Source organism: Mixophyes fleayi, chromosome 9 (assembly GCF_038048845.1).
Source record: "Mixophyes fleayi isolate aMixFle1 chromosome 9, aMixFle1.hap1, whole genome shotgun sequence".
In the NCBI taxonomy this organism is placed as follows: domain Eukaryota; kingdom Metazoa; phylum Chordata; class Amphibia; order Anura; family Limnodynastidae; genus Mixophyes; species Mixophyes fleayi.
Window position 1 is genome coordinate 19,366,956 of NC_134410.1, and position 70,667 is coordinate 19,437,622.

General features: G+C 40.0%; 7 protein-coding genes and 1 pseudogene across 7 annotated transcripts in view; all 8 read right to left on the reverse strand.

Annotated features, from left to right (window-relative positions):
- Positions 1–5,671: 5,671 nt before the first annotated feature.
- On the reverse strand, positions 5,672–20,517 carry LOC142101525 (interferon lambda-2-like). Its single transcript, XM_075185980.1, has 5 exons — positions 20,377–20,517; positions 6,828–6,905; positions 6,523–6,666; positions 6,325–6,405; positions 5,672–5,773 (listed from the first exon to the last, which is right to left on the reverse strand). The coding sequence occupies exons 1-5, from the start codon at positions 20,515–20,517 to the stop codon at positions 5,672–5,674; spliced, it is 546 nt and encodes a 181-aa protein (XP_075042081.1).
- LOC142101401 (interferon lambda-2-like) lies at positions 12,029–14,221 on the reverse strand. Its single transcript, XM_075185864.1, has 5 exons — positions 14,081–14,221; positions 13,464–13,541; positions 13,159–13,302; positions 12,961–13,041; positions 12,029–12,130 (listed from the first exon to the last, which is right to left on the reverse strand). Exons 1-5 carry the CDS (start codon positions 14,219–14,221, stop codon positions 12,029–12,031), a joined length of 546 nt encoding a protein of 181 aa, XP_075041965.1.
- Positions 18,113–19,653, reverse strand: LOC142101402 (interferon lambda-3-like; annotated as a pseudogene).
- A 4,982-nt stretch (positions 20,518–25,499) lies between the features above and the next one.
- On the reverse strand, positions 25,500–30,832 carry LOC142101471 (interferon lambda-2-like). The gene is made up of 6 exons (XM_075185924.1): positions 30,712–30,832; positions 30,084–30,273; positions 29,265–29,342; positions 28,960–29,103; positions 28,762–28,842; positions 25,500–25,660 (listed from the first exon to the last, which is right to left on the reverse strand). The coding sequence occupies exons 2-6, from the start codon at positions 30,222–30,224 to the stop codon at positions 25,556–25,558; spliced, it is 549 nt and encodes a 182-aa protein (XP_075042025.1). The 5' UTR covers positions 30,225–30,273; positions 30,712–30,832; the 3' UTR covers positions 25,500–25,555.
- A 4,525-nt stretch (positions 30,833–35,357) lies between these two features.
- Positions 35,358–40,082, reverse strand: LOC142101472 (interferon lambda-2-like). The gene is made up of 5 exons (XM_075185925.1): positions 39,942–40,082; positions 39,121–39,198; positions 38,816–38,959; positions 38,618–38,698; positions 35,358–35,518 (listed from the first exon to the last, which is right to left on the reverse strand). Exons 1-5 carry the CDS (start codon positions 40,080–40,082, stop codon positions 35,414–35,416), a joined length of 549 nt encoding a protein of 182 aa, XP_075042026.1. The 3' UTR covers positions 35,358–35,413.
- Positions 40,083–43,712: 3,630 nt separating this feature from the next.
- LOC142101473 (interferon lambda-2-like) lies at positions 43,713–52,713 on the reverse strand. Its single transcript, XM_075185927.1, has 5 exons — positions 52,549–52,713; positions 51,728–51,805; positions 45,055–45,198; positions 44,857–44,937; positions 43,713–44,091 (listed from the first exon to the last, which is right to left on the reverse strand). The coding sequence occupies exons 1-5, from the start codon at positions 52,687–52,689 to the stop codon at positions 43,987–43,989; spliced, it is 549 nt and encodes a 182-aa protein (XP_075042028.1). The 5' UTR covers positions 52,690–52,713; the 3' UTR covers positions 43,713–43,986.
- A 3,882-nt stretch (positions 52,714–56,595) lies between these two features.
- Positions 56,596–58,930, reverse strand: LOC142101526 (interferon lambda-2-like). Its single transcript, XM_075185981.1, has 5 exons — positions 58,790–58,930; positions 57,968–58,045; positions 57,663–57,806; positions 57,465–57,545; positions 56,596–56,700 (listed from the first exon to the last, which is right to left on the reverse strand). Exons 1-5 carry the CDS (start codon positions 58,928–58,930, stop codon positions 56,596–56,598), a joined length of 549 nt encoding a protein of 182 aa, XP_075042082.1.
- Positions 58,931–67,117: 8,187 nt separating this feature from the next.
- The window catches only part of LOC142101474 (interferon lambda-2-like), a 3,688-nt gene continuing 138 nt past the window's right edge, over positions 67,118–70,667 (reverse strand). The window contains exons 1-5 of the mRNA XM_075185928.1: positions 69,863–70,667; positions 68,726–68,803; positions 68,423–68,566; positions 68,235–68,315; positions 67,118–67,533 (exon numbers count right to left, since the gene is read on the reverse strand). The exon at positions 69,863–70,667 is cut by the window's right edge and continues 138 nt beyond it. Of these exons, the coding sequence (XP_075042029.1) occupies positions 67,429–67,533; positions 68,235–68,315; positions 68,423–68,566; positions 68,726–68,803; positions 69,863–70,003 (549 nt within the window). The 5' untranslated portion in view covers positions 70,004–70,667 and the 3' untranslated portion in view covers positions 67,118–67,428. The remainder of the gene's footprint in view (positions 67,534–68,234; positions 68,316–68,422; positions 68,567–68,725; positions 68,804–69,862) is intronic.

Genomic DNA, 70,667 nt, shown 5'->3' on the forward strand with positions numbered 1-70,667 from the left:
ATTTTCTAAGTTTTAAAAGTAACTTTTGATGTTTGGTCCACGTGGACTTGAATCGCCCTGTCAGGCGCAGCAGGTTGGCAGCAGAACCATTAAACCAGTGCATGTGGACTGCTTGTGTGTCGAGTCCGATGCATGCGTCCTTCGTCCGCGCTGGTTGTGATGGCACTGCTCAGCTTGTGATTGGTCGTGTGGTCGTGCACTGAGAGCTTACTGCGTTTAAATGTCAAAGTGTAACTTTTGGATTTTCATTCAGGAAAAGGTTAGTAATGCTAAGTTTAGTTCTTGCTAAGAGCTCAGCAAAACACATTCAGTCCTTATCAGGTCGAGTAATACCCATTTCTCACTAAAATCCCAGGTCAGACGGGGGATAATGAACACAGCTTCAACCCGTGTTGCATCCCTTCACTCTGCACTTTGGTCCAGGGTTGCCACCATTCACATTGGACCCGTTGATTCTAAATTTTTAAGTTGAGTCATTGAAAGGGAACAGCGGAGGCTGATATATAGATGACATAGTAGAGGCTCTTAGATGAGTCATATAAAGTGGACAGTGCATTAATCATGGCCGACGAGACATATAAGCAGCTACTGTGCATTATGGCGTTCCTGTACTATTGTGGATTGCTTATGTTTCTGGATGCAAATGACAGTTTAATGCAGCTGGCTACAGTCTGGCCCAGTGTTATTTCCGCCAGAGAAGGGTAGAATTTTTGGCAGTGAGGACTAAAACTCAACCCAATACTTTTATTTAATTTTACTTGAAAAACGGTAATGTGTTTAATTGTAAATATGGTTGCGTACACCATACCCTATGTACCTTGTGTTACAAATAAAGAAACGTTTTTAAACAATAAAACGTTTGGTATGATTTTTGCAATTACAAATCAATAATATATTTTTATAAAAATACAAATCACAAAAAAAAAAAAATAACCATTGCAACTGCCTGAAAGTGGTTTGTTCCATCTTTGTGTTTTTCTTTTTCCTTGGTGGAACAATATAGATTATAAATAAATGAAAACAAAAGTACTATTAATATTAATAGCACATAAAAATCTCCAGTAAGGCTAGAGAGGCAGGTTCCAGCCCTCCAAAATGCTGGGGAGGTAACTTGCTGGGACAGCTGCTAACGCTGATAAGTAACACTTACTACATAACGTGGATATTTTCATTATGATTGCAAATAAATATCCAGTGCAAAACGTATCGGAAATAAGCGCAGTAGTGAAGCAGTTATTAATACGTATGCCTCAAAGGCAGTTAACTTACTGTTTGAACGCAAAGGCTTCTTCAATACTAATGCCAAGGGGTATATTTACTAAACTGCGGGTTTGAAAAAGTGGAGATGTTGCCTATAGCAACCAATCAGATTATAGCTGTATCTTTGCATTGTTCCCATAAATAGTGGCATCTTTCACTGTACCAGTAATTTGCTTTTTTTTCTCCTCCTTCCCTCTGACAACAAGTAGCTCTCTGACTTCTGCGTCCTGCTAATTCGCCATCCCTGATGTTCTGCAGCTTGTAGAAGACATCATCATAGAGCGTTTCCGTCCCGCCAATGAGCTGCTTTGAACAGACCCCGGGTAGTATAACCCTGGAACACCTTTCAGACTGCAGCGTATCCAGCTTCAACACAGGAATAACTCTGGTAGTGACCATTCACACTGACACACGACCTGGGTTATTCCCAGGACCATGACTCTGTGTGAAAGGGATATAATACAGCATATTGAATGCATTCCGCAGATGTCTACAGAATAATGTGAGTTATTATTAAACTGTTTATACATAACATTGTGGCTTTACTACGCCATGACCATGGTTTCTTGTAATACACAAAAATTGTCCACCATTTTAATCTTTATTTCCGCTCGTATATTGTCCCATATTTATTAATTGCTCCAATATTTCGTACCCTTCTCTAATCTTTATTTCACACTTGTTCTTTAGCTGGCCTTCATCCATGTGTCTGCTCTTCTATCCCAACATTCATATCCATAGTCTTGCTGTGCTTACACTCTATTAATCATTTAATTTCTTCACCTCTAATGTAGATGTTCCATTTCCCTCTCTCCTTTCAGCTTTCCACTGCTTTCCTAATCTCCTCTATTTTTCATGCCTCTCTTCACCTCTCTGTATCCCATGTCCACTTTTGATCACTCAGCCAATTTCCCCAATATTTCATTTACTTAGTGACGAGCAAAATGTTTGAAACGGTTCCGCAAAATATTTGCCTTGCTCCGCATTTGACTGCGAAATTTTGCAAATATAGTTGGTGGATTTTTGCTTTAAGTGTACCACATGGAATTTTCATTATAATTTTTGATCTGCTGGGACAAAATACTTCCCAGCTCATTATAATACAAAATCAATAAATAAATAGGCAGTATCCCCTCCCTCTCCTAGAATAAACCACAATGGATCAAGTAAGGTGAAAAGATTTTATTTCACATTTAAGTGGTGGACAAAGGTTTTTGGGAGTTGTTTATTCAATTAAAGTTTATGTGAAAATTGTGGGAGGGGGAACGGTGTTTTTATACCCACCTATAGAGACCTCAGCCATGCACTGACCAGCCTGGGGCTGGTTTTCACTAGAGCAGGGGGACCCCAAATATATACTGATGACTATGGTCCCCAGCACTGGCGGCTTCTGATTACAAATCCACCTATAGTGATTTCTTCATTGATGGGTTTATTTTTTTAAAAATATTTTGCTGCTTTAATATGTATACGAGTAGTAAAATTATATCTGCTCTGTTATAGAGGATTCTTTTTATTTAAAGCAAATCAAAAAGCAAATTAGGTTTTCACTATCTAAAGTACAAATGTTTTCTTGTGCTTTTGAGCTGGCTGTGTGTGTAAATGTATGCAGATATATTTATGCAGGTGTATGTATGCCTATCAGAAATTTAGCGCATATGGTACTGAAGTAGAGCTGGATGCATCTTGTGTTGCTTTGCATATGGGTATAAATGCGCTATTTTTATATGCAACTTTTTAGGGAATTTTACAAAGGCAGTATGTCAAGGCTGCTATCTGATTGGGGGATACATGTCAAGTGATGATTTGTGTTATTTCGGAGACAAACACTCAAGACCTTGGTATCTGAGAATCTGTGTGTATCACTTTTACTATGTACCTAGGTGTAATACTGCTTCTGTGATCACTTATTGCATGTTTAGATAGAGTAATATTACCACCTACTGTCTCTTGGGAATACTATGAGATCTCTCCCGTAAGCTTAGACAAGTGCACAGAAAGCAAATCAAAATGCTTCCAGGTTTATATCAGATGTACAATAGATGCACATATCCAACCAGGTCATATGTGCAAGTTTTTAAACATTAGTTTTGATAGCAAATAATGCCTTTGCGATTAGTTTTGATTAGTTTTGCTTCCTTCATTAATAGTGCCTATATTATATGATTTTGTGGGCATATTTTAGAATTATTATTTTTTGCTACTCTGTATCCGAGAAGGAAGAAGATACCTGTAGATTGCTATAGATTAGATAGCTTCTATCCCAGCTCCACCTTTATCCCCCTGCACAGGGATATTGTCTCCCTGAGCACACAGCGCCCCCTAGCTGCAACGTCAGGAACTAACATTGGATTATTTTATCTCCATGATCAATGGGAGAATTCAGTTAATGATTATGATAATATAAATTTTGTATGAAGTTTAAGCATCTTAAAAACCTTATGTTGACACTAAATGGATATTAATATCATAACTATTATGGTCATCTAGTTTATTCCCTATCTGTGCTCCAGTTACTTGGAGTGTTTAGAGAAAGGGATTCTACAAGACTCACAACATTAGAATGCTTAGCCGAGCAATGACAATGACATTCTACTGTACTTTCTACTTTAGAGAGGGTTGTGATCAGACGCAATAGGGCAGTCTCTTGTGCCTAACCAACAATTTTGCCTTTTCCAGGAACAATCACGAAATTGGCAATGCTAATAGCCATGGTTTACTTTCAAAGCAGTGTACACAGTAGGGGGTTATATAGAGTTAGACATATGCCTTTTTTGTGTGGAAGATACACATTTCCGTTCTGCACATAAACACCATATGCGCACATACATCTGTATCTAGATTTTTGTGTCTCCTGAATTACAATGCACCGAGTGCTCTTCTACTTTCCGGTGTTGGGGACATCTCCACAAACTACAAGTGCGCATAATTTTCAGGTGAGAGGTGTCATAAACCAGGCTCTGAGGTCACTTACCTGTTCGCTGCCTTTCCAAGTTGTCCCTGTGGTCCTCAGACTCTGCTGGTTTCAGATCTCTCTGTAAGATGCTGTCCAGTTTGTCTCCACCCCAGAGATCCCTCCAGAATCAGAGTATGGGTGCAGCTATCCTGGATTCGGTCACATGATTCCGCACAGCCAATCAGGTGATAACAGCCTCCATTTCAGATTTCCTCCAAAACCAGTCCATGGGAGCTGCCATTTTGGATAAAGTCACCTGATCCATCTCAGCAGCTCAGAGCACTGCTTCAGCTGATATGCAGTCTCCAATCAGGAATCAACAACAACTATAAAAGGGCTTCCTGGACCCGTTACCCGTTACCCGTTGCCAGTTTTCAGTTTGCAGTCTTGCTATTTATCCAGCTCTGAGAGTGCAGTCTGCATTCTTTCTCCAGTCTGATTCCAGCAATCTGGTTCCATTCATTCCGGTTACAGCAATCCTCTTCCAGCATTCTGGTTCCAGTCCGGTTACAGCAATCCTCTTTCAGCATTCCGGTTCCAGTCTGGTTACAGCAATCCTCTTTCAGCATTCTGGTTCCAGTCTGGTTACAGCAATCCTCTTCCAGCATTCCGGTTCCAGTCCGGTTACAGCAATCCTCTTTCAGCATTCTGGTTCCAGTCCGGTTACAGCAATCCTCTTTCAGCATTCTGGTTCCAGTCCGGTTACAGCAATCCTCTTCCAGCATTCCAGTTCCAGTCTGGTTACAGCAATCCTCTTTCAGCATTCCGGTTACATCATTCCGGTCCAGCAGTCCAGTTCCTGTTCGCTCTCCACTGCTAGTGTAATCACTATCTGCACCTGTCCATTTACTACATGCAGAGGAACATTATCCGGCCACCCAGCTTTGTCCACGTAGTCACCAGTCCAGCACCAGAGACACAACCCAGTCTGGGTACAGACAGATCCACAGGCGTGACAAGAAGGAATTAGATGTAAATGTGCGCTGCGCAAAGTTTATTCGTCACTTCAAAGTCCAAACTCCTTAGTCTTGGGGATAAATGTATCAAGCTGCAGGTCTGAAAAAGTGGAGATGTTGCCTATAGCAACCAATCGGATTCTAGCTGTCATTTTGTAGAATGTACTAAATAATTGACAGCTAGAATCTGATTGGTTGCTATAGGCAAAAAAAATGATTGATCAAAAGAAATCCAGTACTGCAATAGAATTCACATTGTAAAACTTTATTTTATCAAAATAGTTACATTTATAAATATAAAAAGATTATTAACAATCACAGTACGTCCCCCAGGGGAGCCAGGGTGTAATTAAATAAGAGCTAATCTATAGCATAATTTACCAAGTGCATTATAAGTTAAATTATAAATAAAATAAATAGCAGTGAATAGTGAAACAGAGTGTTGAACGTTCTTTGTTAGGATCATCAGTGGTGGGAGAACTTCTTTGTTCCTCTTCTTCTAAGTTTCATGGTAGTTACCGAAAGCCCAACAACTAACATCTTCCACCCGTAGCGAGATGAGGCTGAGCAACACAGCATCCTGGATACATTCGGCAGATGCCTATGTCAAAGAATAAAGTTAATTATAAACAACTTGTTTGCATATAACTTTAAATAGCATTACTTCTCTATTACTTCTCTATTACTTCTCTATGAATATGGTGTCTACAGTAAAAATTACTCTATTCTTAATTTTCTGCATCCCTTTTTCTTCTTGTTTCCGACATTTCTTATACTTCTATTTCTCAACTCATATGTTCATATTTATTCATCCCCAAAACATATCTTCCTAGTTACTGTCATTATCACTCTCTTATTATTAATATTATTATTAGATTATTATTTAATCTCTTTTTTTTTATGTTGGTGTCACCCAAGAAGTTTCCTGCTACATTTTTTCTCAAGTACTTTTTAAAGATGATGTCCTAGTAAATTGAGTTGTTTTTGCCTAGAGGAGTGTCCTGCAAACCAGTTACAAGCTATTTTCCATCACTGCCTTCCCTCTTTAGTATTTATTTTTTCCTTTTCTTTTCTCAGTTAGTTTTTCTAATATTACATTTTTCATTTAGTCACCTAAAAATACAAATTCTATTGTTTATGTCGGACACTTACCGCTTCCTTAAAATGTTGGAGATGATGCAGCCATGGCTTCAGCTGCTGGGAGGCCGGGTCACTGTATTCTGGTGTCTCCTTCTGTAAATGAGAATTAGGAGATAATGAGGCTATGTCGTGTGTCTCCCTGTCCCTCACATTCAATTGTTCATTCCATGATAGATATAAATGTTAACCACAGGGAACATGAGAACTTACACAGATCTTCAGATCATATCTCAGTTTAAGGAAAACCATAAGTGACTGTGATACAGGGTCAGGCAGAGCAGACGTGGACATATCTTCCAGTACGTCAACGGTTAGTGACACTCGCTCCAAGGTCAGGATCAGGCGGTCACTCGGCTGTAGAAAAGAATGAACAAGGTGAGAGGTTCTCATGGATATGTCCTTATATACGTGGAGGAGCGGAGATGAGAGCTCTTGTGTGTTACTGTGTGGATAGAAAGAGAATCTATACAGTGTGTATGGAGGAGATATGTGATGTATACACATATTATCCTTACCGTTAGGTCACATACAGACGGCTTGTGTTTCAGCATTCTCCTGTAACATCTCATTGCATTGCTGGTCATGTTCTTCTCCTGTGGAGGTTCAGACATTTGATTAATGTAAAGTGTATCTATATTGTATGTACTGTATTTCTGCACCAATTCATGTTTCTATGTATTAGAGGTCTCTTAATCTGGTATATAATTCCAATAATTTTATTTAAGTACAGTAAATACTACATTCTACTTACATACTACTGTATATGTATTAAAATATAGTCTAATGTTAGATTGAGTATTTCCACATTATATATAGAGGTTACAGTAGTGGTTGGCACCTATAACAGATATACCAACGGAAGGATGGGATAGCGCGACATAATCTGTATAACCAGGCCTGGCTGTGCCAAGACTTGTACATGCCGTAGTCGTCACCAAATGGTAAGTAAGTGAGTTGTTGGTTGAGCAATGAATATTTTGGAAGACAGACAAATAACATACTTTAGAAGATATTTCTGTATCAGTCATTCCAATATATATATATTTTTTCTAACACTGGGGTACATTTACGCCAAGGTTTAAATCCTTTTTAATATGTATCATTGCCCGTGGTGAGTATAAATCAGACATCACACTTACAAATTGACTTTGCAGTTGTTTCAGCAGGTTGATATCAGTGGGAGACACGGTTATATATCGCGACACCGGGCAGTGTCTTCCATGTGGGTATCCACTCACTGCCACAAATAGAACGGTCAAGACCACCAGTCTGATGTCCATGGTTTATTTGCTGGTCTGGATACAGTAATTTTCTTTTGCTCCTGAGAACCTGTGCATATGATGTGAGTTAGTGTCCATATATGGTGCACATGTAGTTTGAACTTGAAATGTGTGAGCTGCATTAGCTGTAAGCCGGTATAGGGGGACAAAGACTGATGACTTCCATGGATATAACCCATATCCAGAGAGGATTCTGGGAAAATTGTCAGTATATATTTGCATCTCAGTATCCCCATTAGAACCACCCCAAGTCTATTCACAGAGTATGTGCACAATGAGTTACCAAGTATGTACACACAAGATGCATTCCCACTATGTAATATGCATTATACGCTTAGAAGTTATTCCCTGTAAATCTATCCATACACACATTACAGTCCCAGTATTCTATGTATACACACAGTATAATATCCTCACCTGTAGGTCTATACTGTGTCTGTCCGCTGCTGGTCTCAGGTATATCTCAAGTCTCTCCATGTTTCCTTCTTTATATTTCAATCTCCAGTAGAAAAATAACTTCATTTTCATAATGTTAAGATGATTTCTTTCATCCAGAATACGAGTGACGGGAGAGAGGTGACAGCAGCTGCTGGGATCTCCTGCACAGCATTCTCTTTCCTTATACAGGTGAGATAGTGACGTTAGATAACTGGGAAGAATGAATCCTGTCACACAACAAGCTCCTCCCTCCTGTTACAGGTCTCATCTTCAAAGATAACAAGGATCCTTCCTGTCATTTGCATATTATTACATTATAATGCATTTTGTGGCTGGCAAATGAGGGGTTCACAACAAAATGTTGCAGACAATGGTGGGTGTGCAGCGTATGACTGACAATGAGGCACCACGGCATTGTATCACTGGTAATAAGCGCTCTCCATGTAATGTGTGGCTGTTAAACGTTAGGGGTGCTATTTATGTGACATGTACAGCTGGCTATAGGGATGGGAATGTCTTCTCCACACATTAATTTGAGGATTATTCAACTTTTTCTTAGGCTTGGAATATTGCAATATGTCAAGACTAAGGGGTAGATTTACTAAAACTTCTGAAAAGGAGGAGTGTAGGTGTTTCCCATAGCAACCAATGAGATTCTAGCTACCATTTTTTAGAATGTACAAGATAAATGATAGCTAGAATCTGATTGGTTGCTATCGGCAACACCTCCACTTTACCTTTTAGAAGCTATAGTAAATCTACCCCTAGCTTTATTAACATATTTTCAGCCTAGATACATAGCTATATACCTAAACTAGAAATATGAGGACAGAAGACTGGCTGCACAGAGGGTAATCTGCTGAGTGTGAGGGTGGTGATTGATACTATTTTGAAGAATGATTGTCATTTACTGGGTAGAAGAATTTTTTCCTAACAGGAGAATGTCTGTCACTTATAAGACAGTAAAATGATTGTTATTTTGCTGTACAGGCGATTCTTAAATGAAATACTGAGACACTTGTGCAATCTAAAGTTTGCTGAGGCCATTAAATCTATCCACACTTCCTTTTGAGACCCAAATTCAGTCAATCTGATATATGAACCTATAGCCCATCTGTACTGTTACCGGTCAAGTAAGTAAAAACTAATCCTGACTTCACACAGCAACCATCTCTATACATAACCAGGGTTCATCCGTGTGTAGACTGCTTTTGAAGAACCTCTTTGTGTCTGGTCTAGTTCTGTCACACTGCAATTATCTCCATATTGTTACCGGTCAAACCTCTGTATAAAAAATGGTTATCTCAGAGCAAGCACTTTCATATCGACGTCAAGTACAGTATTGGGTTTGTGGTAAGCTTGTCAGAATGTCAGTGTCATGTGGACTGTAAATATAGATGGCTACACTATACATCAGCTCTGTGTCCTACCACCCACGTAATCTACTGACATATGAAACCGTTTCAAATTTGTGGAGATGGTAGACAATTATAAGCTGGTGGTGAGGAGAGACATCATAGGGACAGGATTTCTTTTACGATCTATGGGACTACAAACTCTGTTAAGTTGCTGGACTGAAAATACTCTCTCCAAATTGTATTATTTACTACACTATAAGCACTCTCCAGACACGGGTTGCTCCACCTAGTAGATCTTGCAGATCCCTCGCCACTTCTGCAGACACTTATCCTATGCCTCCTCTGCCACTCTTCCTACCGTCCCTTCTTCCTACACCTCCATGTGACGTTATCAAGATCCTAGTATACTCTTTATATTACACTGTACCTCACACATAAAACTTGACTCACGGTGCTACCTCTCTAACCCCTAGCTCTGAAAATCAGGAACTTCCCATTCATCCACTTCAGACCAGTGAAGTTCTTTTACACCAAACTCGGGAAACCATTTTTTGATGTACCTTGCTTTGTGCATGGGGGTATTGTCATGATGAAACAGGAAAGGCCTTCCACACATTATTGCCACGAAGTTAGAAGCACACAGTTGTCCAGAATGTCACTGCATGTTATAGTAAGAATGACCTTCACTGTAACTTAGGGGCCCAGGGCAAACCATGAAAACAGCCCAGGACCATTTTTTCTCCTTCACCAAACCTTACAGTTGTCAGTACGCATTTGGGTAGGAAGCAATCTCCTTGCATATGCCAAACCTAGATACGTCCTTCAGAATGCCAGAGGGTAAAGAGAGATTCATCACTCCAGAAAGTGCGTTTTCAGAGCTTTTCACCACTCTAATTGACATTTGGCATTGCGTGTGGCGATCAGAGGCTTGTGTGCAGCTGCTCAACCATGTTAACCCAGGTTCTTGTGCTGACATTGCTGCCAGAGGCAGTCTGGAACTCGGTAGTGAGTGCTGAAAACAAGGACAGACTTATGTGGTACATGCTTCAGCTTTCAGTAGTCCCAACCTGTGTGGCCTCTGCTTTGTGGCTGAGCTGTTGTTGCTCATTGTTCCGAGACATTTCCACTTCACAATAACAGCACTTACAGTTGACCGGGAAAGATATAGCAGGGCAGAAATTGTACAAACTGACTTGTGTAAAAGGTGTCATCCTATGACAGTGCCATGTTGAAAGTCACTAAGCTCTTCAATATGACCCATTCTACTGCTAATGTTTGATCAACGAGATTGCATGGCTGTATGCTTTATTTCATGCCGTATTTAGCCATGATTAGTAGAGGTGTCCACACAATTTTAGCAATGTAGTTTCTGTGTGTTTTCCACTACTAAGCAGCCGCCACACCAGGCACTGTACTAACCTACCCTCTGTCCTGTTTAATTTCTTACTTGACATTTCATTTCTAATATGGTCCACTATCCTTGGCCAGACACCTCTTGGAATAATGTCATATCATACCAACACTGACTCTTTCCATGTTGACTAAGCTGTTGACTGAGCTATGTCCAACCTTATCTTCTGCTTTAAGTTCTTAGAAAGGGTTTGACGGAAATCATTACCTCCCACATGAAGCACCAAAATATTTAGTCTCCAGAAGCCTCTTGTTATGTTCACAAGGACACTATGCAATTGGGCCCATAGCATTCCACTACAACCCAGCAAGTCCAAATTTTCTAGGAGTGGGAGCCAAGCAGAGTGGAGACAATGCCTGTGCTGTGATCCCCTAAAAACTGCCGCAAACTGCTATTTTGCAGTTGGGGTGCCATCCTTATGGGACAAAAATGGGCATCTTATGATGGCCTAATTGCTGTAAAGAGTTGCTCCTGATTGCAGTCACATGTTATAGCATGCATACGATGCTGGCATCACTAGGACTCAGAATTAGGACAACAAATCCTAATCTGTGGGCGAGCGACTACCAACGTCTCAAAAACATCTGCGAATCATTTATTAAACTTTAATTAGAAGCGGTCCTATAGTTCGGATATTCATCATCATCATCCGCTACTTACACCTGCCCCGACCATCTTTGTAGGCCTAAGACTGAGAGATGGTGGAACAACAGAGTCTACCACTAGGCTTAAGGGTCAATGAACAAAGGAAAATGAAAGACCAGTTGTCATGGTACCCTGTTGATCCAAAGAAATCCTGTACTGCATTAGAATTCACATTGAAATATTTTATTTTATCAAAACAGTTACATTTATAAAAATAAAAACAATATCAACAATCCCAGTACATCCACCAGGGAGCCAGCGTGTAATTAAATACATACTAATGTATAACATAATTTACCAAGTGTATTATAAGTTAAATTATAAATAAAATAAATAAATGTTGATGATGATGAATAGTTGTAAGTATTGATCATTCTTTGTTAGGAGTAAGTAGGTCCATCAGTGGTGAACGACTGGAGAACTTCTTTGTAGGCTACACCCGAACGTCCATCAATGACAATTTGCATGCATTTTCCAAGTCATTGATTAATAATGACCACCGAAGGCAGAAGAGCAGAAGTTATGATCTCTTGATGAATTTCATGGGCATGTTTACACGGAGAGAGTTCTAAGTTCCTCTGTTTCTAAGTTTCATGGTAGTTACCTAATGCCCAACAACTCACATCTTCCACCCGTAGCGAGATGAGACTGAGTAACACAGCATCCTGGACACAATCAGCTGATGCCTATGTCAAAGAATAAAGTTAATGATAAATAACCTATTTGCACATAACGTTGTTAAATAGCATTACTTATATGGTGAATATGGTGTTCACATTTTCCATTCCTAAAGGTCACTTTTTGTTCTCGTTTTCAATATTTCTGTTCCTTCTACTTCTTAACTCATCTGTTCATGACTATCCATCTCTAAATTTATCTCCTAAATAGTAGGTTGATTGGCTGCAATTAAATTGACCCTAGTCTCTCTCTGTCTGTATGTGTGTATGTTAGGGAATTTAGACTGTAAGCTCCAATGGGGCAGGGACTGATGTGAGTGAGTTCTCTGTACAGCGCTGCGGAATTAGTGGCGCTATATAAATAGCTGAGGATGATATAATCATCATCCTTACTGTGCTTTATCATCCATTCATTCTGATCTTTTAGGATGATGTTACATAAGAGGTTTCCTGCTACATTTTCTCTCAAGCAGTTACAACATTAATCAGCTGCTGAAAAGCTATTTAGATAAAAGAACTGTTTCATTCAGCTTTTTTTCCTGCAAGTAGAAGTTTTAAAGAGCTTCCTCCTATAGCTGTCTTTCTACCAAGTGAAAAGCTCTTGTGTGACATCGCTCTTAAAGTCCTTTGTCCACCTCCAATATAACACCTCCTCCTTTCCTGGACTTTATTCAAAACTAACTTCATTTTCTACTGTTCCTGGCTATTTTCCATCTCCGCCTTCACGCCTTAGTATCCCCATTTTCATTTTCATTTCTCAGTTAATTTCTCTAATATTGCAGCCATTTTTCTATTAGTCACCCACCTTTCAAATTCTATTGTTTGTGCAGGACACTTACCACTTCCTTAAAATGCTGGAGATGATGCAGCCACGGCTTCAGCTGCTGGGAGGCCGGGTCACTGTATCCTGGTGTCTCCTTCTGTAAATGAGAATTAGGAGATAATGAGGCTATGTCATGTGTCTCCCTGACCTACACATTCATCTGTTCATAACATGATAGATATAAATGTTAGACACAAGGAACATGAGAACTTACACAGATCATCAGATCATCCCTCAGTTTCAGGAAAACCATAAGTGACTGTGATACAGGGTCAGGCAGAGCAGACGTGGACATATCTTCCAGTACGTCAACAGTTAGTGACACTCGCTCCAAGGTCAGGATCAGGCGGTCACTCGGCTGTAGAAAAGAATGAACAAGGTGAGAGGTTCTCATGGATATGTCCTTATATACGTGGAGGAACGGAGATGAGAGCTCTTGTGTGTTACTGTGTGGATAGAGAGAGAATCTATACAGTGTGTATGTAGGAGATATGTGATGTATACACATATTATCCTTACCGTTAGGTCACATACAGACGGCTTGTGTTTCAGCATTCTCCTGTAACATCTCATTGCATTGCTGGTCATGGTCTTCTCCTGTGGAGGTTCAGACATTTGATTAATGTAAAGTGTATCTGTATTGTAAGTACTGTATTGCACCAATGCATATTCCTATGTGTTGATGGTCTTGCAATTGGTTCCACAATTCCAATAATTTATTTAAATACAGTAAATACTACATTCTACTTACATATTATATACATATAAATGCAGTCTAAAATGGGATTGAGTTAACAGATATGCCAATGGAAAGATGGGGCTGTATGATAGCTGGACAAAATATATATAACTGGAAATGGCTGAGCCAAGATAATTTTTACATAGTGCTGAGAGTCAAATGCGGTAGGTAGTCAGTTACACAATGGTAAGGAAGTGAGTGATTGGTTGAGCAATTAATCTTTTGGAAGACAGTCGAATAACATACTTTAGTAGATATTTCTGCATCATTTATTCCTATAAATATTTTTATCTAACTCTACATTTGAAAAATATCTGGAACACTTGGTTGAGGATGTAAATCCCCTTTAATATGTATCAGTGCCCATTGATGAGGAATAATCATACATCACACTTACGGATTCAGTTTGCAGTTGTTTCAGCAGGTTGATATCAGTGGGAGACACGGTTATATATCGGGACACCGGACAGTGTCTTCCATGCGGGTATCCACTCACTGCCACAAATAGAACGGTCAGGACCACCAGTCTGATGTCCATGTTGCTTGTCTGTGTACGTTAATTTTTATCTTGCTCTTGGAAACCTGTGTATATGATCTGAGTTAGTGTCTGTAGATGGAGTCCATATATTATGAACAGGTCTGAGTGAGCTGTATGATACATAACCAGTGTTGGGGAATTAAAACTGAGGACTTCTATGGATGTAGCAAGGATTCTGGGAAAATTGTCAGTATATATTTGCATCTCAGTATCCCCATCAAGACCATCCCAAGTCTATTCATACAGTGCACATAATGTACACGTAAAATGCATTCCCACTATGTATAAACTTTCTGTGTACAAAGTCATCATATAGCAGTAAATATACACAAGTAATATGCATTATACACCTAAAAAGTATACCCTATAAATCTATCCATAAACACATTACAGTCCCAGTATATTATATATATACACACACAGAGTATAATATCCTCACCTGCTGGTTTATACTGTGTCTCTCCGGTGCTGGTCTCAGGTCTATCTCAAGTCTCTCCATGTTTCTTCCTTTATATTCCAATCTCCAGGAGAAAAATATCTTAATTTTCATAATGTTAAGATTCCTTCTTTCGTCCAGAATACGAGTGACAGCAGCCGCTGGGATTTCCTACATAACTTTCTTTTTCCTTATACAGGTGAGATAGTGACGTTAGATAACTGGGAATACACTTAATCCTGGCAGACAACAAGCACCTCCCTCCTGTTACAGGTCTAGTCTTTGAAGATAACAAGGATTCCTCCTGTCACATAGCAAGCACCTGCATATTATTACATTACTATGCATTTTATGGCTGCCTGTTAAGGTGTTCTCTGCAACATGTTGCAGATAATGGTGGGTATTACTGTGCATTGTATGAATGACAATTGTATAAAAAATTGTATTGTATCAATTGTAACAAACAATCCACATAGCAACCGCTCCTATTGTTACCGGTCAAAAACCTCTTTACATAACCAGGGTTCATTCTGATCACAAATATAAATGGCTACATTATACATCAGCTCTGTGTCCTACCACCCACATACTCTTCTGACATATAAAACCGTTAAAATTGTGTGTAGGTAATGATAAATTATAAGCTGGTGCATAGGAGTGATATCACAGGGACAGGGTGTCTTTGAGGATCTGTTGGACCATTTCTGGTCACTTGCTGGTCCCACTGAGGACAACTGTCCTTGCTGTTGCCATCTCTGTTCAGTTTAGGACTCACTGACCCTGGGCACATGTTGACAGATGATCTTGAGTAACCAGCTGTACCAAGCTCACTATAAATAGTTTGGTTATTTCAGTCCAGCTTTCCTGCCCCGGGCAATTTAGAAATGACCAGTTATAGTTGTATATCTGTTAGAGTTTTCAATGAAGACTATGTTTTATTTACGAGACTGGGAAATATACATTACATTTGGGGAAACAGTCGATCTTAGGTTCTGAGTGTGTAGAAGGTTCTTAGTGTGTAGAAGGTTCTTAGTGTGTAGAAGGTTCTGAGTGTGTAGAAGGTTCTTAGTGTGTAGAAGGTTCTGAGGGCGTAGAAGGTTCTGAGTGTGTAGAAGGTTCTGAGTGTGTAGAAGGTTCTTACTGTGTAGACTGCATTGAGAGGGCCTCTTTGTGTCTGGTCCAGTTCAGGACAAGTTAAGCGATGATAACTATTGTGACTCCAGATGTGTGCTGTAGGCTGGGTGCTTCAGGAGACCAGCAAAGGAAAAACTGCCTATTGTACATGCTAGAAGCTGGACTTGGAAGGACAGTGGTGTGACTGCAGGCTGTAACTTAATATGCAAACTGTATAGGCCACAATTGAGTACACTAGCTGGGGTCTTAGGTTATCCTGACCACAGTGATAGACAATGAAAATTGTGAAATGTTAAGCTTTTAACCCTACATAAACTGCAATGCTTCAAGGATGCTGGTAGGTGTCTCACAGGGATGTCATTTTAAATCTCATTGTTGGCAAAGTTAACTACAATGGTATGTCCTGGCCAGTGGGAGGTTAGGAGGTCTTGAAGATCATGGACCAGGACTGTAGAGCACGGTATGCAGTCGTTGGGGGCATTGAACCAAAGACCTTTGTTGACCGTGTGAATGTGTGCCCTGAGATATCTTTGGGAGATAAGAGGTCATGGCTTCTCTATGTGCAACACTTGTTAGTCCCAGATTAGTGTATAAACTTGTTGCAGTTGAGTCATGAGGGAGGTAGCATCTTATGTGTCTGATTGGTGAGCTCTGACAGGATTTTTGGAGCCTATCTAGGCTGCGGTCAGCTACTGACGTTCGATTTGATTGCTCTATAGGTGCAGTCAGATTGTAAAAATTAGCTGTTCAAAGGATAGGAGCAGGTTTATTTTAACCTTTGTCATCCGATCACGAGGGAGCTGCGTGGCCCGTATTATAATCTTATTGTATGTTACAACGGCTTGCCCGTGGGTTCAGGTCTGTTGCAAAAGTGGATTAGTCTGCATTATATACATTTCCTCTGACCACTTGGGATGGCAAAATAAAACTATGGATTAAATTGGGATAGAGTGTAGTGTCACTTAGGCTAGATATACACTGCAGATTTTTCAGCCCATTATCGGGCCAATCACCCGATAAACGACCGCTTGGCTACATATCGCGTTAGTGTGTATACTTCCACGATGAACGTCAGTCATTCCAATGTGCCGATGGCCGTTTCATTGGGTTGGTCATACTGTTTAACAATCTCGTTTCACTCATCTTACGATCATGTAGTAAGTATGCACTCGCGATCACAATCTCCATAGAGTTTATAGAACTATGGTCTTTTCAGCCGACGCCGGCAATGAACATGTCCTGGTGACTAAAAGTAGAGAGAGCTGTAGATGTAACAATTTGTTCTTTTATTCTGAGACTGAATATTTTGTTTCAGAGTCTCAGAATCTAACAAAATACGTTATGACATTTGTATAGCTATAACAAGGGGGATAATCAGTGAGATAGGAATGAATGAATGCATATTGTGCTGTCATTGTGTAAACGACTCTAGGACCAGATGAAGAACACAGATCTGAAGGTAAATCATGTGTAGTGTGTATGCATGAATAGCCCGACCGGTTGGACCTTCAGTCATAGGTACATTCGTTGTAGATAACAGATTGCTCCAAAAATTCTCCAGTGTGTACCTAGCCTTAAGCTGAAGCAGTGATAATGTTATTGTTGATAGTACAGGTGAATCTTTGCAGCCACCCTATAGGTGGTTTAATAAGCTGCCATGTGCGGGATCTCTTTGAAGCAGTGGAGGGAATGGCCTGAGCTGTAATCCCCGGGCCTGATAATGTGTTGGAAGAAACTGTTATCAGACAATCAGGCAGTGGGGTCCTCTTGTTGGTCACTCTTGTAGGTGGATGTACATTGTGTGTCTCCATTATGTGCCCTACAAGGCTGTGAATGGAGGGTGACTGGACAAGTTTTAAGCAAGTAGTAGCCGTATAGATTGTCATACAGTGAATTGGTCACTTTACTCAGTGAGAAAATAATTTAAATACTCCAGTTTAGAATTCATATTGTAGAATTTTATTTTAACAAAAAAGTACAATTTATAACAAAAATAAAATAAAATAAATCTTAAAAAGCCAACTGCATCCACCAGGGAGCCAGGGTGTGATTAAATAAAAAAAATATATATATAATTTATATTAGTAATCATATTATATGTTAAACTATAAATAAAATAAATAATGGTTGTAAAACAGTCTTTTGTTAATTCTTTGTTCGGATGAGTAACTAGGACCACTATTGGTGACAGATAGGAGAACCTCTTTTTAGAATGAGCAGGCACGTCCATCGATGAAGACTTCTTTTCTCCAAGTCATTGATGAAGAATGACCACCAGTAGCATGACATGTGTAGACAGAGAGAGTTCGAAGTCCCTCTTACTAAGATTCAATGGATGGATTCCTCAGAGCCCAACAACTCACATCTTCTACCCTTAACGAGATGAGGCTGAGTAACACAGCATCCTGGACACATTCTGGAGATTCCTATGTTGAAGAATAAATTCATTTGTAAATAAGCTGTTTGCACATAACCTTGTCAAACACTTTGTTACTCCATTTATGTGGTTTGCACTGGAAATACGTTCAAATTCCCCTTTTTGTTTACGTCATTCAAGATTTCTGATCCTTCAAGTTCTCTACCTGTATCCATGTCTATCTATCCCTAAATTCACTCCTCCTTACCGCACCTCCTTGCTCATTTATCTTCTCTAATGTTATGTTGACGTCACACAAGAACTATTCTGCTACGTATTTTCCTCTACCCCTTGTTTAAAGATGCTGTCCTATTAAAATTAATATGTTTTTCCTAGAGGTTGTCAAGCAAAGCAGATTTACTGTCATAGCTGCTAAACACTGTATACACATATATGCACAGTGGGAAATATGATTAAGGAAAGAAGGACTTCCAAGAAGTCTAACTTATTTCTCCTACACCTGTCCCTTGAGCCCCTAAATAGGTGCTTAGACATAATGTAGATCTTTTTATGAAGCTTTTACCTTCCAGTACTAAAAATGCTCAGAAATCCAAAATAATTTCTTCCAATAACTGTGTTTCTGCTGATCGAAATGCTCTTGTGTGAGATCGCTCTTAAGGTCCCTTATCCATCTCTAATGTAACCCCTCCACCTGTCCTGTGTGGTCTTCAACCCTCAATTCATTTTCTACTGCTCCTGACCGTTTTTCATCACTCTGTTCACTCCTCAGTGTCACCTGTCCCCATTTCTTTTTCTGAGTTAATTTCTATTACTTTGCAGTCACTTCTCAAATTATTACCTATAAATATGATATACCGGTATATTGTTTGTGCAGGACACTTACCACTTCCTTAAATTGTTGTAGATGATGCAGCCACGGCTTCAGCTGCTGGGAGGCCGGGTCACTGTATCCTGGTGTCTCCTTCTGTAAATGAGAATTAGCAGATAATGAGGCTATGTCATTTGTCTCCTTGTCCCACACATTCACATGTTCATAACATGATACTAGATGTAAGTTTTAAACACAAGGAACATGAGAACTTACACAGATCATCAGATCATCTCTCAGTTTCAGGAAAACCGTAAGTGACTGTGATACAGGGTCAGGCAGAGCAGACGTGGACATATTTTCCAGTACGTCAACAGTTAGTGACACTCGCTCCAAGGTCAGGATCAGGCGGTCACTCGGCTGTAGAAAAGAATGAACAAGGTGAGAGGTTCTCATGGATATGTCCTTATATACGTGGAGGAACGGAGATGAGAGCTCTTGTGTGTTACTGTGTGGATAGAAAGAGAATATATACATTGTGTATGGAGGAGATATGTGATGTATACACATATTATCCTTACCGTTAGGTCACATACAGACGGCTTGTGTTTCAGCATTCTCCTGTAACATCTCATTGCATTGCTGGTCATGGTCTTCTCCTGTGGAGGTTCAGACATTTGATTAGTATAATGTGTATCTGTAACTATTTTCCTATGTAGAGTGGTCTTTTTATAGTGTCCATAACATTAATAAGTATATTCAAATAAATATTACATTCTACTAAATCATTTACATCTACAGTCAGCACATTATAATATACTTAGATCTGTCTGTGCTTTTCTGTCCCCAGCTCAGCTGTCCCCAGACCTGGTTTTGTGAAAATACCACCTAGGTCTCAGCCAATGACATCAGTGGTCTCTGGGTGGTTCTCTGCTCAGTTTACACATAGTTTTATTTTTGCATATTATACACACTGAAATATGGTCTACAACAGGATTAAGTTATTTCCATCTTAGTACACAGATAGGCTGCTGTAAGGTTTTATCCTATAACAGATATGTCGGTGGAAAGATGCAGCTATAGGACAGCGGCACAAGATAGGTATAACCGTGCCCGGCTGTGCCAAGACTTTTACATGGTGCTGAGGGCCAGATACGGTAGTCAGTCACAGCATGGTAAGGAAATGAGTTGTTGGTTGAGCAATGATTACTTAGGGAAATAGACAAATAACATGGAAATGATTGACGTAGAATTATAGTTTTAACTATAACTATGTTTTCTAACACTACATTTGACAAATCTGTGATACACTTGGTTGTAGGTATATATCCCCTCTAATATCTAGATACAAAGCATATATCAATGTACATGGATAAGGAATAATCATACATCACACTTACAGATTCACTTTGCAGTTGTTTCAGCAGGTTGATATCAGTGGGAGACACAGTTATATATCGGGACACCGGGCAGTGTCTTCCATGCGGGTATCCACTCACTGCCACAAATAGAACGGTCAGGACCACCAGTCTGATGTCCATGGCTTATTTGCTGGTTTGGACACAGTAATATTCTTTTGCTCCTAGAAACCTGTGTATATGATGTGAGTTAGTGTCCATACCTGGAACCCATATATTTTGAACAGATGTGTAATATCTCTGCGAGCCCTCCCCCCGCCTTAGTTTTAATTTTAGTTTAAATTTGAGAAACACTGAGACATATCCATTATTGACAGACACAGTCAATAACCAGCAAGGGTTCTGGGATTTTTGTCAGTATCTTTTTGCATCTCAGTATCCCCATCAAGACATCCCAAGTCTATTCATACAATGCCCCAATATGTGCAAACTGAGCTCCCAGATATGTACACGTAAAATGCATTCCCATTATGTAAAAACTTTCTGTGTACATAGTAAAATATAACCAGAACAGGTAAAGTGCTTCCAATTATTCCCTTTAAATCTATACATAAATACATTACAGTCTCAGTATACTCTACATACACACAGTATAATATCCTCACCTGCTGGTTTATACTGTGTCTCTCCGCTGCTGATCTTTGGTAAATCTCAAGTCTTTCCATGTTTCTTCTTTTATATTCCAATGGCCAAGCAGGGAAAATCTTCATTTTCATGATGTTAAGATCTCTTCTTTCGTCCAGCTTACAAGTGACAGCAGAGAGGTGACAGCAGCCGCTGGGATCTCCTACACAACTTTCACTTTCCATCCTGTACAGGTGAGGTGACGTTAGGTAACTGGGAAGTCACTTCCTCCTGTCACTCAGCAATCACCTCCCTCCTGTTACAGGTAATTCCTCTGTACATAACAAGGATCCCTCCTGTCACACAACAAGCTCCTCCCTCCTGTTAAGGTAATACCTCTGTGCATACCAAGGATATCTTAACAGAGCTACAACCACTTATTACAGATTAAAGTCTTTGCACAAGGATTTCTCTTGTCACTCAGCAATCACCTCCATAACGTTACATATCTATGTATTATGAAACTGTCAATGGGTTTGCTGTGCAACTTATTACTGACATTGGTGATTATGACTTTGCAATGTATAACTGACAATGGGACATTCTCTATGTAATGTATGGTTAGCAAATGTCAGGGAGGAATTTCTCTATGACAAGTATGGCTGACAATGCAAAAATGCTAGGAAAATGTATTTACCATTTTAGCTTTTTCTCTTCAGTTTGCTAATAATGATTAATGATATGGACTACCATGGAAACCACAGTCACATCCTCATCATCATCATTTATTTATATAGCTCCACTAATTCCGCAGGACTGTACAGAGAACTCATTCACATCAGTTCCTGCCCCATTGGAGCTTACAGTCTAAATTCCCTAATATAGACACACACTCACACACAGACACAGACAGACAGGGAGAGACTAGGGTCAATTTTGATAGTAGCCAATTAACCTACCAGTATGTTTTTGGAGTGTGGGAGGAAACCGGAGCACCCGGAGGAAACCCACGCAAACACAGGGAGAACATACAAACTCCACACAGATAAGGCCATGGTCGGGAATTGAACTCATGACCCCAGTGCTGTGAGGCAGAAGTGCTAACCACTAGGCCACTGTGCTGCCCACATGGCAGATGTTGTAGGGTGCAGAGTGGCTTGAGTTGACTCTGCAGATCCGCAATGCGCACAGGACAAGCACTGTACCGTGTTGAACGAGCGCTTTAATGAAAACATTTCCAATGGGTTGCTGAGCTCCTCCTATGCTGATTGTGAACTGCTATAAATATGTTGTCTCCATTGTCACTATGAAGCTGCATTTTAGACCCTGACAATAAAGAATTTAATGAAGAATGAATTTTTAGTTTGATCAAAATGTTTACAGCTATATTAATTTTCCCAAGCCTTTTTATTTGCTACAGAAACACCAGAAATGTGACCCAGTGAGCAGTAAAGCACATGTAATCTGTTTTGAGCGTTGGTCCTTATATCTAATGGAAAATTAATAACCAAACCCTCTGCAGTTTTGAGACTAAGCATCACTGTCACTTAAAAAGTCTGACAAATGTATGGTATTTCAACATAGAAAAAGTACCTGTGATGATTAGCATTCTAACGACGGTTTGCTAGATTCAAGAGCTTTAGAAAATCTTCACTATCTCCAAAAGAGTATGGGTAAAGGCAGGACTGTAACTATTGCTGTGTAAGAGGGGCAACAGCCCAGAGAGGAAAAATAAAGGGGGGGGCTAACAAGGAAATAAATATTTTAGGTTTATTTGGTTACAGTTGAGGGTAAGGGGTTTTGTTTTTTGTTCTGTAACAACTTTCGGTGAAGGGTCCCAGCTGACATCTCACCATATATGTTGGAAAGATGAAGGATTTTAGATGAGTTTAGTAATGATGTTCTTCCTTAGAAATGCCTGAGACAGTGTTAGCTGCTTACATCATGACCATGCTTGTTTACTATACAACATGCTTCAATGGGTAAATGGGCACAGTGATGGTAGTATTGGACTAGGACTTATATGTTCAGTGCCATCACTAGATCTGTAATTGGCAGTAGTAGAGCTGACATTGGTGATAACAGTGAACCTTGAGCTGGCAGTGGGTCTGTCAAGGTCAATCAATTCAGTATCAATTTCAGATTCCTCCTGACCCTTCTCACGCACAATCGGGAAGATGGAGGACAAGGGTTTTGGACAATTAGTTTAGGCTGAATTTTTTTTCTGTTAGTTGTTAAGAATATTTGAGCTAAGGCATGGCACTGAAGACGAAGACATGTAACTGAAGACGAAGTCTCTGCACTCATCTTATCATCTCACCCAACAACCTGTCCCCTCAACACTGTTCCCTCCCAACTACTCCACTCTCTCTCCTCCACTGCATGCCCTCCTCCATCTCACCTCTTCAACCTGTCTCTCTCCACTCTCACATTTCCATCCTCTCTTAAATGTGCGCTCATCTCACCTATTCTAACGAAACCATCTCTCACCCTGCTTCTCTCCTTCCCTTTGCATCCAAACTACTTGTGCGATTAGTGTACAAACGCCTGTCTTACTTTCTCTCCTCTCATTCCATTCTCAACTCTTTGCATTCAGGCTTCCACCCCCAAAATTCCACTGAAGCTGCTCTCACAAAAGTGACCAATGATCTACTTAGTGCAAATTTTAATGGTAATTTCTCCATACTCATTCTTTTGGACTCTTTGCTGCTTTTGGTACTATTGATTTAACTCAGCTCTTCAACCTGTCTCTCTCCACTGGCACATTTCCATCCTCCTTTAAACCTGCGCTCATCTCACCAATTCTAAAGAAACCATCTCTCGATCCAGCCTATCTCTCCAACTACCGCCCTATTTCTCTCCTCCCCTTGCCTTTAAACTATTTAAGCGATTAGTGTACAAATGTCTGTCTCATTTTCTCTCCTACCATTCCATTCTCGACTCTCTGCAATCAGGCTTCCACCCCCAAAAATTCCACTGAAACTGCTCTCACAAAGTTGACCAATGATCTACTTACTTTAAAATCAAATGGCATTTTCTCCATGCCTAATTCTAATGGACCTCTCTGTTGTTTTTGATACTGTAGATCACGTCTTCTCCTACGCACCCATCACTCCATTGGCCTTCGTGACATAGTTCTTTCCTGGTTCACTTCCTATCTATCGAATCGCTCCTTTAGTGTTTCTACATCTGCAACATTTTCTCCTCCACTCCCACTATCTCTTGGGGTCCCACAAGGCTCTTTTATTCTCCCTTTACTTTTTATATTGTACACCTCTCCTCTTGGGCAATAATTCACTCATTCGACCTCCAATGCCACCTCTACGCTGATGACACCCAAATCTTTATCTCTTCAGCTGACCTCTCTCCTTCTGTACTATCTCAAGAAACCAACTGTGTTTCTGCGATATCCACATGGATTTCCCAACGCTACCTAAAGCTCAACATGTATAAAACAGAGTTTATTATCTTTCCTCCTACCAGAGTCACCACCTGCCCTCAATTCTCCCTCGCTGTTAATAACACCACAATTTCCTCAGTCTCCCAAGCCCTCTGCCTTGGTGTCACACTTGACTCCACCCTCTGCTTTATTCCTTAGATCCAGACTCTCTCTCCCTATCCTGTCGACTCTACCTTAAAAACATTGCCAGAATACACCCCCTTATCGTTCTCAACATGCTACCAAAAATCTTATCCACTCTCTCATCATCTCCTGTCTTGACTATTGCAACCTCCTGTTATCTGGCATTCCTGACACCCATATATCCACACTTCAATCCATTCTAAATGCTGCTGCAAAACTGATCTTCCTCTCTCACCGCTCCACATCTGCTGCACCACTTTGCAAATCCCTACACTGGCTCCCTGTGTCCTCCAGAATAAAATTCAACTTACTCACCCTTACCTACAAAGCCCTCAACAACACTCCCCTTCATACATCTCAAATCTCATATCAAAATACTTTCTCTCCCGCCCTCTTAGATCTACCTCTGGCCTGCGACTTGTCTCGACTCAAACACCTCCCTTTGTCACAATATATTACACACTTCTTAGATGATAGTGACGTAGAAAGTATGTTTTGTAAAGAAAGTAATATGTTCAATAAATGGATCACTTTTCTTAGCAGACACACAGCTCAAACAATTAGGATTAGAATTCACATTGTAAATTTTATTTTAACAAAAAAGTTACATTTATAAAAATAAATACATATTTAAATAAATATATAAAAAATACAACAAATCTTAACAACCCCAATTAATCCACCAGGAAGCCAGGGTGTCATTAAATAGAGACTAATGTATAACTTATTAAAATTGAACAAGTATATTATACGTTATTTTATAAATAAAATAAATAGTGGTTGTGAAACAGAGTATTGATCATTGTTTGATAGGATGAATAAGTAGGTCCATCAATGGTGAAGGCAGGAGAACCTCTTTGTAGGTTAAGCAGGCAAGTCCATCAGTGACAATTTGCATGTATTCTTCAAGTCACTACTTAATGATGATCACCAATGGCTGAAGAGCAGAAACCGGGATCTCTCGATGACGTCATGGACATGTGTAGACAGAGAGAGTTCTAAGTTCCTCTTATTCTAAGTTTCAACTGATGGATTTCTTAGAGCCCAACAACTCACATCTTCTACCCTTAGCGAGACGAGGCTGAGTAACACAGCATCCTGGACACATTCTGGTGATGCCTGTAATGAAGAATAAAGTAAATTGTAAATAACCTGTTTGCACATAACCTTGTTGAATAGTATTACTGCTCCATGAATACGGCTTTCACAGTAAAAACAGAGTTTTCAAGTCCACTTTTTGTTTATTTTTCCTGTTTCCATTCTTTTTACTTCTCTACTTATGTCCATGTCGATCCATCCCTAAATTCAGTCCACCTTACTGTCCTTTCTCTGTCACTCATTGAAGTTCTCAACTTTTAGGGTTGTGTCACACAAGACCTTTTCTGTTACTTGTTTTCTCTAGTCCTTTGTAAAGATCATGTCCTAATAAAATGAATAGGTTGTTCCAGAGCCGTAACTAGGGTGGTGCGGGCGGTGCCGTCGCCCAGGGCGCAAGCCCGAGAGGGCGCAGCAGCCGCCCACTACTCTCCCCTTTGTGGCAAATTAAAAGTTAAAAAAAAAAAATATTTTTTTTGGCCCCTCCCCAGACTCGCGTCACCGGGGGGGGGGGGGGGGGGAGTGAGCAGGGAGGGAGGTTGGCACTTGAGCGGGGGGTAGGTGGTGATGAAAGGATTAAATCCTATTGCTGACTGGGAGACAGCTACGCGTCCATCTGTGATGACATCACCGCAGCTGCAGATCCAATGTGACAGCGCAGGGGGGTGGGATGAGTGGAGGACAGCTCCTCTGACTTCCTGACTGACTCACATGAAGAAGTTGTGCAGTAAATAGCAGGTATTTTAACACTCACAGAATTACATATTCACTAGCACCATATGTACACTATAAATGCAGATTATATACAACCTCTAGTTCCTCTCTGAATATCCAGTGTCAGCCTAAGTAATCACTTGATAAGTGAAGAAAAAAAAAAACCCCCAATATTGTCACTACACAAACTGTTGCAGATACAGACTTTTATGCTCTCTCTACCTCAATTAAATAATTGTTAGTCCTGTACTTCAACATATAGTTGGTGAGCAAACACATTGGGCGCACTCATAAAGGGGCAGACACACAGGGCGCACTCATAAAGGGGCAGACACACAGGGCGCACTCATACCAGGGGCAGACACACAGGGCGCCACTCATACAGGGGCAGACACACTGGGCACTTTATATAGTGTCATTAAGATGCTCTCTGTATTGCAGACACAAGAATGCCTTCTGCATTGTATGGCTGACACAAGAATGCTCTCTCTATTGCATGACGTTTGCTAGGATACTCTGCATTGTATGATGGTCACTAGAATTCACTTTTGTATTGTATGGCGGTCACTAGGATGCTGTTTATATTGTATGGCGGTCACTAGGATGCTTTCTGTATTGTATGATGGTCACTAGGATGCTCTTTGTATTGTATGGCAGTCACTAGGATGCTCTTTGTATTGTATGGCGATCCCTAGGATGCTGTTTATTTTGTATGGCAGTCCCTAGGATGCTGTTTATTTTGTATGGCGGTCACTAGGAGGCTGTTTAAATTGTATTTGTATCACTAATACTGGCTAAATTATCATGCAGAACAGTATAAACCTTGCAATTCAATATGTATGATGCATCCATGGGAGTATTTTAATTTAATCTGAAAAAGAAAAATGTTTTAATTGTTCATGCTTGTGTGTATAAGTAATCACAGTTTTATTTAAAAGTATGTGGGTTTTTATCTTTGAAATCCCTAACTCCAAGAAGAGTGGATTGGGAGGTTGGAACATTGGGAGGTTGGAACATTGGGAGGTTGGAACCTCTTCTTCGGGGTTAAGGCACACACCAGCATGGTTTTGACATGCTACAGTTTTGCATACAGGTATGCAGAAGCAGTGTGATTTACTTTTTATTTTTTTAATTTTATATTGTTACTGAGACTTTTTGATCCGGTGGGTGACCCAACTATTATTACATTAATGCTAACCCTGGGAACTCCCTGCTGCTGGATTAAGCTGCTCCACTTACATAACTAATGTGTATACACCATCCACTGGTGTGCTGACTCTGTCTACTTGTGACTGCTCCACCTACATGTGCAATGCTTTGCCTACTTGTGTGTTAGCTCCGTCAACTGTGATAGACGGACTCTGCTTACCATAGCGTATTGCATTTGCCTTGTATAAAAACCAATGTGGCTCGAGCTAATGGAGTGCTAACTCCGCCTACAATTTGCCCCGCCTACCATTTATTGGTCCCGCCTACATGAGGCCACTTTCAGAATTTTTCCAGGGCCACTTTAAGTTCCCAATCCGCCCCTGGTATTATGTGTGTGTGAGGGGCCACTGTGTGTGTGTGTGTATTATGTGTGTGTGAGGGGCCACTGTGTGTGTGTGTATTATGTGTATGTGAGGGGCCACTGTGTGTGTGTATTATGTGTGTGTAAGGGGCCACTGTGTGTGTGAAGGGGGGGCAAACCAATATCTTGCCTAGGGCCCCATGAGGTGTAAATCCGGCTCTGATAGATATATATATCATGCATTTGCAAATATGTGTAGCAGAATTCTTTACAGTAAAGTGCTAGCCACACCCCCACATTAGGTTGGCCACACCCACTTGGCAAATGTCACTCCCACTTTGATGGGGGGCGCCGGTGCCCTGTCTCGCCCAGGGCACTGAAATGTCTAGTTACGGCACTGGGTTGTTCTTACATAGTGTCATGCACAGCAGATTTTCTGATCTTATCGCTGTTAACATGAATAAGAAGTATATATGGCCAACAGGAAACCAGATGAAGGAAAGACGGACTTCTAAGAAGTCTATGTTACTTCTCCTACACCGGTCACATGAGCGATTAGATACCTATTGCAATGCTGCTTACAAAGTGGAGCTTTTCATATATTTTTCCTCCTGCCAGCAGTAACTGTGTTCTAAGATGTTATAGAGATCTTTCCTATAAGTGAACGAAATGCTCTTGTGTGACATCACTTTTAAAGTCCATTGTCCATCCCTAATGTAACGTCTCAATTTTCCCTGTGCTTTCTTCAATGTTCAATTCACTTCCTACTGCTCCTGGTTATTCTCCATCACTCTCTTCTCTTTTATAATATTCTTTTTTTAGTTAAATTCGCTAATATTGCAGTCACTTTTCTATTAGTCACCTATAAATACAAATTCTATTGTTTGTGTAGGACACATACCACTTCCTTAAAATGCTGGAGATGGTGCAGCCATGGCTTCAGCTGCTGGGAGGCCGGGTCACTGTATTCTGGTGTCTCCTTCTGTAAATGAGAATTAGGAGATAATGAGGCTATGTCATGTGTCTCCCTGTCCCTCACATTCATCTGTTCATAACATGATAGATATAAATGTTAAACACAAGGAACATGAGAACTTACACAGATCATCAGATCATCTCTCAGTTTAAGGAAAACCATAAGTGACTGTGATACAGAGTCAGGCAGAGCAGACGTGGACATATCTTCCAGTACGTCAACAGTTAGTGACACTCGCTCCAAGGTCAGGATCAGGCGGTCACTCGGCTGTAGAAAACAATGAACAAGGTGAGAGGTTCTCATGGATATGTCCTTATATACGTGGAGGAGCGGAGATGAGAGCTCTTGTGTGTTACTGTGTGGATAGAGAGAGAATCTATACAGTGTGTATGGAGGAGATATGTGATGTATACACATATTATCCTTACCGTTAGGTCACATACAGACGGCTTGTGTTTCAGCATTCTCCTGTAACATCTCATTGCATTGCTGGTCATGTTCTTCTCCTGTGGAGGTTCAGACATTTGATCAGTATAATGTGTATCTGTAACTATTTTCCTATGTAGAGTGGTCTTTTTATAGTGTCCATAACATTAATAAGTATATTCAAATAAATATTACATTCTACTAAATCATTTACATCCACAGCCAGCACATTATAATATACTTAGATCTGTCTGTGCTTTTCTGTCCCCAGCTCAGCTGTCCCCAGACCTGGTTTTGTGAAAATACCACCTAGGCCTCGGCCAATGGCATCAGTGGTCTCTGGGTGGTACTCTGCTCACTGTACACATAGTTTTATTTTTGCATATTATACACACTGAAATATGGTCTACAACAGGATTAAGTTTTATCCATCTTAGTACACAGATAGGCTGCTGTAAGGTTTTCTCCTATAACAGATATGTCGGTGGAAAGATGCAGCTATAGGACAGCGGCACAAGATAGGTATAACCGTGCCCGGCTGTGCCAAGACTTTTACATGGTGCTGAGAGCCAGATGCGGTAGTCAGTCACAGCATGGTAAGGAAATGAGTTGTTGGTTGAGCAATGATTACTTAGGGAAATAGACAAATAACATGGAAATGATTGACGTAGAATTATAGTTTTAACTATAACTATGTTTTCTAACACTACATTTGACAAATCTGTGGTACACTTGGTTGAAGGTATATATCCCCTCTAATATCTAGATATAAAGCATATATCAGTGTACATGGATAAGGAATAATCATACATCACACTTACAGATTCACTTTGCAGTTGTTTCAGCAGGTTGATATCAGTGGGAGACACGGTTATATATCTGGACACCGTGCAGTGTCTTCCATGCGGGTATCCACTCACTGCCACTAATAGAACGGTAAGGACCACCAGTCTGATGTCCATGGCTTATTTGCTGGTTTGGACACAGTAATTTTCTTTTGCTCCTAGAAACCTGTGTATATGATGTGAGTTAGTGTCCATACCTGGAACCCATATATTTTGAACAGATGTGTAATATCTCTGCGAGCTCCTCCCCCCCCCGGCTTAGTTTTAATTTTAGTTTAGTTTTGAGAAACACTGAGACATATTCATTATTTACAGACACAGTCAATAACCAGCAAGGGTTCTGGGAAATTTGTCAGTATCTATTTGCATCTCAGTATCCCCATCAAGACCACCCCAAGTCTATTCATACAATGCCCCAATATGTGCAAACTGAGCTCCCAGATATATACACGTAAAATGCATTCCCATTATGTAAAAACTTTCTGTGCACATAGTAAAATATAACCAGAACAGGTAATGTGCTTCCAATTATTCCCTTTAAATCTATACATAAATACATTACAGTCCCAGTATACTCTACATACACACAGTATAATATCCTCACCTGCTGGTTTATACTGTGTCTCTCCGCTGCTGGTCTTTGGTAAATCTCAAGTCTCTCCATGTTTCTTCTTTTATATTCCAATGTCCAAGCAGGGAAAATCTTCATTTTCATGATGTTAAGATCTCTTCTTTCGTCCAGCTTACAAGTGACAGGAGAGAGGTGACAGCAGCCGCTGGGATCTCCTACACAACTTTCACTTTCCATCCTGTACAGGTGAGAAGGTGACGTTAGGTAACTGGGAAGTCACTTCCTCCTGTCACTCAGGAAGCTCCTCCCTCATGTTACAGGTAATTCCTCTGTACATAACAAGGATCCCTCCTGTCACTCAGGAAGCTCCTCCCTCCTGTTACAGGTAATACCTCTGTACATAACAAGGATCCCTCCTGTCACTCAGGAAGCTCCTCCCTCATGTTACAGGTAATTCCTCTGTACATAACAAGGATCCCTCCTGTCACACAACAAGCTCCTCCCTACAGTTACAGGTAATACCTCTGTGCATACCAAGGATATCTTAACAGAGCTACAACCACTTATTACAGATTAAAGTCTTTGCACAAGGATTTCTCTTGTCACTCAGCAATCACCTCCATAACGTTACATACATATATATGTATTATGAAACTGTCAATGGGTTTGCTGTGCAAATTATTACTGACATTGGTGATTATGACTTTGCAATGTATAACTGACAATGGGACATTCTCTATGTAATTCATGGTTAGCAAATGTTAGGGAGGAATTTCTCTATGACAAGTATGGCTGACAATGCAAAAATGCTGGGAAAATGTATTTACCATTTTAGCTTTTTCTCTTCAGTTTGCTAATAATGATTAATGATATGGACTACCATGGAAACCACAGTCACATCCTCATCATCATCATTTATTTATATAGCTCCACTAATTCCACAGCACTGTACAGAGAACTCATTCACATCAGTCCCTGCCCCATTGGAGCTTACAGTCTAAATTCCCTAATATAGACACACACTCACACACAGACACAGACAGACAGGGAGAGACTAGGGTCAATTTTGATAGTAGCCAATTACCCTACAGTATGTTTTTGGAGTGTGGGAGGAAACCGGAGCACCCGGAGGAAACCCACGCAAACACAGGGAGAACATACAAACGCCACACAGATAAGGCCATGGTCGGGAATTGAACTCATGACCCCAGTGCTGTGAGGCAGAAGTGCTAACCACTAGGCCACTGTGCTGCCCACATGGCAGATGTTGTAGGGTGCAGAGTGGCTTGAGTTGACTCTGCAGATCCGCAATGCGCACAGGACAAGCACTGTACCGTGTTGAACGAGCGCTTTAATGAAAACATTTCCAATGGGTTGCTGAGCTCCTCCTATGCTGATTGTGAACTGCTATAAATATGTTGTCTCCATTGTCACTATGAAGCTGCATTTTAGACCCTGACAATAAAGAATTTAATGAAGAATGAATTTTTAGTTTGTTCAAAATGTTTACAGCTATATTAATTTTCCCAAGCCTTTTTATTTGCTACAGAAACACCAGAAATGTGACCCAGTGAGCAGTAAGGCACATGTAATCTGTTTTGAGCGCTGGTCCTTATATCTAATGGAAAATTAATAACCAAACCCTCTGCAGTTTTGAGACTAAGCATCACTGTCACTTAAAAAGTCTGACAAATGTATGGTATTTCAACATAGAAAAAGTACCTGTGATGATTAGCATTCTAACGAAGGTTTGCTAGATTCAAGAGCTTTAGAAAATCTTCACTATCTCCAAAAGAGTATGGGTAAAGGCAGGACTGTAACTATTGCTGTGTAAGAGGGGCAACAGCCCAGAGAGGAAAAATAAAGGGGGGCTAACAAGGAAATAATTATTTTAGGTTTATTTGGTTACAGTTGAGGGTAAGGGGTTTTGTTTTTTGTTCTGTAACAACTTTCGGTGAAGGGTCCCAGCTGACATCTCACCATATATGTTGACAAGATGAAGGATTTTAGATGAGTTTAGTAATGATGTTCTTCCTTAGAAATTCCTGCGACAGTGTTAGCTGCTTACATCATGACCATGCTTGTTTACTATACAACATGCTTCAATGGGTAAATGGGTACAGTGATGGTAGTGGTGGACTAGGACTTATATGTTCAGTGCCATCACTAGATCTGCAATTGGTACTAGTGGTGCTGACATTGGTGGTAACATTGAACCTTGAGCTGGCAGTGGGTCTGTCAAGGTCAATCAATTCAGTATCAATTTCAGATTCCTCCTGACCCTTCTCACGCACAATCGGGAAGATGAAGGACAAGGGTTTTGGACAATTAGTTTAGGCTGAATTTTTTTTCTGTTAGTTGTTAAGAATATTTGAGCCAAGCCATGGCACTGAAGACGAAGACACACTGAAGACATGTAACTGAAGATGAAGTCTCTGCACTCATCTTATCATCTCACCCAACAACCTGTCCCCTCAACACTGTTCCCTCCCAACTACTCCACTCTCTCTCCTCCACTGCATGCCCTCCTCCATCTCACCTCTTCAACCTGTCTCTCTCCACTCTCACATTTCCATCCTCTCTTAAATGTGCGCTCATCTCACCTATTCTAACGAAACCATCTCTCACCCTGCTTCTCTCCTTCCCTTTGCATCCAAACTACTTGTGCGATTAGTGTACAAACGCCTGTCTTACTTTCTCTCCTCTCATTCCATTCTCAACTCTTTGCATTCAGGCTTCCACCCCCAAAATTCCACTGAAGCTGCTCTCACAAAAGTGACCAATGATCTACTTAGTGCAAATTTTAATGGTAATTTCTCCATACTCATTCTTTTGGACTCTTTGCTGCTTTTGGTACTATTGATTTAACTCAGCTCTTCAACCTGTCTCTCTCCACTGGCACATTTCCATCCTCCTTTAAACCTGCGCTCATCTCACCAATTCTAAAGAAACCATCTCTCGATCCAGCCTATCTCTCCAACTACCGCCCTATTTCTCTCCTCCCCTTGCCTTTAAACTATTTAAGCGATTAGTGTACAAATGTCTGTCTCATTTTCTCTCCTACCATTCCATTCTCGACTCTCTGCAATCAGGCTTCCACCCCCAAAAATTCCACTGAAACTGCTCTCACAAAGTTGACCAATGATCTACTTACTTTAAAATCAAATGGCATTTTCTCCATGCCTAATTCTAATGGACCTCTCTGTTGTTTTTGATACTGTAGATCACGTCTTCTCCTACGCACCCATCACTCCATTGGCCTTCGTGACATAGTTCTTTCCTGGTTCACTTCCTATCTATCGAATCGCTCCTTTAGTGTTTCTACATCTGCAACATTTTCTCCTCCACTCCCACTATCTCTTGGGGTCCCACAAGGCTCTTTTATTCTCCCTTTACTTTTTATATTGTACACCTCTCCTCTTGGGCAATAATTCACTCATTCGACCTCCAATGCCACCTCTACGCTGATGACACCCAAATCTTTATCTCTTCAGCTGACCTCTCTCCTTCTGTACTATCTCAAGAAACCAACTGTGTTTCTGCGATATCCACATGGATTTCCCAACGCTACCTAAAGCTCAACATGTATAAAACAGAGTTTATTATCTTTCCTCCTACCAGAGTCACCACCTGCCCTCAATTCTCCCTCGCTGTTAATAACACCACAATTTCCTCAGTCTCCCAAGCCCTCTGCCTTGGTGTCACACTTGACTCCACCCTCTGCTTTATTCCTTAGATCCAGACTCTCTCTCCCTATCCTGTCGACTCTACCTTAAAAACATTGCCAGAATACACCCCCTTATCGTTCTCAACATGCTACCAAAAATCTTATCCACTCTCTCATCATCTCCTGTCTTGACTATTGCAACCTCCTGTTATCTGGCATTCCTGACACCCATATATCCACACTTCAATCCATTCTAAATGCTGCTGCAAAACTGATCTTCCTCTCTCACCGCTCCACATCTGCTGCACCACTTTGCAAATCCCTACACTGGCTCCCTGTGTCCTCCAGAATAAAATTCAACTTACTCACCCTTACCTACAAAGCCCTCAACAACACTCCCCTTCATACATCTCAAATCTCATATCAAAATACTTTCTCTCCCGCCCTCTTAGATCTACCTCTGGCCTGCGACTTGTCTCGACTCAAACACCTCCCTTTGTCACAATATATTACACACTTCTTAGATGATAGTGACGTAGAAAGTATGTTTTGTAAAGAAAGTAATATGTTCAATAAATGGATCACTTTTCTTAGCAGACACACAGCTCAAACAATTAGGATTAGAATTCACATTGTAAATTTTATTTTAACAAAAAAGTTACATTTATAAAAATAAATACATATTTAAATAAATATATAAAAAATACAACAAATCTTAACAACCCCAATTAATCCACCAGGAAGCCAGGGTGTCATTAAATAGAGACTAATGTATAACTTATTAAAATTGAACAAGTATATTATACGTTATTTTATAAATAAAATAAATAGTGGTTGTGAAACAGAGTATTGATCATTGTTTGATAGGATGAATAAGTAGGTCCATCAATGGTGAAGGCAGGAGAACCTCTTTGTAGGTTAAGCAGGCAAGTCCATCAGTGACAATTTGCATGTATTCTTCAAGTCACTACTTAATGATGATCACCAATGGCTGAAGAGCAGAAACCGGGATCTCTCGATGACGTCATGGACATGTGTAGACAGAGAGAGTTCTAAGTTCCTCTTATTCTAAGTTTCAACTGATGGATTTCTTAGAGCCCAACAACTCACATCTTCTACCCTTAGCGAGACGAGGCTGAGTAACACAGCATCCTGGACACATTCTGGTGATGCCTGTAATGAAGAATAAAGTAAATTGTAAATAACCTGTTTGCACATAACCTTGTTGAATAGTATTACTGCTCCATGAATACGGCTTTCACAGTAAAAACAGAGTTTTCAAGTCCACTTTTTGTTTATTTTTCCTGTTTCCATTCTTTTTACTTCTCTACTTATGTCCATGTCGATCCATCCCTAAATTCAGTCCACCTTACTGTCCTTTCTCTGTCACTCATTGAAGTTCTCAACTTTTAGGGTTGTGTCACACAAGACCTTTTCTGTTACTTGTTTTCTCTAGTCCTTTGTAAAGATCATGTCCTAATAAAATGAATAGGTTGTTCCAGAGCCGTAACTAGGGTGGTGCGGGCGGTGCCGTCGCCCAGGGCGCAAGCCCGAGAGGGCGCAGCAGCCGCCCACTACTCTCCCCTTTGTGGCAAATTAAAAGTTAAAAAAAAATAATATTTTTTTTGGCCCCTCCCCAGACTCGCGTCACCGGGGGGGGGGGGGGGGGAGTGAGCAGGGAGGGAGGTTGGCACTTGAGCGGGGGGTAGGTGGTGATGAAAGGATTAAATCCTATTGCTGACTGGGAGACAGCTACGCGTCCATCTGTGATGACATCACCGCAGCTGCAGATCCAATGTGACAGCGCAGGGGGGTGGGATGAGTGGAGGACAGCTCCTCTGACTTCCTGACTGACTCACATGAAGAAGTTGTGCAGTAAATAGCAGGTATTTTAACACTCACAGAATTACATATTCACTAGCACCATATGTACACTATAAATGCAGATTATATACAACCTCTAGTTCCTCTCTGAATATCCAGTGTCAGCCTAAGTAATCACTTGATAAGTGAAGAAAAAAAAAAACCCCAATATTGTCACTACACAAACTGTTGCAGATACAGACTTTTATGCTCTCTCTACCTCAATTAAATAATTGTTAGTCCTGTACTTCAACATATAGTTGGTGAGCAAACACATTGGGCGCACTCATAAAGGGGCAGACACACAGGGCGCACTCATAAAGGGGCAGACACACAGGGCGCACTCATACCAGGGGCAGACACACAGGGCGCCACTCATACAGGGGCAGACACACTGGGCACTTTATATAGTGTCATTAAGATGCTCTCTGTATTGCAGACACAAGAATGCCTTCTGCATTGTATGGCTGACACAAGAATGCTCTCTCTATTGCATGACGTTTGCTAGGATACTCTGCATTGTATGATGGTCACTAGAATTCACTTTTGTATTGTATGGCGGTCACTAGGATGCTGTTTATATTGTATGGCGGTCACTAGGATGCTTTCTGTATTGTATGATGGTCACTAGGATGCTCTTTGTATTGTATGGCAGTCACTAGGATGCTCTTTGTATTGTATGGCGATCCCTAGGATGCTGTTTATTTTGTATGGCAGTCCCTAGGATGCTGTTTATTTTGTATGGCGGTCACTAGGAGGCTGTTTAAATTGTATTTGTATCACTAATACTGGCTAAATTATCATGCAGAACAGTATAAACCTTGCAATTCAATATGTATGATGCATCCATGGGAGTATTTTAATTTAATCTGAAAAAGAAAAATGTTTTAATTGTTCATGCTTGTGTGTATAAGTAATCACAGTTTTATTTAAAAGTATGTGGGTTTTTATCTTTGAAATCCCTAACTCCAAGAAGAGTGGATTGGGAGGTTGGAACATTGGGAGGTTGGAACATTGGGAGGTTGGAACCTCTTCTTCGGGGTTAAGGCACACACCAGCATGGTTTTGACATGCTACAGTTTTGCATACAGGTATGCAGAAGCAGTGTGATTTACTTTTTATTTTTTTAATTTTATATTGTTACTGAGACTTTTTGATCCGGTGGGTGACCCAACTATTATTACATTAATGCTAACCCTGGGAACTCCCTGCTGCTGGATTAAGCTGCTCCACTTACATAACTAATGTGTATACACCATCCACTGGTGTGCTGACTCTGTCTACTTGTGACTGCTCCACCTACATGTGCAATGCTTTGCCTACTTGTGTGTTAGCTCCGTCAACTGTGATAGACGGACTCTGCTTACCATAGCGTATTGCATTTGCCTTGTATAAAAACCAATGTGGCTCGAGCTAATGGAGTGCTAACTCCGCCTACAATTTGCCCCGCCTACCATTTATTGGTCCCGCCTACATGAGGCCACTTTCAGAATTTTTCCAGGGCCACTTTAAGTTCCCAATCCGCCCCTGGTATTATGTGTGTGTGAGGGGCCACTGTGTGTGTGTGTGTATTATGTGTGTGTGAGGGGCCACTGTGTGTGTGTGTATTATGTGTATGTGAGGGGCCACTGTGTGTGTGTATTATGTGTGTGTAAGGGGCCACTGTGTGTGTGAAGGGGGGGCAAACCAATATCTTGCCTAGGGCCCCATGAGGTGTAAATCCGGCTCTGATAGATATATATATCATGCATTTGCAAATATGTGTAGCAGAATTCTTTACAGTAAAGTGCTAGCCACACCCCCACATTAGGTTGGCCACACCCACTTGGCAAATGTCACTCCCACTTTGATGGGGGGCGCCGGTGCCCTGTCTCGCCCAGGGCACTGAAATGTCTAGTTACGGCACTGGGTTGTTCTTACATAGTGTCATGCACAGCAGATTTTCTGATCTTATCGCTGTTAACATGAATAAGAAGTATATATGGCCAACAGGAAACCAGATGAAGGAAAGACGGACTTCTAAGAAGTCTATGTTACTTCTCCTACACCGGTCACATGAGCGATTAGATACCTATTGCAATGCTGCTTACAAAGTGGAGCTTTTCATATATTTTTCCTCCTGCCAGCAGTAACTGTGCTCTAAGATGTTATAGAGATCTTTCCTATAACTGAACGAAATGCTCTTGTGTGACATCACTTTTAAAGTCCATTGTCCATCCCTAATGTAACGTCTCAATTTTCCCTGTGCTTTCTTCAATGTTCAATTCATTTCCTACTGCTCCTGGTTATTCTCCATCACTCTCTTCTCTTTTATAATATTCTTTTTTTAGTTAAATTCGCTAATATTGCAGTCACTTTTCTATTAGTCACCTATAAATACAAATTCTATTGTTTGTGCAGGACACTTACCACTTCCTTAAAATGTTGGAGATGATGCAGCCATGGCTTCAGCTGCTGGGAGGCCGGGTCACTGTATTCTGGTGTCTCCTTCTGTAAATGAGAATTAGGAGATAATGAGGCTATGTCATGTGTCTCCCTGTCCCTCACATTCATCTGTTCATAACATGATAGATATAAATGTTAGACACAAGGAACATGAGAACTTACACAGATCATCAGATCATCTCTCAGTTTCAGGAAAACCATAAGTGACTGTGATACAGGGTCAGGCAGAGCAGACGTGGACATATCTTCCAGTACGTCAACAGTTAGTGACACTCGCTCCAAGGTCAGGATCAGGCGGTCACTCGGCTGTAGAAAAGAATGAACAAGGTGAGAGGTTCTCATGGATATGTCCTTATATACGTGGAGGAGCGGAGATGAGAGCTCTTGTGTGTTACTGTGTGGATAGAAAGAGAATCTATACAGTGTGTATGTAGGAGATATGTGATGTATACACATATTATCCTTACCGTTAGGTCACATACAGACGGCTTGTGTTTCAGCATTCTCCTGTAACATCTCATTGCATTGCTGGTTATGTTCTTCTCCTGTGGAGGTTCAGACATTTGATCAGTATAATGTGTATCTGTAACTATTTCCCTATGTAGAGTGGTCTTTTTATAGTGTCCATAACATTAATAAGTATATTCAAAGAAATATTACATTCTACTAAATCGTTTACATCTACAGCCAGCACATTATAATATACTTAGATCTGTCTGTGCTTTTCTGTCCCCAGCTCAGCTGTCCCCAGACCTGGATTTGTGAAAATACCACCTAGGTCTCGGCCAATGGCATCAGTGGTCTCTGGGTGGTTCTCTGCTCACTGTACACATAATTGGTTTTATTTTTACATACTATACACACTGATATTTCGACTATTATAGGATTGAGTTAGATCCATTAAGTCACAGATAGGCTGCAGTAGGGTTTGTATCTCTAACAGATATGCCGGTGGAAAGATGCAGCTATAGGACAGCGGCACAAGATAGGAATAACCGTGCCCGGTTGTGCCAAGACTTTTACATGGTGCTGAGAGCCAGATGCGGTAGTCAGTCACAGCATGGTAAGGATATGAGTTGTTGGTTGAGCAATGATTACTTTGAAAAATAGACAAATAACATGGAAATGATTAACGTAGAATTATTGTCTTAACTATAACTATGTTTGCTAACACTACATTTGACAAATCTGTGGTACACTTGGTTGTAGGTATATATCCCCTCTAATATCTAGATACAAAGCAGGTACCACTGTAAATAGATGAGAAATAATCATGTATCACACTTACTGATTCACTTTGCAGTTGTTTCAGCAGGTTGATATCATTGGGAGACACGGTTATATATCGGGACACCGGGCAGTGTCTTCCATGCGGGTATCCACTCACTGCCACAAATAGAAGGGTCAGGACCACCAGTCTGATGTCCATGGCTTATTTGCTGGTCTGAATACAGTAATTTTCCTTTGCTCCTGGAAACCTGTGTATATGATGTGAGTTAGTGTCCATACATGGAGGCCATATATTTTGAACAGATGAATAGTTTCCCTGTGAGACCCCACTTAGATTTAGTTTAGTTTTGAAAAACACAGAGACATATCTATTATAGGCATACACAGTCAATAACTAGCAAGAGTACTGGGACAATTAACAGTGTATATTTGCATCTCAGTATCCCCATCAAGACCATCCCAAGTCTATTCATACAATGCCCCAATATGTGCACACTGAGCTCCCAGATATATACACGTAAAATGCATTTCCATTATGTAGAAACCTTCTGTGCACATAGTAAAATATAAGCATATGCATTGTACAGCACTAAATTATTCCCTTTAAATCTATACATAAATACATTACAGTCCCAGTATACTCTACATACACACAGTATAATATCCTCACCTGCTGGTTTATACTGTGTCTCTCCGCTGCTGGTCTTTGGTAAATCTCAAGTCTCTCCATGTTTCTTCTTTTATATTCCAATGTCCAAGAGGGGAATATCTTCATTTTCATGATGTTAAGATCTCTTCTTTCGTCCAACTTACAAGTGACAGCAGAGAGATGACAGCAGCTGCTGGGATCTCCTACACAACTTTCACTTTCCATCCTGTACAGGTGAGAAGGTGACGTTAGGTAACTGGGAAGTCACTTCCTGCTGTCACTCAGCAATCACCTCCCTCCTGCTACAGGTAATTCCTTTGTACATACAAAGGATATCTCAACAGAGCTACAACCATTTATTACAGATTAAAGTCTTTGCACAAGAATTTCTCTTGTCATACAGCAATCACCTCCATAACGTTACATATATATGTATTATGCAACTGTCAATGGGTTTGCTGTGCAAATTATTACAGACATTGGTGATTATTACTTTGCAATGTATAACTGACAATGGGACATTCTCTATGTAATGTATGGTTAGCAAATACTAGGGAGGATTTTCTCTATGACAAGTATGGCTGACAATGCAATAATGCTGGGAAAATGTATTTACCATTTTCGCTTTTTCTCTTCACTTTGCTAATAATGATTAATGATATGGACTACCATGGAAACCACAGTCACATGGCAGATATTGTAGGGTGCAGAGTGGCTTGAGTTGACTCTGCAGATCCGCAATGCGCACAGGACAAGCACGGTACCTTGTTGTATGAGCGCTTTAATGAAAACATTACCATTGGGTTGCTGAGCTCCTCCTATGCTGATTGTGAACTGCTATAAATATGTTGTCTCCATTGTCACTATGAAGCTGCATTTTAGACCCTGACAATAAAGAATTTAATAAAGAAGGAATTTTTAGTTTGTTCAAAATGTTTACAGCTATATTAATTTGCCCACCCCTTTTCATTTGCTACAGCGACATCTTTAGAATTTTTTTTCGTGTTTGAAGACCCACTAGAAATTTGACTCAGTGAGCACTAAGGCACATGTAATCTGTTTTGAGCGCTGATCCTTATATCTTATGGGAAATTAATAACCAAACCCTCTGCAGTTTGGAGAGCAAGCATCACTGTCACTTAAAAAGTCTGATAAATGTATGGTATTTCATCATAGAAAAATTACGTGTGATGAGCAGCATTCTAACGAAGGTTTGTTATATTCAAGGGCTTTACAATGTCTTCGCTATCTCCAAAAGAGTATGGGTAAAGGCAGGACTGTAACTATTGCTGTGTAAGAGGGGCAACAGACCAGAGAGGAAAACTAAAGGGGGGTTCACAAAGAAATAAATATTTTAGGTTTATTTGGTTACAGTTGAGGGTAAGGGGTTTCGTTTTTTGTTCTGTAACAACTCTCAGTGAAGGGTCCCAGCTGACATCTCACCAAATATGTTAGAAAGATGAAGGTTTTTAGATAATTTTAGTAATGATGTTCTTCCTTTGAAATGCCTGAGACAGTGTTAGCTGTTTACATTATGACTATAGTTGTTTACTATACAACATGCTTCAATGGGTAAATGGGCACAGTGATGGTAGTGGTGGACTAGGACTTATATATTCAGTGCCATCACTAGATCTGCAATTGGCAGCAGTAGTGCTGACATTGTGATAACAGTAATCCTCGGGCTGGCAGTGGTTCTCTTAAGGTCAATCAATTCAGTATCAATTTCAGATTTCTCCTGACCCTTCTCATGCACAATCGGGAAGATGGAGGACAAGGGTTTTGGACAATTAGTTTAGGCTGCATGTTTTTTCTGTTAGTTGTTAAGAATATTTGAGCCAAGCCATGGCACTGAAGACGAAGACACACTGAAGACATGTAACTGAAACAAAGTCTCTGCACTCATCTTATCATCTCACCCAACAATCTGTCCCCTGGACACTGTTCCGTCTCAACTACTCCGCTCCCTCTCCTCCACTGCATGCCCACCTCTAACTCACCTCTTCAACCTGTCTCTCTCCACTGGCACATTTCCATCCTCCTTTAAATGTGCGCTCATCTCACTTATTCTAAAGAAACCATCTCTCGCCCTACTTCTCTCCTCCCCTTTGCCTTCAAACTGCTTCAACGATTAGTGTACACAAGCCTGACTTACTTTCTCTCCTCTCATTCCATTTTTAACTCTTTGCAATCAGGCTTCCGCCCCCAAAATTCCACTGAAGCTGCTCTCACAAAAGTGACCAATGATTTACTTACTGCAAATTTTAATGGTAATTTCTCCATACTCATTCTCCTGGACTCTTTGCTGCTTTAGGGTACTGTTGATTTAACTCAGCTCTTCAACCTATCTCTCTCCACTGGCACATTTCCATCCTCCATTAAACATGCGCTCATCTCAATAATACTAAAGGATCCATCTCTCGATCCAGCCTCTCTCTCCAACTACCGCCCTATTTTTCTTCTCCCCTTGCCTCTTAACTATTTAGGCGATCAGTGTACAAATGTCTGTCTCACTTTCTCTACTCTCATTCCATTCTCTACTCTCTGCAATCAGGCTTCCGCCCCCAAAATTCCACTGAAACTGCTCTCACAAAATTGACCAATGATCTACTTACTTTAAAATCAAATGGTATTTTCTCCATGCTCATTCTAATGAACCTCTCTGTTGTTTTTGATACTGTAGATCACCATCTTCTCCTACGCACCCATCACTCCATTGGCCTTCGTGACATAGTTCTTTCCTGGTTCACTTCCTACCTATCGAATCGCTCCTTAAGTGTTTCTACATCTGGCACATTTTCTGTGTGTACCTCTGTTTGCAGCCTTTTTCTGACAGCTAAATGCCTATCTCCTCTTTTAGAAGCCTGTGGCAAACACCTCCCTTTGTCACAATATATTACACACTTCTTAGATGATAGTGACGTAGAAAGTATGTTTTGTAAAGAAAGTAATATGTTCAGTGAATGGATCACTTTTCTTAGCAGACACACAGCTCAAACAATTAGGATTAGAATTCACATTGTAAATTTTATTTTAACAAAAAGTTACATTTATAAAAATAAATACATATTTAAATAAATATATAAAAAATACAACAAATCTTTACAACCCCAATTAATCCACCAAGGAGCCAGGGTATCATTAAATAGAGACTAATGTATAACTTATTATAATTTAACAAGTATATTATACGTTATATTATAAATAAAATAAATAGTGGTTGTGAAACAGAGTATTGATCATTGTTTGATAGGATGAATAAGTAGGTCCATCAATGGTGAAGGCAGGAGAACCTCTTTGTAGGTTAAGCAGGCAAGTCCATCAGTGACAATTTGCATGTATTCTTCAAGTCACTACTTAATAATGATCACCAATGGCTGAAGAGCAGAAACCGGGATCTCTCGATGACGTCATGGACATGTGTAGACAGAGAGAGTTCTACGTTCCTCTTATTCTAAGTTTCAACTGATGGATTTCTTAGAGCCCAACAACTCACATCTTCTACCCTCAGCGAGACGAGGCTGAGTAACACAGCATCCTGGACACATTCTGGTGATGCCTGTAATGAAGAATAAAGTAAATTGTAAATAACCTGTTTGCACGTAACCTTGTTGAATAGCATTACTGCTCCATGACTACGGCTTTCACTGCAAAAATATTTCTTCCAAGTCCTCTTTTTGTTTACTTTCATATATGTCCCTTTTACTTCTCTACTTATGTTATGCTCATATCTATCCATCCCTAAATTCAGTCCTCCTTACTGTACTTTCTCTGTCACTCTTTGTAAAGATCATGTCCTATGAAAATGAATAGGTTGTTCTTGCAGAATGTCATTCACAGCAGATTTTCTGATCTTATTTTTGTTACCATGAATAAGAAGTATATATCACCAGCAGGGAACCAGCTGAAGGAAAGAAGGACTTCTAAGAAGTCTATGTTGCTTTTCCTACACCTGTCACATGAGCGATTAGTTACCTATTACAATGCTGCTTACAAAGTGGAGCTTTTCATATATTATTCCTCCTGCCAGCAGTAACTGTGCTCTAAGATGTTATAGAGATCTTTCCTGTAACTGTTTTTCTACTGAACGAAAACCTCTTGTGTGACATCGCTTTTGAAGTCCATTGTCCATCCCTAATGTAACGTCTCAATTTTCCCTGTGCTTTCTTCACTGTTCAATTCATGTTCTACTGCTCCTGGTTATTCTCCATCACTCTCTTCTCCTTTATACTTTTTTTTTCACATATAAATTCTCTCATATTGCAGCCATTTTTCAATTAGTCACCTATAAATACAAATTCTATTGTTTGTGTAGGACACTTACCACGTCCTTAAAATGTTGGAGATGGTGCAGCCATGGCTTCAGCTGCTGGGAGGCCGGGTCACTGTATTCTGGTGTCTCCTTCTGTAAATGAGAATTAGGAGATAATGAGGCTATGTCATGTGTCTCCCTGACCCACACATTCATCTGTTCATAACATGATAGATATAAATGTTAGACACAAGGAACATGAGAACTTACACAGATCATCAGATCATCTCTCAGTTTAAGGAAAACCATAAGTGACTGTGATACAGGGTCAGGCAGAGCAGACGTGGACATATCTTCCAGTACGTCAACAGTTAGTGACACTCGCTCCAAGGTCAGGATCAGGCGATCACTCGGCTGTAGAAAAGAATGAACAAGGTGAGAGGTTCTCATGGATATGTCCTTATATACGTGGAGGAGCGGAGATGAGAGCTCTTGTGTGTTACTGTGTGGATGGAAAGAGAATCTATACAGTGTGTATGGAGGAGATATGTGATGTATACACATATTATCCTTACCGTTAGGTCACATACAGACGGCTTGTGTTTCAGCATTCTCCTGTAACATCTCATTGCATTGCTGGTCATGTTCTTCTCCTGTGGAGGTTCAGACATTTGATTAGTATAATGTGTATCTGTAACTATTTTCCTATGTAGAGTGGTCTTTTTATAGTGTCCATAACATTAATAAGTATATTCAAATATCTATTACATTTTACTAAATCGTTTACATCCACAGCCAGCACATTATAATATACTTAGATCTGTCTGTGCTTTTCTGTCCCCAGCTCAGCTGTCCCCAGACCTGGATTTGTGAAAATACCACCTAGGCCTCAGCCAATGGCATCAGTGGTCTCTGGGTGGTTCTCTGCTCAGTTTACACATAATTGGTTTTATTTTTACATACTATACACACTGATATTTGGTCTACAAAAGGATTGAGTTTGATCCATCTTAGTACACAGATAGGCTGCAGTAGGGTTTGTATCTCTAACAGATATGCCGGTGGAAAGATGCAGCTATAGGACAGCGGCACAAGATAGGTATAACCGTGCCCGGCTGTGCCAAGACTTTTACATGGTGCCGAGGGCCAGATGCGGTAGTCAGTCACAGCATGGTAAGGATATGAGTTGTTGGTTGAGCAATGATTACTTTGGGAGATAGACAAATAACATGGAAATCATTGATATAGATATATTTTCTTAACTATAATTATGTTTGCTAACACTACATTTGACAAGTGTGTGGTACACTTGGTTGTAGGTATATATCCCCTCTAATATCTAGATATAAAGCATATATCAGTATACATGGATAAGAAATAATCATGCATCACACTTACGGATTCACTTTGCAGTTGTTTCAGCAGGTTCATATCAGTGGGAGACACGGTTATATATCTGGACACCGTGCAGTGTCTTCCATGCGGGTATCCACTCACTGCCACTAATAGAACGGTCAGGACCACCAGTCTGATGTCCATGGTTTATTTTCTGGTTTGGATACAGTAATTTTCTTTTGCTCCTGGAAACCTGTGTATATGATGTGAGTTAGTGTCCATACATGGAGGCCATATATTTTGAACAGATGTGTAATATCTCTGCGAGTTCCTTCCCCTTTGTTTTAATTTTTTAGTTTAGTTTTGAGAAACACAGAGACATATTCATTATTGACAGACATGGTCAATAACCAGCAAGGGTTCTGGGAAATTTGTCAGTAACCCCATCAAGACCACCCCAAGTCTATTCATACAGTGCCCCAGTATGTGCACACTGAGCTTCCAGATATATACATGTAAAATACTTTCACATTATGTAAAAACTTTCTGTGCACATAGTAAAATATAACCAGAACAGGTAAAGTGTTTCAAATTATTTCCTTTAAATCTATATATAAATACATTACAGTCTCAGTATACTCTACATACACACAGTATAATATCCTCACCTGCTGGTTTATACTGTGTCTCTCCGCTGCTGGTCTCAGGTAAATCTCAAGTCTCTCCATGTTTCTTCTTTTATATTCCAATGTCCAAGAGGGGAATATCTTCATTTTCATGATGTTAAGATCTCTTCTTTCGTCCATCTTACAAGTGACAGGAGAGAGGTGACAGCAGCCGCTGGGATCTCCTACACAACTTTCACTTTCCATCCTGTACAGGTGAGAAGGTGACGTTAGGTAACTGGGAAGTCACTTCCTCCTGTCACTCAGCAAGTTCCTCCCCCCTGTTACAGGTAATATCTCTGTACATTGCAAGGATCCCTCCTGTCACTCAGTAATCACCTCCCTCCTGTTACAGGTAATGTCTCTGTACATACAAAGGATATCTCAACAGAGCTACAACCACTTATTACAGATTAAAGTCTTCGTACAAGGATTTCTCTTGTCACACAGCAATCACCTCCATAACGTTACATATCTATGTATTATGCAGCTGTCAACGGGTTTGCTGTGCAAATTATTACTGACATTGGTGATTATTACTTTGCAATGTTTAACTGACAATGGGACATTCTCGATGGTTAGCAAATGTTAGAGAGGAATTTCTCTATGACAGTATGGCTGACAATGCAAAAATGCTGGGAAAATGTTTTTAGCATTTTAGCTTTTTCTCCTCAGTTTTCTAATAATGATTAATGATATGGACTACCATGGAAACCACAGTCACATGGCAGATGTTGTAGGGTGCAGAGTGGCTTGAGTTGACAATGCGCAGTGCGCAGAGGACTAGCACTGTACCTCGTTGTATGAACGCTTTAATGAAGACATTACCAATGGGTTGTTGAGCTCCTCCTGTGGTGATTGTGAACTGCTATAAATATGTTGTCTCCTTTGTCACTATGAAGCTGCATTTTAGACCCTGACAATAAAGAATTTAATGAAGAATGTTTTTTTAGTTTGTTCAAAATGTTTACAACTATATTAATTTGCCCAACCCTATTTGTTTGCTACAGCGACATCTTCAGATATTTTCTTGTATTTGAAGACCCACTAGAAATGTGACTCAGTGAGCACTAAGGCACATGTAATCTGTTTTGAGCGCTTGTCCTTATATCTTATGGGAAATTAATAACCAATCCCTCTGCAGTTTTCAGAACAAATAATAGTAGTGCTGACATTGGTGATAACAGTGAACCTTGAGCTGGCAGTGGGTCTGTCAAGGTCAATCAATTCAGTATCAATTTCAGATTCCTCCTGACCCTTGTCACGCGCAATCTGGAAGATGGAGGACAAGGGTTTCGGACAACTAGTTTAGACTGAATGTTTTTTCTGGTAGTTGTAAAGAATATTTGAGCCAAGCAACGGCACAGAAGATGAAGACACACTGCAGACATGTAACTGAAGATGAAATCTCTGCACTCATCATCTCAACCAACAATCTGTCCACTCGACCCTATTCCCTCCCATCTACTCCGCTCCCTCTCCTCCACTGCATGCCCACCTCTAATTAACCTCTTCAACTTGTCTTTCTCCACTGGCACATTTCCATCCTCTATTAAACGTACGCTCATGAAAAGCAACGGGCATGGTGTATGGTGTTACAATCCCTTAATCTAATCCATACCTGAACTGCACTTTTTAGCCATGTTGCTATCAGGAAGTATCAGTGATGTAACTATAACAACTCCTTGGAAAAGTACTTCAAGGGTTAAATTCCACCTCCACAGGAACACTCAGGAGTTGAGTGAATTAAGCTACCAATGTTATTTCTGTTTGCTCCCTATTGTCCACTAGTGAGCTCTACAGACAGCCAGGAGCCTGACCCAGCAGGGGTCACCCGAGGGAAGACACCTGGAGAGGTAAGGGAGGGGACTGGATAGTGTAAGCAGCCCGCCAATCGAGACTTTTTGCAGCTCCCCTGGACAGGTAGATCCCAAGGTGGGATTAGGAGGTGATAAAAGAGGCTACCCTGGGAGCTGGACACATGTGTGACTAACTTTTGGCCAAGAGGTGATGCTCTGCCAGAGATGCGCTGGGGAACATATCTCACTGGATTTATTTGAACTGATTTCCTCATCTGTTGGAGCTGCTTTTGTTAAGGGGGCCGTACTGTATTTAATCCTGTTGTGCAGAATAAATCATTCTTATATTTTTCCTGTAATACTGTGTCTGAGTGATTTGGGAGCCACGTATCTTCACAGCTCATCTCACCTTTTCTAAAGAAACCATCTCTCGATCCAGTCTCTCTCCCCAACTACTGCCCTATTTCTCTCCTCCTCTTTGCTTCTAAACTCTTTGAGCGATTAGTGTACAAACGCCTGTCTGACTTTCTCTCCTCTCATTCCATTCTCGACTCTTTGCAATAAGGCTTCTGCCACCCAAATTCCACTGAACCTGCTCTCACAAAACTGACCAATGATCTACCTACTGAAAAATCAAATGGTAATTTCTCCATACTCATTCTAATGGGCCTCTTTTATGCTTTTGATACTGTTGATTACCCTATTCTCTTACACAGCCTTCACTCCATTGGCCTTCATGACACAGATCTTTCCTGGTGCACTTCCTACCTATCGAACCGCTCCTTTAGTGTTTCTACCTCTGGCACATCCTCTCCTCCACTCCCACTATCTGTTGGGCTCTCACAAGGCTCTATTCTTGGCCCTTTTCTTTTTTTATTGTTCACCTCTTTTCTTGGGCACTACTTCGCTCATTTGGCCTCCAATACTACCTCTACGCTGATGACACCCAAATCTATATCACTTCCTCTGACCTCTGTCCTTCTGTACTATCTCAAGAAACCAACTGTGTTTCTGCTATCTCCACATGGATATCCCAACGCTACCTAAAGCTCAAAATGTCCTCTGAACCACATTTACTCCTCTTGTTTCTGCTGTGCCCTCTTCCACTTAGAAAGTAAGCTCTCTAATGAGTAGGGTCCTTCATATTCTTTGTTTTCATGTCTGCTTTTATTTTGTCTGCCTTGTATGTCCCTGTTTTATGTATGTACTGTTTTCACTACTGAACGGCGCGGTGGAGCACTCTAGAAATTTAACATAATAATAAGAATAATAATGGCACAACTTTACCACAGTTTACGAAAGTCTAATTGGATTCTGGAAGGTATTGGGACCCAGTTAAGGTATTTGGAGAGGGGTGCAGCTAATATGGAACTTTGAGAGAGAAAGATCAGTCTTACCACCATATTTAGCATTGATTTACACTGTGATTGATTGGTGAGGGAAATGCTAGATAGGTGGAGGTTGCAGTAGTTGAGGTTGGTTATGATGAGAGAATGAACTTGGGAGGCTGAGAAAATTGTGATATGGTAAAGGAGCTATGGGGAGAGGTGTATATCTTAGATATTTTAAACACCTTTATTTAAATATATTGTATCTGTGGGAGAACACACTTTCCAAGCACGTAGGTTAAATCAGACTTCTATTATTATTTTACACATATGTCTTCCACCTGTTTATCTTTAAGCTAGGTGCACTGCTGTACAAATGTGTACCTTGGTTTACAGCCTTTTTCTGACAGCTAAATGCCTATCTCCTCTTTTAGAAGCCTGTGGCAAACACCTCCCTTTGTCACAATATATTAAACACACTTCTTAGATGAAAGTGACATAGAAAGTATGTTTTGTAAAGAAACTAATATGTTCAATAAATGGATCACTTTTCTAAACAGACACACAGCTCAAACAATTAGGATTAGAATTCACATTGTAAATTTTATTTTAACAAAACCCTTACATTTATAAAAATAAATACATATTTAAATAAATATATAAAAAATACAACAAATCTTAACAACCCCAATTAATCCACCAGGGAGCCAGGCCAGGGTGTCATTAAATAGAGACTAATATATAACTTATTATAATTTAACAAGTATATTATACGTTATATTATAAATAAAATAAATAGTGGTTTAATAATTGTTTGATAGGATGAATAAGTTGGTCCATCAATGGTGAAGGCAGGAGAACCTCTTTGTAGGTTAAGCAGGCAAGTCCATCAGTGACAATTTGCATGTATTCTTCAAGTCACTACTTAATGATGATCACCAATGGCTGAAGAGCAGAAACCGGGATCTCTCGATGACGTCATGGACATGTGTAGACAGAGAGAGTTCTAAGTTCCTCTTATTCTAAGTTTCAACTGATGGATTTCTTAGAGCCCAACAACTCACATCTTCTACCCTTAGCGAGACGAGGCTGAGTAACACAGCATCCTGGACACATTCTGGTGATGCCTGTAATGAAGAATAAAGTAAATTGTAAATAACCTGTTTGCACATAACCTTGTTGAATAGTATTACTGCTCCATAAATACGGCTTTCACAGTAAAAACATAGTTTTCAAGTCCACTTTTTGTTTATTTTTCCTGTTTCCATTCTTTTTACTTCTCTACTTATGTCCATGTCGATCCATCCCTAAATTCAGTCCACCTTACTGTCCTTTCTCTGTCACTCTTTAAAGTTCTCAAGTTTTAGGGTTGTGTCACACAGAACCTTTTCTGTTACTTGTTTTCTCTAGTCCTTTGTAAAGATCATGTCCTAATAAAATGAATAGGTTGTTCTTACATAGGGTCATGCACAGCAGATTTTCTGATGTTATCGCTGTTACCATGAATAAGAAGTATATATGGCCAACAGGAAACCAGCTGAAGGAAAGAAGGACTTTAAAGAAGTCTATGTTACTTCTCCTACACCGGTCACATGAGCGATTAGATACCTATTACAATGCTGTTTACAAAATGGAGTTTTTCATATACTACTCGGCTGTAGAAAAGAATGAACAAGGTGAGAGGTTCTCATGGATATGTCCTTATATACGTGGAGGAGCGGAGATGAGAGCTCTTGTGTGTTACTGTGTGGATGGAAAGAGAATCTATACAGTGTGTATGGAGGAGATATGTGATGTATACACATATTATCCTTACCGTTAGGTCACATACAGACGGCTTGTGTTTCAGCATTCTCCTGTAACATCTCATTGCATTGCTGGTCATGTTCTTCTCCTGTGGAGGTTCAGACATTTGATCAGTATAATGTGTATCTGTAACTATTTCCCTATGTAGAGTGGTCTTTTTATAGTGTCCATAACATTAATAAGTATATTCAAATAAATATTACATTCTACTAAATCATTTACATCCACAGCCAGCACATTATAATATACTTAGATCTGTCTGTGCTTTTCTGTCCCCAGCTCAGCTGTCCCCAGACCTGGATTTGTGAGAATACCACCTAGGCCTCAGCCAATGGCATCAGTGGTCTCTGGGTGGTTCTCTGCTCAGTTTACACATAATTGGTTTTATTTTTACATACTATACACACTGATATTTGGTCTATTATAGGATTGAGTTAGATCCATTAAGTCACAGATAGGCTGCAGTAGGGTTTGTATCTCTAACAGATATGCCGGTGGAAAGATGCAGCTATAGGACAGCGGCACAAGATAGGTATAACCATGCCCGGCTGTGCCAAGACTTTTACATGGTGCTGAGAGCCAGATGCGGTAGTCAGTCACAGCATGGTAAGGATATGAGTTGTTGGTTGAGCAATGATTACTTTGAGAAATAGACAAATAACATGGAAATGATTAACGTAGAATTATTGTCTTAACTATAACTATGTTTGCTAACACTACATTTGACAAATCTGTGGTACACTTGGTTGTAGGTATATATCCCCTCTAATATCTAGATACAAAGCAGGTACCACTGTACATAGATGAGGAATAATCATGTATCACACTTACTGATTCACTTTGCAGTTGTTTCAGCAGCTTGATATCAGTGGGAGACACGGTTATATATCGAGACACCGGGCAGTGTCTTCCATGCGGGTATCCACTCACTGCCACTAATAGAAGGGTCAGGACCACCAGTCTGATGTCCATGGCTTATTTGCTGGTCTGGATACAGTAATTTACCTTTGCTCCTGGAAACCTGTGTATATGATGTGAGTTAGTGTCCATACATGGAGGCCATATATTTTGAACAGATGAATAGTTTCCCTGTGAGACCCCACTTAGATTTAGTTTAGTTTTGAAAAACACAGAGACATATCTATTATAGGCATACACAGTCAATAACTAGCAAGAGTACTGGGACAATTAACAGTGTATATTTGCATCTCAGTATCCCCATCAAGACCATCCCAAGTCTATTCATACAATGCCCCAATATGTGCACACTGAGCTCCCAGATATATACACGTAAAATGCATTCCCATTATGTAGAAACCTTCTGTGCACATAGTAAAATATAAGCATATGCATTGTACAGCACTAAATTATTCCCTTTAAATCTATACATAAATACATTACAGTCCCAGTATACTCTACATACACACAGTATAATATCCTCACCTGCTGGTTTATACTGTGTCTCTCCGCAGCTGGTCTTTGGTAAATCTCAAGTCTCTCCATGTTTCTTCTTTTATATTCCAATGTCCAAGAGGGGAATATCTTCATTTTCATGATGTTAAGATTTCTTCTTTCGTCCAACTTACAAGTGACAGCAGAGAGATGACAGCAGCTGCTGGGATCTCCTACACAACTTTCACTTTCCATCCTGTACAGGTGAGAAGGTGACGTTAGGTAAATGGGAAGTCACTTCCTGCTGTCACTCAGCAATCACCTCCCTCCTGCTACAGGTAATTCCTCTGTACATACAAAGGATATCTCAACAGAGCTACAACCATTTATTACAGATTAAAGTCTTTGCACAAGAATTTCTCTTGTCATACAGCAATCACCTCCATAACGTTACATATATATGTATTATGCAACTGTCAATGGGTTTGCTGTGCAAATTATTACAGACATTGGTGATTATTACTTTGCAATGTAAAACTGACAATGGGACATTCTCTATGTAATGTATGGTTAGCAAATACTAGGGAGGATTTTCTCTATGACAAGTATGGCTGACAATGCAATAATGCTGGGAAAATGTATTTACTATTTTCGCTTTTTCTCTTCACTTTGCTAATAATGATTAATGATATGGACTACCATGGAAACCACAGTCACATGGCAGATGTTGTAGGGTGCAGAGTGGCTTGAGTTGACTCTGCAGATCCGCAATGCGCACAGGACAAGCACTGGACCTTGTTGTATGAGCGCTTTAATGAAAACATTACCATTGGGTTGCTGAGCTCCTCCTATGCTGATTGTGAACTGCTATAAATATGTTGTCTCCATTGTCACTATGAAGCTGCATTTTAGACCCTGACAATAAAGAATTTAATAAAGAATGAATTTTTAGTTTGTTCAAAATGTTTACGGCTATATTAATTTGCCCACCCCTTTTCATTTGCTACAGCGACATCTTTAGAATTTTTTTTCGTGTTTGAAGACCCACTAGAAATTTGACTCAGTGAGCACTAAGGCACATGTAATCTGTTTTGAGCGCTGATCCTTATATCTTATGGGAAATTAATAACCAAACCCTCTGCAGTTTGGAGAGCAAGCATCACTGTCACTTAAAAAGTCTAATAAATGTATGGTATTTCATCATAGAAAAATTACGTGTGATGAGCAGCATTCTAACGAAGGTTTGTTATATTCAAGGGCTTTACAATGTCTTCGCTATCTCCAAAAGAGTATGGGTAAAGGCAGGACTGTAACTATTGCTGTGTAAGAGGGGCAACAGACCAGAGAGGAAAACTAAAGGGGGGTTCACAAAGAAATAAATATTTTAGGTTTATTTGGTTACAGTTGAGGGTAAGGGGTTTCGTTTTTTGTTCTGTAACAACTCTCAGTGAAGGGTCCCAGCTGACATCTCACCAAATATGTTAGAAAGATGAAGGTTTTTAGATAATTTTAGTAATGATGTTCTTCCTTTGAAATGCCTGAGACAGTGTTAGCTGTTTACATTATGACTATAGTTGTTTACTATACAACATGCTTCAATGGGTAAATGGGCACAGTGATGGTAGTGGTGGACTAGGACTTATATGTTCAGTGCCATCACTAGATCTGCAATTGGCAGCAGTAGTGCTGACATTGGTGATAACAGTGATCCTCGGGCTGGCAGTGGTTCTCTCAAGGTCAATCAATTCAGTATCAATTTCAGATTTCTCCTGACCCTTCTCATGCACAATCGGGAAGATGGAGGACAAGGGTTTTGGACAATTAGTTTAGGCTGCATGTTTTTTCTGTTAGTTGTTAAGAATATTTGAGCCAAGCCATGGCACTGAAGATGAAGACACACTGAAGACGAAGACACACTGAAGACATGTAACTGAAACAAAGTCTCTGCACTCATCTTATCATCTCACCCAACAATCTGTCCCCTGGACACTGTTCCGTCTCAACTACTCCGCTCCCTCTCCTCCACTGCATGCCCACCTCTAACTCACCTCTTCAACCTGTCTCTCTCCACTGGCACATTTCCATCCTCCTTTAAATGTGCGCTCATCTCACTTATTCTAAAGAGACCATCTCTCGCCCTACTTCTCTCCTCCCCTTTGCCTTCAAACTGCTTCAGCGATTAGTGTACACACACCTGACTTACTTTCTCTCCTCTCATTCCATTTTTAACTCTTTGCAATCAGGCTTCCGCCCCCAAAATTCCACTGAAGCTGCTCTCACAAAAGTGACTAATGATTTACTTACTGCAAATTTTAATGGTAATTTCTCCATACTCATTCTCCTGGACTCTTTGCTGCTTTAGGGTACTGTTGATTTAACTCAGCTCTTCAACCTATCTCTCTCCACTGGCACATTTCCATCCTCCATTAAACATGCGCTCATCTCAATAATACTAAAGGATCCCTCTCTCGATCCAGCCTCTCTCTCCAACTACCGCCCTATTTTTCTTCTCCCCTTGCCTCTTAACTATTTAGGCGATCAGTGTACAAATGTCTGTCTCACTTTCTCTACTCTCATTCCATTCTCTACTCTCTGCAATCAGGCTTCCGCCCCCAAAATTCCACTGAAACTGCTCTCACAAAATTGACCAATGATCTACTTACTTTAAAATCAAATGGTATTTTCTCCATGCTCATTCTAATGAACCTCTCTGTTGTTTTTGATACTGTAGATCACCATCTTCTCCTACGCACCCATCACTCCATTGGCCTTCGTGACATAGTTCTTTCCTGGTTCACTTCCTACCTATCGAATCGCTCCTTAAGTGTTTCTACATCTGGCACATTTTCTGTGTGTACCTCTGTTTGCAGCCTTTTTCTAACAGCTAAATGCCTATCTCCTCTTTTAGAAGCCTGTGGCAAACACCTCCCTTTGTCACAATATATTACACACTTCTTAGATGAAAGTGACATAGAAAGTATGTTTTGTAAAGAAAGTAATATGTTCAGTGAATGAATGACTTTTTTTAGCACAATTAGGATTAGAATTCACATTGTAAATTTTATTTTAACAAAAAGTTACATTTATAAAAATAAATACATATTTAAATAAATATATAAAAAATACAACAAATCTTTACAACCCCAATTAATCCACCAAGGAGCAGGGTATCATTAAATAGAGACTAATGTATAAATTATTATAATTTAACAAGTATATTATACGTTATATTATAAATAAAATAAATAGTGGTTGTGAAACAGAGTATTGATCATTGTTTGATAGGATGAATAAGTAGGTCCATCAATGGTGAAGGCAGGAGAACCTCTTTGTAGGTTAAGCAGGCAAGTCCATCAGTGACAATTTGCATGTATTCTTCAAGTCACTACTTAATAATGATCACCAATGGCTGAAGAGCAGAAACCGGGATCTCTCGATGACATCATGGACATGTGTAGACAGAGAGAGTTCTACGTTCCTCTTATTCTAAGTTTCAACTGATGGATTTCTTAGAGCCCAACAACTCACATCTTCTACCCTCAGCGAGACGAGGCTGAGTAACACAGCATCCTGGACACATTCTGGTGATGCCTGTAATGAAGAATAAAGTAAATTGTAAATAACCTGTTTGCACGTAACCTTGTTGAATAGTATTACTGCTCCATAAATACGGCTTTCACTGCAAAAATATTTCTTCCAAGTCCTCTTTTTGTTTACTTTCATATATGTCCCTTTTACTTCTCTACTTATGTTATGCTCCTATCTATCCATCCCTAAATTCAGTCCTCCTTACTGTACTTTCTCTGTCACTCTTTGTAAAGATCATGTCCTATGAAAATGAATAGGTTGTTCTTGCAGAATGTCATTCACAGCAGATTTTCTGATCTTATCTTTGTTACCATGAATAAGAAGTATATATCACCAGCAGGGAACCAGATGAAGGAAAGACGGACTTCTAAGAAGTCTATGTTGCTTTTCCTACACCTGTCACATGAGCGATTAGATACCTATTACAATGCTGCTTACAAAGTGGAGCTTTTCATATATTTTTCCTCCTGCCAGCAGTAACTGTGTTCTAAGATGTTATAGAGATCTTTCCTATAACTGTTTTTCTACTGAACGAAAACCTCTTGTGTGACATCGCTTTTGAAGTCCATTGTCCATCCCTAATGTAACGTCTCAATTTTCCCTGTGCTTTCTTCACTGTTCAATTCATGTTCTACTGCTCCTGGTTATTCTCCATCACTCTCTTCTCCTTTATACTTTTTTTTCACATATAAATTCTCTCATATTGCAGCCATTTTTCAATTAGTCACCTATAAATACAAATTCTATTGTTTGTGCAGGACACTTACCACGTCCTTAAAATGTTGGAGATGGTGCAGCCACGGCTTCAGCTGCTGGGAGGCCGGGTCACTGTATTCTGGTGTCTCCTTCTGTAAATGAGAATTAGGAGATAATGAGGCTATGTCATGTGTCTCCCTGTCCCTCACATTCATCTGTTCATAACATGATAGATATAAATGTTAAACACAAGGAACATGAGAACTTACACAGATCTTCAGATCATCTCTCAGTTTAAGGAAAACCATAAGTGACTGTGATACAGGGTCAGGCAGAGCAGACGTGGACATATCTTCCAGTACGTCAACGGTTAGTGACACTCGCTCCAAGGTCAGGATCAGGCGGTCACTCGGCTGTAGAAAAGAATGAACAAGGTGAGAGGTTCTCATGGATATGTCCTTATATACGTGGAGGAGCGGAGATGAGAGCTCTTGTGTGTTACTGTGTGGATAGAAAGAGAATCTATACAGTGTGTATGGAGGAGATATGTGATGTATACACATATTATCCTTACCGTTAGGTCACATACAGACGGCTTGTGTTTCAGCATTCTCCTGTAACATCTCATTGAATTGCTGGTCATGTTCTTCTCCTGTGGAGGTTCAAACATTTGATTAGTATAATGTGTATCTGTAACTATTTTCCTATGTAGAGTGGTCTTTTTATAGTGTCCATAACATTAATAAGTATATTCAAATAAATATTACATTCTACTAAATCAGTTACATATACAGCCAGCACATTATAATATACTTAGATCTGTCTGTGCTTTTCTGTCCCCAGCTCAGCTGTCCCCAGACCTGGTTTTGTGAAAATACCACCTAGGCCTCAGCCAATGACATCAGTGGTCTCTGGGTGGTTCTCTGCTCAGTTTATACATAATTGGTTTTATTTTTACATACTATACACACTGATATTTCGTCTATTATAGGATTGAGTTTGATCCATAAGGTACACAGATAGGCTGCAGTAGGGTTTGTATCTCTAACAGATATGCCGGTGGAAAGATGCAGCTATAGGACAGCGGCACAAGATAGGTATAACCGTGCCCGGTTGTGCCAAGACTTTTACATGGTGCTGAGAGCCAGATACGGTAGTCAGTCACAGCGTGGTAAGGAAATGAGTTGTTGGTTGAGCAATGATTACTTTGGGTGATAGACAAATAACATGGAAATCATTGATATAGATATATTTTCTTAACTATAACTATGTTTTCTAACACTACATTTGACAAGTGTGTGATACACTTGGTTGTAGGTATATATCCCCTCTAATATCTAGATATAAAGCATATATCAGTATACATGGATAAGAAATAATCATACATCACACTTACAGATTCACTTTGCAGTTGTTTCAGCAGGTTGATATCAGTGGGAGACACGGTTATATATCGGGACACCGTGCAGTGTCTTCCATGCGGGTATCCACTCACTGCCACAAATAGAACGGTCAGGACCACCAGTCTGATGTCCATGGTTTATTTTCTGGTTTGGATACAGTACTTTTCTTTTGCTCCTGTAAACCTGTGTATATGATGTGAGTTAGTGTCCATACATGGAGTCCATATATTTTGAACAGATGTGTAATATCTCTGCGAACCCCCCCCCCCCTACTTTGTTTTAATTTTAGTTTAGTTTTGAGAAACACTGAGACATATTCATTATTTACAGACACAGTCAATAACTAGCAAGGGTTCTGGGAAATTTGTCAGTATCTATTTGCATCTCAGTATCCCCATCAAGACCACCCCAAGTCTATTCATACAATGCCCCAGTATGTGTACACTGAGCTTCCAGATATATACACGTAAAATGCATTCCCATTATGTAAAAACTTTCTGTGCACATAGTAAAATATAACCAGAACAGGTAAAGTGCTTCAAATTATTCCCTTTAAATCTATACATAAATACATTACAGTCTCAGTATACTCTATATACACAGAGTATAATATCCTCACCTGCTGGTTTATACTGTGTCTCTCCGCTGCTGGTCTCAGGTAAATCTCAAGTCTGTCCATGTTTCTTCTTTTATATTCCAATGTCCAAGAGGGGAATATCTTCATTTTCATGATGTTAAGATCTCTTCTTTCGTCCAGAATACAAGTGACAGGAGAGAGGTGACAGCAGCTGCTGGGATCTCCTACACAACTTTCACTTTCCATCCTGTACAGGTGAGAAGGTGACGTTAGGTAACTGGGAAGACACTTCCTCCTGTCACTCAGCAATCACCTCCCTCCTGTTACAGGTAATACCTCTGTACATAACAAGGATCCCTCCTGTCACTCACCAATCACCTCCCTCCTGTTACAGGTAATAGCTTTGTACATAACAAGGATCCCTCCTGTCACTCAGCAATCACCTCCCTCATGTTACTGGTAATACCTCTGTACATAACAAGGATCCCTCCTGTCACTCAGCAATCACCTCCCTCATGTTACAGGTAATACCTCTGTACAGAACAAGGATCCCTCCTGTCACACAGCAATCACCTTCCTCATGTTACAGGTAATACCTTTGTACATAACAAGGATCCCTCCTGTCACTCAGCAATCACCTCCCTCATGTTACAGGTAATACCTCTGTACATAACAAGGATCCCTCCTGTCACTCAGCAATCACCTCCCTCCTGTTACATGTAATACCTCTGTACATAACAAGGATCCCTCCTGTCACTCAGCAATCACCTCCCTCCTGTTACAGGTAATACCTCTGTACATAACAAGGATCCCTCCTGTCACACAGCAATCACCTCCCTCCTGTTACAGGTAATACCTCTGTACATAACAAGGATCCCCCCTGTCATACAGCAATCACCTCCCTCATGTTACAGGTAATACCTCTGTACAGAACAAGGATCCCTCCTGTCACACAGCAATCACCTCCCCCTGTTACAGGTAATACCTCTGTACATAACAAGGATCCTGTCACACATCAAGCACCTCCATATTGTTACATATATGTTCATTATGTGATATTGGTGGGTATTTATTATCATTATTTTTTATTATCGTAGATTTGTAAGGCGCCACAGTGCTCCAAAGTGTCGCACAGTAGGGATAACAGTACATTCATAAAACATGGGTTTTAACAGCGTGTCTAAAGATTTTAAGGCTATAGGAAAGCATGATTAGGCCTGAAAGGGAATTCCATAATGTGGAGCAGCACAGGAGAAGTCTTGTAGGCGAGAATGAGAGGTTGACTAGATGCAGGTGAAATTTGGATCTAAGAAGTTGAGAGGAAGAGTATTTTGATATGAGATTTGAGATGTATGAAGGGGTGGTGTTGTTGAGGGCTTTGTAGGTAAGTTAAGTAATTTGAATTGGATTCTGGAGTACACACGGAGTATGGATTTGCAAAGTGGTGCAGCAGATGGGGAGCGGTGAGAGAGGAAGATCAATCTTGCAACAGCATTTATGATGGATTGAAGTGGGGATTTATGGGCATCGGGAGTGCCAGATATCAGGAGGTTGCAGTAGTCAAGGCGGGAGATAATGAGAGAATGGATAAGAGTTATGGTAGCATGTTGGGAAAGAAAAGGCCAAATTCTGTGAATGTTTCTAAGATGGATTCAAGCTGACTAAGAGAGAGTCTGGATGTGAGGAATAAATCAGAGGGCAGAGTCAAGAATGGCACCAAGGCAGCGGGCTAGGTAGACTGAGGAAATTGTGGTGATATAGACAGTGAGGGAGATTTGAGGGGAGGTTGTGACTCAGGGAGGAGGGAATATGATAAGTTCTGTTTTTGGACATATCTGTGTTTTGAGGTTTAGGTAGCGTTGGAACATTCATATGGAGATATAGATTTGGGTGCCGTCGGCATAGAAGTGGTACTGGAAGACGAATGAGTGAATTAGTTCCCCCAAGAGAGGAGGTGTACAGTGAAAAAAGTAAAGGTCCAAGAACAGAGCCTTGTGGGAGTGGAGAGGATGATGTGCCAGAGGTAGAAACACTAAAGGAGCGTTTCAATAGGTATCATGCAGGTCAATGTAGTGAAGGTTGTGTAGAAGAAGAGCATGATCAATGGTCTCAGAAACATCTGAGAGATTCAGCAGAATGAGTATGGAGAAATGGCCCTTAGACTTTGCAGCATTTAAATGACTGATCACCTTTGTGAGAGCAGTTTCAGTGGCATGTTGGGGGAAATGGTTTCCTTAGAAATGGTGAGATGAGCGCATGGTTAAAGGAGGATGAAAATGTGCCAATGAAGAGACAGATTGAAGAGGTGAACTAGTGGTGGGCATGCAGTGGCATTATCAATTGGAATTTTGAAATCACCTAGAATCAGAGTAGACAGGTCAAAGGATAGGAACTATGTGAACCAGGCTACAAAGTTGTCAAGGAATTGGGAACTGAACCTGGGGGACAATAAATGACTGTAACACGAAGGTGGAAAGTAGAAATTAAATGAATAATGTGGACTTCAAAGGAAGAGAATGAGAGGGAGTAATTAGAGCGTATGACTTGTAAGGGGCAGCTTGGAGAAGGAGAAGGCCTACTCCACCACCTTGTCTGTGTCCGGGTCTGGGAGTGGGGCTGAGTGACGGTCCCCCGTAGGGGCGAGCTGCAGGAGATGAGCCAGGTCTCTGTAATGGCAAGGAGGTTGAGGGATTTAGGAATTAATAAATCATGAATGGATGCAAAAAGAAAATGAATAAAGTTTGTTATAAATAGATAGGGCATTCCTTCATGTACAGGAGAAGAGAAAAGGGGGTAGTGGAGATAAGATTGGCAGGATTGGATGTACGAGGTGGATGGAAAGTTTTGACAGGGAGCGAGAAGCAGGAGCAGATAGTGGCATCCATTTTTGTTGGCCAACCAGAGAGCATTTGTAAAATAAATAATGATTTGTCTGAGGATAGCTAAGAAAAATGCATGATTAAGATGTACGTAATCTGCTATTTAGAGAACAGATTGTTGCTTTAAAATAATTCTAGCTTAGGTATATAGCTACATATATAAGCTAAAAATATGAGGATTGATATTTAATATAGGATTCATCCACTAATTTTTGTGCACTTACCACTTGCTAAGTAAGGGGATGGTAATTATTGCTGTTTTGAAGAATTTCATTTGTGGAATAGTCTGAAGAGTCTCTCTTGTGATCTGAAGTTTGCTCGGGCCATTAAAGCCACACCAAACTTCCTTTGAGTACCAAATTAAGTAATTATGTTATAGGATTCTATGGCCCCTCCATATTGTTACCTGTCAAGCCTCTGTAAATAATAAAGAATCCTATGTGAATCACACATCAACCGCCGGTATATTTTACTGGTGAAACCTCTTTGTATAGGAAGGATTCCTAATATCACTCAGCAACAGAGCCTGATGAAGGGTTCAGGCCACCCTAGGCTAATACACTCATAATGCAACCTTCACCCTCCACACCAGGCTAATACACAATAGGTAAAAACGAACTTGTCTTTAATTTACAATCCGGCTTCCTTCATCCCACCCAATATTTATCTTCCGTTGTTTTTGAAACTCAGCTGCAATTGGCTTTTTGACAGGGTCATGGCAATCTTTGTTACTTATTTCATTTTCATTAAAATCAGAACTCTATAGCAGAAGGTAGACATGAACGAGCGCTACTGAGGGTGAAGGAGGCTGCACTCCAGCACCTTTCGCCATCCTTGTCTCTTCTACTTGCCTACCCTCGAGTGCCCTCCAAGTATGGATTATTGCTTCAGCTGTCACCATGGGTCACCATGGTTGAAGATTAAAACCTTACTACACTTGTCTTACATGTTTACTTATTATTTTACAGAACAACTATTCTCTCATAATTTAAAATTAATTTTAGTTTATATTTCTCCTTATCACAATTCTACATCCCCAAAAATATAGCATGGGATAAGCATACTGCCCTCTCCAAGGAGATCTGCAGCATAGAAAGTGTTGAGTTCCAATGACTGGAAACCTTTTGAAAATGTTTTGCTAAGGGATGTTGTGGTTTTGCAGTTCGGAAAATATCCATTTAGCCTTGGTTGAATGTAAAAAGTGAGTCACAAGGAGCCTGATTCAGGTCTGTATGTTCGTCCGTTTGTGTAGTATATTGCGAGAAATTCTACACTGCGCATGGCCAGAACTTGAAGTTACACCGTTGAGCACAATTGCAGGTAATTCATATCCGCACACATCTGACATTTACAACCACTTATGACTTGAGAGGCAGAACGGGAGAGGAAAGCACAGTAAAGGCGACCAATGGTAAGTATGCTTGTTTTCAGCTGTATCTCTTACTTACTACAGGGCAGGTGTAAATCATCATCATCATCATCAACAACATTTATTTATATAGCGCCAGCAAATTCCGTAGCACTTAATTGCCGGATGATAGTGATTTCCGTCACGGTATAGTCCTTGATTGCAAAATTGCATGTATGCATCACATTAGTTATCAAAGAACAACTCTATGCCCTGAAGATTTATTTGAAAACAAATTGTATGCACTGTTAGCATTGAAGAGGTTTTTTTTATCATTGTAAAATGATTTATGAAAAAAAATATATGTATTATCTTAAATTTTGTATTTATAATATTGTTAGCCATTTTTATTGTATGATCAAATAAAAGTTATGTGCGTTCTAATGTGAAATTACTGTACATACGTCATTCTGTTTTGTGTGTCTGTGTACAGCAAATACTGTTTATATAAAGTGTATTTCTACCCCTATTCAAATAGTACTGTATCTTCAGAAATGCTTGGATTTGAATATAGGTCGAATGACACACAATTTGCCTGATCTTTTGAATCCCCAAAATTACAGCCAAGTTGACTTCGGACTTGAATCAGCCCCAATCTGTTTGCAAATAGCAATCATACCACCCACTTGTGTTTCATCGCTATGACATCCTATGAAAATTACAGGTAAACGATGTGCAAAACAAGAAGCATGCATAAATTATCCATCAAATCCTGCATTAATTATGTTGGCTCCATTGTCACTTTGCAGCAGTATTTTAGAACCTAGGAATAAACACATTGGTCAAGAATGTCATTTAGTTCATGCAAAAAATGTTTGCAGTTATATTAGTTTGCCCAACGTTCATAATACACAGCAGCGCCATCTTCTGGTGTGTCTCATTCTCTGCAGTTTTAAGTGTAAACGTCTGTCATTTTTAAAGCTTGATAAAAGTTTGGCATATCAACATAGGAAAAGTACCTTTAATGAGGAACATTTAAACAAGGCTCTGCTAATTTCAAGAACTCTCGAGAGTCCTCACAAAGAGTATGAGTGAAGGGTTCCAGCTGATATATCAACCATTCTTAGTGGTGGAAGTGGGGGTGTATATAGTGGTATGTCATACCACCACTTCCCTTACTACCTTCATTGTAAAACTATCACATTCCAACCCCATTACATTTTTCATACCGTCAATTCTAAATTTTCATACCGCCACTGCTAAACATCTGCTTTGACCACTGCCCATTCTGTTATTAAGCTGTAGGGAATGACTTTTAATTATCCCTGAGACAGTGTTAGCTGTTTATAATGTGTCTTGCTGGTTTATTATATGCTATGCTTCGATGAGCTTCGATCTTAGGGCCGCCAATGACTCTGTCCCCATCAAGGTCAGACAATTCAGTATCAATTTTACATTCCTCCTGACCTTCCTATTGCACAGACTGGAGGATGAGGGGGCCATGGATTTTTGATTGATTAAGCAAAGCTGAATACTTTTTCCGTTGATATTTAAGAACAGTGGTTCAAGGCATGACCCAATATTACCACAGTTTGCACAGTTTGCTGTGCACATATGTGTTTTACTGGCAGATAAATAATTCTGCATCACAGATTTTGTTTGATTGCTAGGAACCTGAACCTGAGCTATGCTTCTTGGTTCTAGAAGAGCGTTTCTAGAATTGAAGGTCAGGTGAGGTAGGAAAATCCATAGCCGGGTAGCAGCATGGAAGAAGTCTTGTAGGCGGGAGTGAAAGGTCGTTGTCCTAGAGCAGGAAGACCAGAGGCAGATCTAAGAGGACATGAGCAGGAGTATTTTGAGATGAGCTTTGAGATGTATGAAAGGGTTTTGTAGGTGAGGCTAAGTAGTTTAAATTGGACTCTGGAGGATATGGGGAGCCAGCATAGGGATTTGTGGTGAGGGGATGTTGAATGAAAGAGAGGAAGATTGTTGTTGGGGCAACATTTTAGGACTGACTGAAGTGGGGATAGGTGGGTGAGGGGAATGTCAGAGAAGGTTGGTGGAGGTTGCAGTAGTCAAGGTGGGAGATGATAAGAGAATGGATAAGAGTTTTGGTTCCATCTTGGGTAAGAAAGTGGCATTTTCTGGCAAACATTCGAAGGTGGAGACATTAGGACAGCAAGAGACACTTGTGACCTCATTTAGAGTTGCGTCAATTTGTTTGCATGTACATCAAAAATGTGTAGGCCATTGTCCTTATTTCGATTTTTGAATATGATTGACTTTTGTCCATTTATGCCTGGAGAAGTGGAACTGTGTCAGATACAGACAGGCCAGCATAAGATAACTAGATTAAGGGTATGTTCACACAATTACGGAACAATTAGACATTGACAAATCCCCAGATATGTCTTGTAGCAGGCGTATCTCTTGCGGGTACCTGAGAGCTGGTGCAGTGATAAGCAATTATGACTATAATGGCTATCAGTCGCTTCTGATTGGCTGTTGAGCCCTCCAACTGATAGTGCTTATGTCGTTAGCAGATGTACTATTTCAAGTCACAGAAATCTATTTGCATTAATTAACATTTCCGTTTGGACTACTGCAGGAAACAAGATTCCAATTTCCCCATAGGTGGGCAGCACAGTGGCTTAGTGGTTAGCACTTCTGCTTCACAGCACTGGGGACATGAGTTCGATTCCCGACCATGGCCTTATCTGTGTGGAGTTTGTATGTTCTCCCTGTGTTTGCGTGGGTTTTCTCCGGGTACTCCGGTTTCTTCCCATACTCCAAAAACATACTGGTAGGTTAATTGGTTGTTATCTAAATTGACCCTAGTCTCTCTCTCTGTCTGTGTGTGTGTATGTGTGTATGTTAGGGAATTTAGACTGTAAGCTCCAATGGGGCAGGGTGAGTGAGTTCTCGCTGCGGAAATAGTGGAGCTATATAAATAACTGATGATGATGATGATAGGTGGAAACAATAGATGTGAAGGTTTTTGTAAAAATATATAAAAAGAATTATAGATTACTATAGCACCATGGCTAAGCATTAAAGAGAGAATCCAGCCTTATAAGTCAACTCTGATTACTTTATCTATGAATAACTTTGTCAACAACAAAATATGCCTTGCTATGCCATTTACTACAATAAGATCTACTACATCTGTAGATTCCTCTATTGAAGGAATCAATGAATAGAACAATAGACAAGAGCAGATAGTGGCAGATTTAGATTTCTTTAGGAGGAAAAATCAGAATGCGACAAATTAATGAGTCTAAGTATAATCCAAATCCGTACTGCTTTCCTGTTGCCTTATACCCCCTGAGAAGTAATATTTATTTGCTATAACAGGATGTGTATTGATAACATATAGTCAGTTTACCTCTTGGTCAAAAGAGATTTAAAAGGAATATGTTTTGTAAAAGAAAGGAATATATTCAATACATTCAGTGAATGGATCACTTTATTTAGTGAACAAATATATTAAAACAGCCAGGTTTAGAATTCACAAAGTTACATTTCTAAAAAAAAAAACAGAAAAACAATACAAAATAAATCTTAACAACCCCAATACATCCACCAGGGACTCGGAGTATAATTAAATAAAAAATTAATATATAACATTATTTGGCAATGGTATTATACATAAAAAGATAAATAAAATAGATATAGCAAAAAATACTGGTTGTGAAACAGCTTATTGATTGTCAGGATTAGTAACTAGGTCCATCAATGGTGAATGGCAGCAGACGAGCAGACAAGTTCATCAATATTCTCCAAAGCATTGTATAACAATGATCACTACTGTTCTAAGTTCCTCTTTTTCTAAGATTTGAAGGACGGATTGTTCAGAGCCCAACAACTCACATCTTCCACCCTTAGCGAGATGAGGCTGAGTAACACAGCATCCTGGACACATTCTGGAGACGCCTGTATGGAAGAATAAAGAAAATTATAAATAACCTGTTTGCACATAACCTTGTTGAATAACATTACTTCTATATAAATATGTATTTTCAATTAAAAAAAAAATCCTTAGCAAAGTCCCCTTTTCCAATATTCCCATTCATTCAGTTGCCTTCATTGTGTTCCATGATTTTTTCTCTTCCTTACTTTTAGGATGGTGTCAAACGAGAACATTTCTGCTACATTTGTCCTCTACCACTTTTTTAAAGATCCTCTCCTCTTAATATAAACAGGTTTTCCAAGAGGGTGACGCACAAACCAGATTTTCTGCTCCGACAGTTGCAAGAAACGTAGAAGAAGAGCTACAAATTTATGCAACTTCTCCTACACCTGTAAATAGTCTTTGAAATGTCGCTTAGATACAAAGTAGAGCTTTCCAGGTAAATTTTTGCCAACATTAAACATGCTCTAAGATCTTAAGGAGCTTCTTCCTATAATTATTTTCTACTGAATGAAAAGCTCTTGTGTGATATTGCTTTTAAGATCCATCTATAATGGAACTCTCCCACCTTTCCTGTGCTTTCTTCATCTCTTAAACCATTGTCTGCAATTTTCTATCTCCCGTCACTCCTAATTATCCCGTTCCTTTTACGTTTCTCAGTTCATTTGTTTAACATTTCAGTCACCTATAAGTACAAACTATATTAATTGCTCAGGACACTTACCGCTTCCTTAAAACGTTGGAGATAACGCAACCATTTCCTCAGCCGCTTTGAGGCCAGTTCACTGTATACTGGTGTCTTCTTCTGTAAATGAGAATTAGAAAATAATCAAACTCTATCGTGCCCCATACATTCAACTGTTCATAACATGATAGATATAAATGTTAGACACAAGGAACATGAGAACTTACACAGATCATCAGATCATCTCTTAGTTTAAGGAAAACCATAAGTGACTGTGATACAGGGTCAGGCAGAGCAGACGTGGACATATTTGCCAGGACGTCAACGGTTAGTGACACTCGCTCCAAGGTCAGGATCAGGCGGTCACTCGGCTGTAGAAAAGAATGAACAAGGTGAGAGGTTCTCATGGATATGTCCTTATATACGTGGAGGAGCGGAGATGAGAGGTCTTGTGTTACTGTGTGGATAGAAAGAGAATCTATACAGTGTGTATGGAGGAGATATGTGATGTTTACACAAATTATCATTACCTTTAGATCACACACGAACGGCTTACGTTTCAGCATTCTCCTGTGACATCTCATTGAATTGATGGTCATGTTCTTCTCCTGCGGAGGTTCAGATATTTTATTAGTATACTGTGTATCTATTACATGTGTACTGTATATATACACCAAATCATATTCCTATGTAACGGAGGTCTCGTAATAATGTCTACAAATCCAAAAAGTACATTTAAATAAAGATTACGGGCCTAATTCATTAAGGATCTTAACTTAAGAAACTTCTTATTTCAGTCTCCTGGACAAAACCATGTTGCAATGCAAGGGGTGCAAATTAGTATTCTGTTTTGCACATAAGTTAAATACTGACTGTTTTTTCATGTAACACACAAATATCAATTTTAAATTTCAGTGTACAAATAAGCTAACAAGTATTTGTGTGCTACATGAAAAAACAGTCAGTATTTAACTTATGTGCAAAACAGAATACTAATTTGCACCCTTTGCATTGTAACATGGTTTTGTCCAGGAGACTGAAATAAAAAGTTTCTCAAGTTAAGATCCTTAAGGAATCAGGCCCTACATTCTCATCAGGCATTTACATCCTTAGCCAAAACATTGATTAAATATACTTAGAAGACCTGTCTGCACTTTTATATCCCCATCTCAGCTGGAGTTGTGAAAATGGCATCAGTGGTCTATGACTGGTTCTCTGCTCACTTTACACATCATTGGTTTTATTATTACATATTATACATATTTAAATATGGTCTAGAATAGGATTGAGCTATATCTATAGTTGTACAGAGATAGTCTGCAGTAGGGGTTAGCACTAATAACAGATATGCCAATGGAAAGGAGTGGCTATGGGACAAAATATATAACCGTATCCGGCTGTGCCAAGACTTATACATGGTGCTGAGAGCCAAATGTGATAGCCAGTCACAATATGGTTTTTGTTGGTTGAGCAATAATTGCTTTGGGAAACAGACAAATAACATGATGTCGGAATATCTTCAAAGTCATAACTATTCTTCTAACGCTACATCTGAAAATATCAGGTAAACATTTACATTTTGTTGAGGATGTAAATCCCCTTTAATATCTAGATATAAAGCATGTATCAGTGTACATTGATGAGGAATAATCATGTATCAGACTTACGGATTCACTTTGCAGTTGTTTCAGCAGCTTGATATCAGTGGGAGACACGGTTATATATCGGGACACCGGGCAGTGTCTTCCATGCGGGTATCCACTCACTGCCACAAATAGAACGGTCAGGACCACCAGTCTGATGTCCATGGCTTATTTGCTGGTCTGGATATGGTAATTTTCTTTTGCTGCTGGAAACCTGTGTATATGATGTGAGTTAGTGTTCGTACATGGGGGTCCATATATTTTGAACAGATGTGTGTGTAAGAGACGTACAAGACGTAACTAGTATTGGAAAATAAGGACTAATGACTTCTATGGAAGCAGTTAATAACCAATTGTTAGTATATATTTGCATCTCAGGATACCCATCAGGACCACTTAAAGTCTATTCATACAGTGTCCCATATCGTGCACAATAAGCTCCCAAGTATGTACATGTAAAATGCATTCCCACTATATATAAAATGTATGTGCATCTATAAACAGAGCAGTAAATATACACAGGTAATATGCATTATAAGATTACAAATTATTCCCTGTACAACTATAAATACATTACAGTCTCAGTATACTCTATATACACACAGTAGAAGATCCTTACCTGCTGGTTTAGACTGTGTCTCTCCTGTGTCGGTCTCTGGTTTATCCCAAGTCTTTCCATATTTATTCCTTTATATTTCAGTCTCCAGGATAAAACTACATTCATTTTCATGATGTTAAGTGTTCTCCTCTTGCAGGAGAGGAGTGACAGCAGCCGTCGGGAATTCCTACACAACTTTCACTTTCCTTCCTCTACAGGTGAGAAGCTGAC

What these genes read in the sequence shown, in the direction of transcription:
- LOC142101401 (XM_075185864.1), bottom strand. Translation starts at nt 14,221, where the DNA reads ATGGACATCAGACTGGTGGTCCTGACCGTTCTATTTGTGGCAGTGAGT. An exon ending in AACAACTGCAAACTGAATCC is followed by an intron (nt 13,542 to 14,080) that starts GTAAGTGTGATG and finishes GAACCTCCACAG; the next exon opens with GAGAAGACCATGACCAGCAA. An exon ending in CGTCTGTATGTGACCTAACG is followed by an intron (nt 13,303 to 13,463) that starts GTAAGGATAATA and finishes TCTTTTCTACAG; the next exon opens with CCGAGTGACCGCCTGATCCT.
- LOC142101525 (XM_075185980.1), bottom strand. Translation starts at nt 20,517, where the DNA reads ATGGACATCAGACTGGTGGTCCTGACCGTTCTATTTGTGGCAGTGAGT. An exon ending in CGTCTGTATGTGACCTAACG is followed by an intron (nt 6,667 to 6,827) that starts GTAAGGATAATA and finishes TCTTTTCTACAG; the next exon opens with CCGAGTGACCGCCTGATCCT. An exon ending in TCCAACATTTTAAGGAAGCG is followed by an intron (nt 5,774 to 6,324) that starts GTAAGTGTCCGA and finishes TCTTTGACATAG; the next exon opens with GCATCTGCCGAATGTATCCA.
- LOC142101471 (XM_075185924.1), bottom strand. Translation starts at nt 30,224, where the DNA reads ATGGACATCAGACTGGTGGTCCTTACCGTTCTATTAGTGGCAGTGAGT. An exon ending in AACAACTGCAAAGTGAATCT is followed by an intron (nt 29,343 to 30,083) that starts GTAAGTGTGATG and finishes GAACCTCCACAG; the next exon opens with GAGAAGAACATGACCAGCAA. An exon ending in CGTCTGTATGTGACCTAACG is followed by an intron (nt 29,104 to 29,264) that starts GTAAGGATAATA and finishes TGTTTTCTACAG; the next exon opens with CCGAGTGACCGCCTGATCCT.
- LOC142101472 (XM_075185925.1), bottom strand. Translation starts at nt 40,082, where the DNA reads ATGGACATCAGACTGGTGGTCCTGACCCTTCTATTTGTGGCAGTGAGT. An exon ending in AACAACTGCAAAGTGAATCA is followed by an intron (nt 39,199 to 39,941) that starts GTAAGTGTGATA and finishes GAACCTCCACAG; the next exon opens with GAGAAGAACATAACCAGCAA. An exon ending in TCCAACATTTTAAGGAAGTG is followed by an intron (nt 35,519 to 38,617) that starts GTAAGTGTCCTG and finishes TCTTCATTACAG; the next exon opens with GCATCACCAGAATGTGTCCA.
- LOC142101473 (XM_075185927.1), bottom strand. Translation starts at nt 52,689, where the DNA reads ATGGACATCAGACTGGTGGTCCTGACCCTTCTATTAGTGGCAGTGAGT. An exon ending in GAGATGATCTGATGATCTGT is followed by an intron (nt 44,938 to 45,054) that starts GTAAGTTCTCAT and finishes TCTCATTTACAG; the next exon opens with AAGGAGACACCAGAATACAG. An exon ending in TCCAACATTTTAAGGACGTG is followed by an intron (nt 44,092 to 44,856) that starts GTAAGTGTCCTA and finishes TCTTCATTACAG; the next exon opens with GCATCACCAGAATGTGTCCA.
- LOC142101526 (XM_075185981.1), bottom strand. Translation starts at nt 58,930, where the DNA reads ATGGACATCAGACTGGTGGTCCTGACCGTTCTATTTGTGGCAGTGAGT. An exon ending in CGTCTGTATGTGACCTAACG is followed by an intron (nt 57,807 to 57,967) that starts GTAAGGATAATA and finishes TCTTTTCTACAG; the next exon opens with CCGAGTGACCGCCTGATCCT. An exon ending in GAGATGATCTGAAGATCTGT is followed by an intron (nt 57,546 to 57,662) that starts GTAAGTTCTCAT and finishes TCTCATTTACAG; the next exon opens with AAGGAGACACCAGAATACAG.